Source organism: Carya illinoinensis, chromosome 12 (assembly GCF_018687715.1).
Source record: "Carya illinoinensis cultivar Pawnee chromosome 12, C.illinoinensisPawnee_v1, whole genome shotgun sequence".
NCBI classification, from domain to species: domain Eukaryota; kingdom Viridiplantae; phylum Streptophyta; class Magnoliopsida; order Fagales; family Juglandaceae; genus Carya; species Carya illinoinensis.
Window position 1 is genome coordinate 10870420 of NC_056763.1, and position 72089 is coordinate 10942508.

Sequence of the window (72089 nt, forward strand, 5' to 3'; positions counted from 1 at the left end):
TTTTAGTGAAATTATGTAATACAAATCCATGTCTTATAAATAAATTTATATGATTTAATGTGATATATTATATTATAAAATTATTTATTTTATATATTAATTTATAAATTTATGTTTATAAAAAAAATTAACTGTACGAGTCTACGACTTGTCTTTCTACACATACACGAGGGAATGGTTAGAATTTGGGACCCATGTGTCAACGACACGTGGCGACAAGAAGACGGCCAGAAAATCCTAATTAAAAAATAAATAAAAAAATCATGAGGCTTGAGAAAGCCGAATCCCGACGGTGGACCCCATCTGCTTACGTGTGAACCGTTAGAAAGGGCCTAACCCCACACTCCTCCAGGTCCTACCTCTTACCTTATCGATCTGGGACCTACCACGCGAGACAATCTTGTTCAACGGTCAGGTAAGGGTGGGCCCTCCGTCATCTGAATGACATAAATACCGTTCACAAAACAACGAACCTTAGCTGAGAGACCGGGTTCACAACCGGTCCTGCACCTAAGGGCTAAGCTGGCAACCCCTCTGGGTCCGGGGCCCTCTCGGTCTCCCCCTTCCCCGTAAAGCCCTCGAAGCCCCCATGCTAATAGGTCCATTCTTCGTTCATATACAAATAAATTTGTACTAGATTTAAAATTTAAAATTTTACCTCAAATTATTGAAAGTAGATCTCTTATCAAAAAAGAAATTATTAAAAAGTAGATCTCAAAATCTAGAATTTGTAATCGATATTTCATTTGTAATTTTTTTCCAAATCACTGAAAATGGATCTTAGAATCTAAGTTTTGTAGTCAATCTATAACTTGTAATTTTGCCCCAAATTACAATAGTTTCATATATAGAAATCTATAGTCAATCTCAAAAATTAAGAATTTGTACCACCATTTCTATCCTATGGAGTATTCTTTGCAGTGAGGAAATCGTGGAAATCGTGGTTATTGATGTATGTTAACTAGTTTATCCATTGGGGTGATATCGTGAAGCCGGGTTTTCCTCTTCGTAGAGGTTTTCGTATTGCCCTGGTGCAGTTTGTCTTGTTCTGAGTCTAAAAGTATGATTACGGAAGATGATCTTCCAGTTCTTTATACAAAGCTTTCTTTAATTGAGAAGGAAAGTGAAGATGTGGTTATAGAACCAGAAAAATTAGAGGATGTGTTGTCTCGGGGGGGAAAATGTTTGTTTATGAAGCTTTTTATAGAAAAATGCTTTAATCGGGAAGCTTTTAAGGGTACGATGCGGAAAATATGGTAGACAGTCATGGGTGTTCGTTTTCAGGATCTTTCGACAACGTTGTTTCTTGCTGGGTTTGAGGATATTAGCGACAAAGAGAAGGTTCTGCAGGAGGGGCCATGGACGTTTGACAAACATCTGGTATTGGTTGCAGAGGCGGATGGACGACTTCAAGTATAGCAATCAATCTGGAGACTGCTTCATTCTGGGTTAGACTTCACGACCTTCCTATTATGGCACGAAATGTGCATGTTGGTCAGAAACTCGGGGAGAAGATTGGGTTTGTTGAAGAAGTGGATTTAGAGAATGGTGAAGTGGAATGGGGAGAGTATTTGAGAGTGAGGGTAAAGCTTAATGTTCATGAACCCCTTTTACTAGGATCTAAGTTGTCTGTTGGAGGAGGTAATTCAGTTTGGATTCACTTCTCCTATGAGTGATTGCCAAACTTTTGCTACTGGTATGGGAGAATGGGCCATATTGACAAAGATTACAAGAATAGGGAGGACATCTCTGGAATGGAAAATAAGGAGGATATTCAACCTTATGAGGTGTGGTTACGGGCAAGAAGTTTTAGTGAAAAGAAGACTTCAGTGAAGAGCCGATTTTCAAGGGAGCCGAAGATGGATTCTACAATAAGGATCTTAGCCCCATCCAGCTCGTTGAAAGATTCTGGTCCAGTGACGGAGAAAGAATTAGCTATGGCAATCGATCATTGTTCAGGCGGTGGTCCTGGCGACAGGGATAACGAAACGGTTACAGTTTCCTTGGAAGGGAGTGATGTGGAGAAGAGGGCTGAATTTCAGGAAAGTACGTTACCCATTAACGTCCTTCATGAGAGTATAACCGTTACGTTATCCCCGGCAAGAGTGGATGGTGTTAATGGGGTTAGAGAGGATGGTGTTAATGGGGTAATGAAGGATGCAAATGGGCTTTCTAGTGAGGCTTTCGAGGATGGAATTTTTGAGGTCCCGATTGAATCAGGGCCTAAGCTTATGAAGACCCATGAATTGATGAGGAAACCTAACCCATTGAGTGCACGCAGATGGCATCATAAGACATCGTTTAACATTGAAACGACAAGACAATATTCAGAGTAAAGTTGTGAATCTAGAAGGCAGTAAAAGCGAAAATAGAGGAATGCTAAAGCAAAAGTTATTCGGCAGGTACGAACGAAACATGAACCAGAGAGAAGTGAAGATGCGTTCGGTTCCAATAATGCCAAGCTGGCAGAAAATATTGAGCTATCGGCGATGGTTGTTGAACAACACCATTGGCAGCCATGAAAATCTTAGCATGGAATGCCCGTGGGCTTGGGAACCCACAAGGCATTCACCACCTCTGCGATTTGATGAAGAGGGAAGCGCCTGATGTATTGTTTCTTCAAGAAACTAGACTCAGTGTACGAGATGCTAAAAATTGTAAGTATAAACTCAGTTTTTCGAATTGTTTAGCAGTATGTGCAAATGGTAGAAAAGGGGGTATTGCTTTATATTGGGGAAGGGATGTAGTTCTTTCAATTGTTAACTACTCTTCATTTTATATTGATGTTGTGGTTAGTGATGATAAGGTAGTTGGGGAACACTGGTTTTTAACGGCTATTTATGGGGTTTCTGAAACTCATTTGCGATATAGGATTTGGTCCCTTCTTAGGAGCCTAAGATGTTTAAATGGGGAGGCTTGGTTAGTTATGGGAGATTTGAATGAAACGATGTTCCAACATGAAAAACAGGGGGGGAATCCCAAACCGGAAAATCAACTTGCTACATTTCGAGATGTTGTTGAGGAGTGTGAGTTACGTGATTTGGGGTTTACTGGATATAAATATACGTGATCAAACAGAAGAGAAGGTCATTTCTGTGTTAATGAACGACTAGATAGGTTCCTTACCAACTCAACTTGGTGGAACTTTTATCCGAATGCAAAGGTTGTTCATGGCCTTGTGGCTTATTCAGATCATTTAACAATTTGGATAGAACTGGAGGGTGAAGCTAAAATTCCTAATAAAAAGAAAAAACTCTTTCAGTTTGAGAAAATGTGGGTTGGAAATATAGAATGTGAAGCCATCATAAAAGACCAATGGAGGATGGGTAATTGTAATGCCCTAATCTTACTATGTGAGTTTTTACGTCATTTTATTTTATTCCTTAAGTTAAATATGTTCATGTAAAGATTTTTATTATTTTATTTAGATGGGTGTGTTTTTACTTTTATGTGGGTTGTTAAAATAAATTAAGTACATGATTTTAAGGCCTTATAGTATTTTTTCCTTAAATCCTAAAATTTTATGATTTATGAAAGAGCACAAATGATTCCCACTATTGGATTGGTAATTGGAATAGTTATCTTCCTAAATCTAATCCTAACCCTCCATTTTCTTAAGCTTTTAATGACCAAAATTTAACTAAGCCTTCTTCTCTTATGAACCATTGGTCTACACATAATAGATGAAGGATTTTCTCTTCAAACCCATCGGTCTACACCTAATAGATGAAGGATTTTCTCTTCAAACCCATCGGTCTACACCTAATAGATGAAGGATTTTCCTCTTTGAACCCATCGGTCTACACCTAACAAATGAAGAACAAGTCTTCTTCATCTCTCTTTCTATGCTAGGCAACGCCACTTCCCTCTTTTCTTCTCCTCTTCAAGAAATCAAACTCCTCTCATTTTCTTCAAGCTTTGGACCTTCACTTCACCTCTTGAAAGAATCTAGGAGCTTAAGGTAAATTGTTTAATGTGATTTTGGAAGCTAACTAAATTGTTTAGTTTATGTTTTGATGTTATGTTTTATATATATACATATATGCTCTGTTTTAAGGGATTAAGTATTTATATGAGGATGTTTTGATGTTATGTTTTGTATATCTACATATATGCTCTGTTTTAAAGGATTAATTATATATATAAGGTTGTTTTAATGTTCTGTTTTGTGTATATATATAATTATGTTCTGTTTTAAGTGATTAAATGCATATATGGAGTTGTTTTGATGTTATGTTAACTAAATTAACTATTTTCTTATGTTACTCTTGTAAGGATTTGTCGAGAGGGTAGTTAATTGAGGTAACATTAAGGGTAGAAAACGATGTTAGATTTTTAATATTTTAGCCATCGTTAAAAGGGGATATAAAGGATGTTGGATGAGTTTTAACACACTTGTTATTTATTGGATAGGATTTTCTGAAGTTAAAGGGATTGCAGCGGATCGAGGTAAGTAGCTATGACCATGCGCCCACGTCAAGTTCTCTTGTGGAAGAATATATCTCTATCTCTTTCCAAACGTTCCTCTAATTAAAGAATAAATGAGTTTATATTATGTACAAGCCTTTTTTGGTAGCCCCTGTTAAGTATCCTATTGATTATAATTGATTGTATGTATATATGGTAATGCATGCATATAGTCTCTAAGTCATGAAATTTTTATACATGCTTCTTGAAATAAATAAGGTTTTATTTATATGTAAGCATGACATAAAATGCTATTTTCCAAAATAAAAGAATATTCATCAGACTAAGGAAGATATTGAAAATGTTGATTTCAAAGAAAGAAAAGGAATGAATTAATGTATGAAAATATGTAATGGCCATATGAAAGGAAATGATATCAAAGAAATTGGTAGATTGCAATACCGGGTAAGTAGTATTGGTAGTGCACCCAGTGCTGCTCCCTAATAGAAAGGGGTTCCTAACCTGTGGCCACGGGTGGATTCCAGGTCTAATAGGACCGCTAACCCCAACACACGGGGCGTAATAGTGTGTTGGCCACAAGAAAATGAAAGATTAAATGAAGCGTATGCATGAAGATATGATATATAAGTATGTATGAAAATAAGAAATAAAGATTTTGCATGAAAGTATGAAGTGAGTATATGCATGATAGTAAGAAGTAAGTGTATGCATGATGTTATAAAGAAAGTATATGTATGGAAGTATTGTCAGAATTAGTATTGGTTTTATGAATGCATGTTTTCAAAAGAAAGTACTATATGCTTATTAAATTAACAGCATGGTGTACTGCTTACTGAGTATTAGACTCACTTTGTGTTTATTTTTTAAACGTCCAGGTACAGATGAATCTACTGAGGAGCCGAGTATTTCTGAGGAGGGAAGGGCCGATGTTTAGTAGTCCCTTGGTAGTTTGGTTTTTTTTTTTTTTAATGAAAATATATGTTTCTTATGTTTCAATACTGAACCCCACACGGGGATGTTTTATTGAGTTAACTTCTAAACAAAATACCTTCGGGTATAAAGTATATAGTGGGGTAATGGAAACCCCTCCTGCTTTAAGTTAGTTTCCTTTTGTAAAGACTGAAGGGACTGAGTCCCTTTTTGTTTAAAGTAGTTATGTTAAATAAATGGATGACGGACTCTGAGAGTCCTTTGTAAAGGAATGTAAAGGTATGTCTATTAGATGTTTCTTTTAGTTAGAAATTAGAATTTATGCGTGATGCGTTCGAATCGTCTCGCATTATCTTTTTAAAAAAATTAATAAAATAATAATAATAATACTAATAACAATATGGGAATTCATATATAAATAAATTTACTGCTATAATAGGAAAAAGAATAGGTACGGGATCACGGTCTCCCTCTTGATAAGGTGGGGTTGTGACAGTAATGCTCAATCAAGAATGGAGGATGTAGAGGGGATGATTAGGGAGAGTGAAGTAAAGTTACAACTATGGAACAGAAATAGCTTTGGGAATGTTCAGAAGAAGTTTCAACAAGCTAACTTGCAATTGAAACATGTGTATGAGGATGTTCGTGGGTTTGATATTTCAGCTTTAAATGTTGCTAGAAAGGAGGTACAAATCTGGTTGGAGAAAGATGAAGTGATGTGGAAACAACATTCAAAGGTTTTATGGTTAAAAGAAGGAGATCAAAATTCACGATATTTCCATATGAAAGCATCTCAAATGAGGAAAAAAAATCGATTGAAAAGAATTCAGGATGAGCGGGGGCAATGGCATGAGAGGACTAATATGGATAATGTAATTCTTGATTACTTTAGCAATTTGTTCACTTCTTCAATTCCAAATGATTCTCTAGAGTTTCTAAATGGTTTAAGGGGAAGAGTCACTCCGAATATGCATGAAGATCTAAGTAGAGTATATATTGAAGATGAGGTTAAGGAAGCACTAGAGCAGATGAATCCTTCCAAGGCTCTGGGGATGGATGGCATGTCGCCAATCCTTTTCCAAAAATATTGGCATGTGGTAGGCAGCTTAGTGACTGCGGCAGTCTTGAATGCTCTCAATACAGGTTCTTTTCCTTCTTCACTTAATCATACCTTTATTTCTTTGATTCTAAAGAAAAAGTCTCCAACTAGAGTTATGGATTATAGGCCGATCAGTTTATGCAATGTGGCTAATAAATTGATTGCTAAAGTCATTGCAAATAGGTTGAAATTGGTATTAACAAGTATTATTGGGGAATGTCAAAGTGCATTTGTGCCTGGACGCTTAATAATTGATAATGTTCTCATAGCTTATGAATTAATTCATTATTTGAGGCTTAAGAGGATAGGGAATAAGGGCTTTATGTTTTTGAAATTGGATATGAGTAAAGCGTATGATTGGGTGGAGTGCGGTTTTTTGAAATCTATTATGGAGGTGTTGGGCTTTAATGAGGAGTTTGTCAAGCTGATTATGTTGTGTGTTAGCTCGGTTTCCTTCTCTATGCTTATTAATGGAGAACCTAAGGGACCTATTATCCCTTCTAGAGGACTTAGACAGGGGGACCCATTGTCTCCCTATCTTTTTCTCGTGTGCTCTGAGGGGTTAACCATTTTATTAAAGGAAGTTGGACTGAGGAAGCAACTTTTAGATGTCAAAATTTGTAGAGGGGCTTTGAATATCACTCACTTATTGTTTGTAGATGATAGTTTGATTTTTTGTAAGGTTGATTTAGAAGAAAATAGAAAGGTTCAAGCAATTCTAGAAAAGTATGAGGTAATTTCTGGTTAGCAGATAAATCAAGAGAAAACAACAATAGTTTTTAGTGGAAATGTGCCTAGTAGAACCCAAGAAAATATTAAAAACTTATGGGGTAATTCTGAAATTCAGCAGTATAAGAAGTAGCTTGGGTTACCACCATTAGTGGGAAGATCTAGAAACGAAGTTGGACTGAGGAAGCAACTTTTAGATGTCAAAATTTGTAGAGGGGCTTTGAATATCACTCACTTATTGTTTGTAGATGATAGTTTGATTTTTTGTAAGGTTGATTTAGAAGAAAATAGAAAGGTTCAAGCAATTCTAGAAAAGTATGAGGTAATTTCTGGTTAGCAGATAAATCGAGAGAAAACAACAATAGTTTTTAGTGGAAATGTGCCTAGTAGAACCCGAGAAGATATTAAAAACTTATGGGGTAATTCTGAAATTCAGCAGTATAAGAAGTATCTTGGGTTACCACCATTAGTGGGAAGATCTAGAAACTGTGTGATGACTCGCTTTTACGTGTATTTTCACTGAAGAGTTGTTTTTAATTTAATTAATATATTGGTTTATTTATTTTAAATTATTTTATTTTAAATTGATTTTAATTTATTTGATGTTGTGTTCAATTTATTTTAGTCGTTTTACGGTTTTCAATATTGTTTTAGGCGGATCGGTTTTTGGTTTCCGGAGTGAGGATTGGACCTCATTTCTTCTCTTTTCTCTTTTTCTTTTTCCCTTTTCCTTTTTCTTTTCCTTATTTTCTTTCCTTTCTTTCTTTTTCTCCTTCTCTTCCCTGGTTCCTCTCTCCCCGCGAGCTGATCTCTTCTCCCTTTCCTTTCCGTCGCCGCCCCTTTGACCGCCCGGTTCTCCGTCATTCGGCCGCCGTGTAGTGCACCACCCCCACCATTCTCTTCCCCTCCCACCAGAGATCATCCCCACTAATTTTCAGAGCCATCGGACCAGCCGTTAGCCACCACGCACGGTTGGAAGTCGCGGCACCTGCTCTGTTTTTCTCCCTTGTCGCCGGTTGCTTTCGCAGCCCAGAACCGCCGCTCGCCGGCAGCGTGGCCTACACCACCCACCCAGTTTTCTTCCTCTCTCACCGGTGAACATCCCCACCAAGTTTCACCTCCATTCGAGCCACTGTTAGCCACCACGAGCTCCTCCAAACCACATGATTTTTCACCGATTCCAGTACCGTCGCACCATCTCCAGCCACCATCTCTTCACAGCTTCTTCCCCTACCTCTTGCCGACCTAAACCACCCATTTCTGGAGTAGCTCCCACAAGCTCAACTCCGATTTGAGCTTTTTCCGCTTCCTCCGCCATTTCCACCGCTACCCACAGCCAAAACTCATTTTCCTTAACTTCATAAATATCTCAAGACCTTTCCCTATCAATTTCGTGCCTTGGTTTGTTCCCATTCGAAAGTGGGTAATTTATTACCCACAACAACAGTGTAAATTACCCTCTTACGTTGCTTTTCTTCCACCGTTTGCAACGCCGCGAGCTTTTGAAAAATACCATATAGCGCTGTAAGTATTTTCCAAACTCTACTTTTAGATTTAAATATATTTTGCTCTTACAATAATTATTTGACTGCTGGTTGGTTGATTCCAGACTGAGTCCGAAGAGTTCGGGGGTCAGATGGATTGAGGACGGAGTTGTTTGGTTGATGTTGTTATTTGTTTGAGATATTTGTGCCTTGATGTTTGCTTTGTATAGTGCACACATGTTCATGTTTAAAAAGGAAAAACCGGGATTTTCGTGTAGTAGCATGCATGTACATGTGTTTGAAAAATGAAAGCTATGCTGGTAAGCGTGAAATATGTGAATGGTTGGACTAACTGGTTTGAGTCAGAGGCATGCGTAGGGATGGTGGTAAGCAGGGACGGTGGTAGAATCCCGCCTGTGATTCCCACCTACAGTGCTCGCGTAGGGATGATGGTGATCAGGGATGGTGGTAGAGTCCCGCCTGTGATTCCCGCCTACGGTGCTCGCATAGGGACAGTGGTGAGCAGGGATGGTGGTAGAGTCCTGCCTGTGATTCCCGCCTACGTTGCTCGCGTAGGGATGGTGGTAGAGTCCTGCCTGTGATTCCCGCCTACAGTGCTCTAACGGTCTAGTTTTTGGGTCATTATCGGGGATAATGGCGAGGTTATGTTTAAAGGATATGTTTTTTGGGCCAAATGAGACTTTTGGCGTGAGTTGGTGAGGAATACGTTTTTGGGGCCAAATGGGATTTTGGCGTGCGTGGAAAAAATGTGATTTTATGGGATGTGAGCATTTGCATTCTTTCATGCATATTGTGGAGTTTACTATGTTTTTATCTAGTGGTGTTTGGATTTTACTTACCTGCGGCACCATTTTTGGTACCGTATATTTTAGTGCAGGGATCGAAGAGGAGGAGGAGGCTGAGCCCGAGGATGCGGCTCCGCTGGAGTTCTGAGTTAAAGTTAATATCTTGTTGTTGCTTTGAATAATATTTGTATCTTGTAATATTTTAATATATAAGTTTTGAACAGCTTTGTATTAAACAAGAAAAATTCTGGTACTTAGTTAGGACTTTCATTATCTGCTACGTGTTTCTTTGTGCACATTTGTTACTTATACACACACTTGGCACTCGTCGATAGGGTGGTGACCCGTGATGTCATCATCCAGACGTCTCGATTTTTCCATGTCCATGCGTGGGGATTTGGGGGTGTCACAAACTTAGCTTTTCAATCTATTAAACAAAGAGTTTGGTAGAAGTTGCTAACTTGGAAAGAAAAGTTTCTTTCTCAAGGGGGTAAGGAAATTTTGCTAAAGGCAGTGGCGCTCTCTATTCCATCTTACTCTATGAATTGTTTTCTTCTTTCATCTAGCTTATGCGATGATTTGGAGGCCATGATGGCTCCTTTTTGGTGGGGTCAAAAAGATAATGAGAGGAAAATACATTGGTTGAGTTGGAATAAAATGTGTGCAACTAAATCTTGGGGAGGCTTGGGTTTTAAGAAGCTGAGAATTCACAATTTGGCTATGTTAGCTAAACAAGGGTGGAGGTTGATCCAAGATGAGAATTCTTTACTTCATAGGCTACTAAAGGCCAAGTATTTTCCATCTTCAAATTTTTTGACAGCTGGTATGGGTAGGTCTCCTTTTTATTCTTGGAGAGGAATTTGGGAGGCTAGAAAGTGGGTAGTGGATGGATGTAGATGGAGGATTTGAGACGGAAATTCTGTTAATATCTAGGTTGATAAATGGATTCCAGGTCATAACTCATTGGTGAAGGAAGGGATTGAGATAAGAGAGGGAACCGAATGGGATTGTGTCAATACTTTGTTTTCTAAAAACTCTAGATCATGGGACATGGAAAAACTTAGAGCTTTCTTTAATCCAAGAATAGTAATGGATATTTTGAAAATGACTTGTGGTGCTGTGAATAGTGGAGATAAAAGGGTCTGTGAATTTGAAAGAAGTGGTTTATTTAGTGTTAGAAGCTGCTACCGTTTCATCATGAATAAACAAGGCCCTCATGAAGCTGAATCCTCAAATGCTAGCAACAACAGAATGATTTGGAAACATATATGGAAAATGTCGGTTCCTAATAAGATTAAAATTTTTGCAGGGCATGCTTGCAAAGATGGACTGCCTACAAAAACAAATTTATTATTAAAACATGTTCCTATTAATGGGACTTGTAGTTTTTGCAACGAAAAAGGAGTTTTTCATGCTTTGGTGGGCAGCAAGTTATTGGAAGGAACTTGGCTGAAAGTTCTACCTACAATGGATACAGGATCTTCTTCAAATGTTCTAGACATGGCTCTTAAGTTTTGCACGGCTAAACTTTGGGATAGTCTATCTATTTCTTCATTGTGGCTTGGGGTTTTTGGTACAGGTGTGATAAATTTTTTCATGATCAAATTGTTATATCTCCTCACAATGCAGCTGAACATGCATTATCTTTGTTGAAGAATTATAAAGCTGTGTACAAGAAGAATAGAAGGAAAGTGAAAGATTTTTATGCATGGAAGGTGCCTCAAGAAGACTTTCTAAAGTTAAATGTGGATGGATCTTTATGCGTAGAAGCTGGAAAAGCAGGAGTTGGAGCCATATTGCGAGATAGCACCGAAAGAATATTGCTGGCAGCATCTATACCAGAAGCGGCTGTTGATGAAGTTGAGCACATTGAATTACTAGCTATTCTCTGTGGATTGCAACTCTATGCAGGTATGGGTATTCATCAGATTCAAGTGGAAAGTGATTGTCTTATGGTGATTGAAGCTTTAAATCAAGATAGTATGTCCAATTCCCTGTATGGTGGGATTTATCATGAGATTAAACAATTGTCTTTTTTATTTGGGGAATGCTATTTTACACATATTTATAGGGAAGCTAATATGGCTGCACATTCTCTAGCTCAATATGGTAGACATGTTGAAAGTATCACCACTTGGTGGGATTGTATTTTGGACTTTTTATCTCAAACCTTATGATTTGATTTATGTTTGTAATCTTCTCTTTGATTAATGAAGTTTGAAGTTTGAATATCAAAAAAAAAAAAACTAGTTTATCCATTTAGATTGTCAAGACAAATTATGAATTCAGAATTTAAAGATCAAGAAGTTGCTACATAACAGTACAACAACCTAAGATATTAAGTCTTTAAATCTTGCATGCTTATTTATATGTTCTACTTAATATTGCTTGGGTTTTTTTGAAGCAACTAATCTTCCAAAATATTAAAGTTGCCATAAATCTATAATTGAGCATTTCTGTTCTAGATCATTGCTTTGCAGATGACCCATGCTATATCGTGCTTGGAAATTTAGTGCTACTACCATATAATGTTATTGATTTGTTATTGATGAAGGTTTGTCAAGAGAGAATGTGGTAGCACTATATTTCTAGGCATAATAGAGCATGGGTTATCTGCAGAGCAATGATCTGGAACAAAAATGCTCAACCATAAATTTATGGCGTCTTTAATATCTTGGAAGATTAGTTGCTTAAAAAAAACCCAAGCAATATTAAGTAAAACATATAAATAAGCATACAAGATTTAAAGAATTAATATTTTGGGCTGTTGTACTGTTATGCAGCAACTTCTTGATCTGTAAATTCTAAATTCATAATTTTTCTTGACAATCTAATTGGCTCAACTAGTTAACATCCCTCAATGACCACGATTTCCCCAGTGCAAAGAATAGGATAGAAATGGTGGTACAAACTCTTAATTTTTGAGATCGACTACAGATTTCTATATATGAAACTACTGTAATTTGGGACAAAATTACAAATCAACACAATTACCATGTGATCTCCTAATACTATTTATAAATTCAGAATTTTGTAAGCTAGCTAGAATTCATAATAAGAAGGTGACAACTATTATGCAACTTTGACTAAAGACAATATAGGTAAGAAGATTTGTTTAATATGATGCGATCATACCAACACTGTGACGCCCCCAGATTCCGCCTGAGATTGAACGGACATTTGAAGCGTCGAGACATGCAACACAAGGTTACCTACCCCCGTTCATGACATATAATATGCAATATTAAAGTTCGTTGGGTAACTCATGTAACTCAACTAACGATGCTAGGATACTGTCCAAAAGCTACCTATGGAAGTTGAAAGTTCCGCGTCGTGTCTGCGGCGTCTAGTCAACCTCATTCAGTCTACCAGTGTCTACTATCTATTATGATTGTGACACCTCACCTACCATTCGGGGGGATGGTTGTTGGGACTACCATGGTAAAATTTGATTATAAATCTTAGTAAGTTAACAAGAAACTCCCACACAGGTTAATAATGCATGCATGGTAGTAAAAGCAAGAACGCATAATTAAAGTCATAAGTAAGCATAACATAACTTGATATATAACATGGTATAACTGACATAACCTGAACTAAAACATGAACCGAACTTAACTTGACATAACATGAACTTGTACTTAAAACATAATATGGACTAGCAACATAACAAGAACGTAAACTTGAAATATAACATGGACTTGAAACATAGCATGAACATGAACATACATAACACAAACATGAACTTGAATTTAACATAAACCTGAGCATAACATGACATAAATGTAAACTTGAGACATAATGTAAACATGAACATAACATAACATGAGCGCGAATTTGAACATAACATGTACGTGAACATAACATGACATGAACGTGAACTTGAACATAACATAAACGTGAACATAGCATGATATAAACATGAAGTTGAAACTTAACGTGAACGTGAACATAACATAACATATCATGAACTTGATTTGAAACTTATTCTTATCTCATGAGGTTACCATGATTGCTTATTCTTAACTTCTTGACGTAAACTTAGAATCTTGTTCAATATACTTAATTAATAACGTGACTATATGGGTGCTACATGGGTCCCCTTGAACTGTGTGTCTTTGCCGATTACCAAATCACAACACACGTTGTGGCCCCACGTATTTCATGTGTCACAATTGCTGTGTCTCACGTAGTGTATGCCCCACAGTTGTTGTGGCCCCATACTTCATACTTCACAGTTGTTGTCACCCCATGGATTGTTTGTACCACACTTGCTGTGAACACACGTAAAATAAAATATAGCTCCATCGATGTTAATGCCTGGCATGCTCCAGTGACCAGCTAGTTAGGCCCCATTCGCAACTTGTTGAATGTACTTCATCAACCCAGGGAATTTCACACCTATTTATACACTCCAGCATGAACAAAGAAGTTCCATTAGGATATTACCACACCCTAGGACTTAGGGTCATGATTGACATGAATAACTTAACATGAACATGATCTGAAACTTGATTTAACATAAACTTGATCTGACTTCTTTACTTAACATGACATACTTGCAATGGTGAATATTACATGATATGACATACATGTAACATATGAAATACTTAACATGGCATACTTATAACATATAGCAATATGTGACATATAACATATAGCAATATGTGACATATAACATATAGCAATATGTGACATAATAGATTGTGTAACAGAAAAATATTCATGACAGAATAAATCATACATAACAGATAAACATGTAATGACGTGACATGACATGACATATATGATAACATACATATATAAATTGTAGTTCACTTACCCATCATACATACACAGTAAACTGATAGTAAGTTAGAAGCTAACTTACCTAGATTGTCGCGTTCTACGAGAATAATGTGCGAAACACGAGGAACTGTAAGAGGGTATTCTAAAAGTTAGAAATTTAATTACCAACAATTAGAAATGTGTAAAAGAGACAAATTAGAGTAAAATGATCATTTTACCCTCTACATGTGGGAAAATGACCATTTTACCCCTAACATAAGGATTTCACATCTTAACTCTAAAAATTTCTAAAATTTACATTCCTCATGTAAATTTGTCCTAAACTCAAATATCAATTCAGAAAAATTTAAAACAAATCACAACTATGTAAAACACACTATGGCCGAAATATCCATAGGTCATTTCTCTTGATTTTGTTGCAATTCCTTCAAACTTCAAAACTCATGCTTAAACCAAAACTTTGCAACAGAATCTTCCTATCCTAAGTTTAAAACCATAATTAAAACATCCATTTATAAAAAGCTAATAATCAACACCAAACTTTTTGTAAAAAGATCCAAACACTAGAATCACAAGTTTTGAGCCTAAATCAAAACATCTCTAAGAATTTCAAAAAAATCAAATCTTACTTCTAACATATTCATAATATCATCCTAAGATCAACCATATTTTAAATCATCAAACTAAAGTCACCAAAATCACAAAATAACACTTGGAGTTTTTGGTTTTACACTTAGTCCAAAACCAAAAACTTTTTCCTCAACTAGCTTTGATAAATCTCTTGATCAATGGCTTAAGAATGTGAGACCTTCAAAATAAAGCATCACATGGTTTCAATATGTGTCCTAAATAATATCCAACCATCAAACTTAAAATCACATGGCTAAAAATCAATAAAACATAGATCTAATCTAAACACATCAAATCTTGGGCCTAAACTGAATCCTCTTGCATAGAAAAATCATATCTTTGAAACTAATACTAAATATCTTCAAAATAACATTCTGACATGAAAATAAAAGACTTGGTATCATCATATAAAAATATCAAAATCTGAAGAGTAAGATTAAACCATGAAATATTCAAAACTTTATTCATGCAACAAAACCTCAATATAAACTCATAAACATATGCTAAAAACACTCCATAAAATTTTCGAACCAAGATATGTCCATTAGCTTGGTCAAAAACTCTAAAATATAGCATACTCTCCAGTTTCACGCCCAGAATGACCTTTCCATGATTCAAAATACTTTTTACCAACCAAATGACCATGGAATGATACGAATAATATATATAAGAAACTAGACTCAAAGATGAAAAAATTTTATGAAGGGATAATCGTGTGAAAATACTTACAAGAGGTTGAGAATCTCCATGCAAAAAGACCCAGAAATCTACCTGAAAGAGCTCTTTTTGGTTTCTCTCTAAGAACGGGGTGAAGAAGTGATTAAAGAGAAACAATCGTGTCTTGCACGACTCTATACTTCTGGAGGGATAAGATATGGACTTGAATGACCATTGATTGGAAGTAGCTATGTGACATAAACTGGAGAATAGAAAGGGAAAAGGACTACCTGTAGAAGCTATGAGGTATGGAGGTTGATGGGGTAGGTTTCTCCATCTCATCAAGGCACTATTGGGTGCAGCCAAGGGCAGTGAATGGTCTACCATGTGGGGGAGGAAACTTCTTCAAGAAACTTTGCCAATGTGGCCAAATTCATGGGCCTTGGTGGGTCTCAACCAAGTGGGTTTCAATTTGGGGTTTAAAGGGGGTTTGGTTAGGGTTTGAGATACTATAAAGCCCAAATTCGATTTTTATTGGCCCAATCAAATTCCAAAATTTAAAAGGTTGGATAATGATGTCATAACAAGGATTTGAGAAGTTAATAGCATGTGGAAGTGACTTAATCAAGTGATTAAACACAATGCTAGAAATTGGATCAACAAGGGTTTGAAGGCCAATTTAGGGTTTGGGGAAACCGTTTAGGGTTTCAGTTTCAACCAAGATTTTGGGGTTTCAATTGGATTCCAACCATCTAGAGTTTCACTAGGGTTGAAACTCTCTTTGATCTGGCTCAATTTGGTTGATCAGATGAAAAAGGTTTTGCTTAGGTGACATGATCTTACATCTTGATTTCCTTTACAAATCCATCTAATGGTTCCTCTTTATGCCAAGTGTCAAATTCTATTTACTATATATGGCTAAGATCTTGCCAAATGTCCAAATAAAACTTCTCTAACATAATTTGGACACTCCATACTGTGATTTTGAAAACACTGTACTTAATACGCTTATCGAGGTTACTATTCACTCCAAAAAAATACGTAAAAAACTTAGTACTGAAAATTCCTAAATATTCATATTAACCTACCATAAAAATCTTTTACCAAAGCTCAACCCCGAAGTGCCCCTAAAAAAAGATTTCATAGTTTCGAACAGGTATTTCGTTCGAAATTATGAAAATGAGTTATTGCACCATAAAATTCTTAATAATCAACTGAGTCTAGTGGTTCAAACCATAATATATTCTGAAACTTCTAACTACTTCAAACAAATAAAATCGCATTTCTGGCACCATAGTAAATGATAACAATGACTATATTGACAAACTAAAATTTTTGCGATTAGCCGATTTGTGAAAACTTACAGAGTTTTCACGAGATTCTTAAAGTCTATAGAAATTCCACCATTGAATTTCTAGCGGGCTGTTACAAGCACTAATAGATATGATTTTATCATAATTTCGTAATTAAACGTATTTAGATGAGAATAATATTAAAATATTTAAATAGGTGACCTCACGAGAAATTCTCGTGTAGCAGCTCTCTTTTTTAAAAAGGAAACTTTGCTTCATTGAGAGGAACTTGATGTTGGTAATTTGGTTGGTGGAATTCTTGAAGGAAGAAGATAATTGGGAGTTTTCTTCTATAATATAAATTCGCCGTCAAAAAGGATAAAGCAATCAAAGTTTGTTGTCGACAAATATTCTCCATTTCCATGTATTTGAGGAGTGTTTCGTGCAGGACTTAAATTGTTCAAGGACGACAAATTGGATCATGTACAAGGAAAAAAAGCACCACATGGTTTTCATGAAAATAAAAAGTAAATATCGGGTTATATTATATATAATTCTCAGATCATGCTATACAGATCATAGCCTACAATTCGAATTGAATGGAGTGAACAAGGAAAATAATAAAGACTTAATCTTTGTCACAAGAGAACTGCTATAAGCATAAAGAGATTATATAAAAGAAAAAATCTAGTCATCTTTCTCTCGTTTTCCTCTAAGGCGATAGAGGTGAAGGGGTAGTCATTGTCTACAACTAAGGAGCAGAGTGGTTCTGTTTCCACCTATGGGTGGTATTTGTAGTGCGCTATGATGGAAGATTTGGGAACATTGAGTGATCAGTTTAGACTAAATGATGAAGAGCAATCAGAAATAGAAGTTAGTATTGATGGTTTGGTTGTTGGTGATCAAGATAGGGGATAGTGAAGCGTGATTGGTAAAATTTGCATGGAGTGACGTATAGGTAAAGAGGTGATTCAGTCAATGATGTTAAAGGTATGCAAAGTGGACAAGAACATTTTCTTTAAGGAAATTTGACCAAATACTTTTGTTCTCAGTTTTGCAAACTCTAATGACAGAAATTGGGTAATGGAAGGGCGTCCATGGTTGTTCAATAATCATGTATTTTGTCTTGAAGCATTTTGAAGGTACTAGACAACCACACCTATCGAATTTTAATCACGAACAATTCTGGGTCGAGTTCCATGATCTTCTAATGGTGTGCACAAATCGACATATTGGAGAATAGATTGGGAGTTCATTGGGAAGGGTCCTGAAGGTAGATTATATATAATTCTCATATCATGCGATACAGATCATAGCCTACAATTTGAATTGAATGAAATGGACAAGGAAAATAATAAAGAATTAATCTTTGTTATAAGATAACTACTATAGCCACAAAGGGATTATATAAAAATAATATTACAAACTGACATAGCTTTACATGGTCTGTTAGATTTATAAAAGTAATTTTACAATATGATGAACCACATAAATCTACATCAGTTTGTGAGATTACTTTTTTGTAATTTTTTTATGGCTAAAATATTTCTCTTCAAATAATAGCAATGTATAATTACATATTTTCTTAGAATCATTATGCATTGTCAAAACTTCTCCATCCCAAACGGTACCAATCTCAATTAAGACCCCATCTATACTCTACTTTTTTTTATAAAAAAAAATAAAATAAAAAACATACTGCATTCATTAATAATTAACATTACAACTTTGACCTGAAACATATATTACAAGCCAACTATAACATTAATAGCTCTCTAATACACAATTGTGACTGACATGGTCTAGTTCCTGCTGCAAACCTCTACAAACCACCATATGAGAGACAGCACAACTTTGTCCAAAACGGAGTTAACAAACCCTATACTTTGGAGTATAGGGTGGCTCACACTTTGGAGTATTTGGTAAAATTCTTCACCTGTCTGAAGAATCATGTAACACCCAAGTCTAGTGCCAAGTTTTTTTTTTTTTTTTCTTTTTTTTTTTCTTTTTTTTTTTTTTTAAGTTTTAGATTTATAATTTATGAAAAACCCATTTTAGTTTTCAAATTTTATTTTTTTTAGTAGACTATGAGCCTAAAATCTCTATTTGGTGGATTATATTTTTCTTTGGGTTTGATATTTAGTTTAAAAATCTTTTTAGGGGATAAGATAATTTTTTTGAACAAGTTTAGGTTATTTCTTTTAAAGATTTAAATCGAGGTCTAATTCATTTATGGATCCAACACATGATTTGTTTTTGAAAGATGTTTTTTATCATTTTCAAATAGATTAGGGTTACAACTCTAGAGTCCCATTTCTCTTTAAAAGCTCTTAAACCCACCCTTATGTGTCTCCATGAGTCAGTTTCCACTCTGTGCACATTGGTTTACTACTAGGGTTTCGGTAAAGGATAAGTTTACATTTCAGATCACGTCTTTCATGTCTTGTATTTCCTAGTGTTTTTTGAACTATGCAAAAAGAAAGATTATAAGAATTTGTGCATGATTATGTGAATATGTTTTGGAACAGTTTTGATTCAGAAGATGATATGATTATGTTTAGTACTTTGTTTTGATAAGATGTGACTTATAAAAAACCTTTGGCATGACTTTCTAATTCTGAATTTGATTATGTTTTTACTTTTTTCAATTACAACCTAACCACGGGTAATAATATTGGATATAGCCCAATCATGGGTTATAATAGTGGATACGACCCTACCACGGGTTATACTAGTAGTCTCTGTTTGAGTGCACATATTGGTGACTCAGTGATTTATGCTCTGCTTGGTTATCTACAAATGCACAACCCCACTATGGGGGTTTTACATGGCCTCTGTTCTGATATGATGATGATGATCATGTATACTATGCCAAAGGATATTTTTGAATAAAATCATTTTTGAATCTTCGCTATGATGTTTTGATAACATGTTCTACTTCCGCACTCTGAAAATAGAAATGTTTTGTTCTGCATTCTATTTTTTGTAAATGCTCATGTTTACTCACTAGTATAGTTTATTTACTTACTGAATTATTGATAACTCGCCCCCTTATCTCAATAACATTTTTTAGATAATTTTGAAATAGTTCAGTTAAGGATCATGATTATGAAACATGGGTGAGATGATTATTTAAGTATAATGGATTACTCATAGAAGATTTATGAGGATTGGTGGATTTTTATTAAAAGATTTTGTTGTATTCTGATGACTTTAAATTTTGGAGTCTGTAAATATCTTGATGAAATGTGAGTTTTAAGTTATAAGAAGTAACTCTCCGACTCCTGCGGGACTGGGGAGTTACAGATCGGTGACTTGGGAAACCTGCAGTAAGGCGCATGGTGGTCGCCGAACGTCAGAGTGCAGCAGATCGGCCTTCTGCCATACTTAGCCCTAGAAAAACAACCAAAAAACGTATAGGAAAGAAGAAAACTAGAGAAAATAAAGAGTCTCTCTTTAAACTAGGGCCGGCTCATCTATACTCAACTTGAATACTACAAATTCCCAACTTAAATCTCAGACATTCTTGTCAAGTTCTTAAGGATGATTCACGTCCTACATTTTTTATTTTATTTTATTAAGAATGACTCTAATACCATTTTTTGTAATAAACATTATTTAGAGTATAAGTTCAGATGTGACTAAGTTTTAAATCAATCGTTAAATGTACTCATTTATTCTTATAAACCCACAGTGACCGCTTAAACTCTGCTGAGCTAGCACGGAACCATATTAGCAAATGAGCCTCTGATCTCTTATCCATCTTCGTACAAATTTATATATCATATCTGCAAGGCAAGAAGCAGATATGAAGATGGAACTCAAACATGGATAAACAGAGCCGCATTTTATCAATTAATGAATCTCTGACACTATCCATCATGGATAAACAATATTTGAGTGTCTATCGCAGTGTGCGCGTGCTGCCTGCAAGAGGATGAGCGAGAGAGAGAGAGAGAGAGAGAGAGAGAGAGAGAGAGAGAGAGAGAGATCAGCTGCGTCACCACAACAGAGAATTTTTCAAAAAAAAAAAATCTCTGAATGGAAGTCGTGACCTCGGTGATGTAAGCATAATATGTCCACTTGACTGAATGCAAATGCAATATAATTTATTTTATTTTCTTGTATATTTTTTCAGTAGATTATACAAAAATGAGATTACATGGCCACCTGCTGAATCTCATTGTCTTGTGTCACTCATTTTGTATACAAGAAAATTGACTATAATGACGCCAATCAAAACAAAAATTAAACAAACTCTAACAAATCCACAAAGAAAGTACTTGAAAGATCATATAATTTCTTACATTGCATTATATTTGCTTCGCAGTTTCACTATTTTTTTGTTCCTTTTGGATTTAAAATATATGTACATAGATTAACCGGCTGATCTTCCACTTCTTCTATTACCTTAACATCAAGTTCTTCCAATTTTGGCGTCTTAGTTTTCAATAATTCCACAAATTGTCAAGGTCTAGTGGCCCAGCTGAGGTAGATGGGACCTCCTGAAATGGCCTCCCATCCATTTCAAGATTTGATACGAGGGAAGAAATTTCGGCAATCAAATCGGTATTCACAGCTGTTTCCTGTGAGACACCGACAATCTCTCTCTCTGTTTTGAAACTCTGCCTCAAGTTTGATCCCTGATATTCATGCAAGGCCCTGAGAATTGACGGGTCTTGCATTCCAACGCATCCTGGGAATTGCAGATTTCCTTGAATTGTAGCAATTTGAGTTGAATGTAAGGAACTTGAAGCTGGGATTCTTGGAAGAATATCAGTGGGATTTGAAGGAACTCCATAGAGAGAGTGGTTCAATGAATCAACCATCCCTTCTTGGTTTCTTTGAGCACTAATGGGGTTGGAGAAGCAGGGCACGTAAGCCGATTCAATAAAAGGTTTTGTCTTGCCAATATTTGCAGAAGAATCTGTCAATGGTGGAAGATCAGAAGGACCCAATTCACTACCAAAAGAGCCCAATCCAACTATCCCTGATATATGGATTTTCTTCCCCCCAGAACATTTATGAAATACCCTACAAATCACCCATTCATTCTGCAATTCAAGAACAAAAATCCATCAAATCGAACTGCATCCAGAGAAAAAAAGACTAAAAAACCAGAGCGGTCCATAAGGAGTTATATATTACCTTTGCAGTTTTGGGGAGGTTGTGAGCTGAGAATTTGCCCTCTAATCTGTATTCATGCATGACCCAGTTGGTTTTCTCTCCTTTAGGGGCTCTACCCCTATAGAAAACAAGGGTTTTCTTCATCCCAACCAGGGATTTCCCTCTGTATATCTCCTTGTCCTTCCCTGTGGCTTTCCAATAACCAGCTTCTGTAGCCCTGTTAGTCCTCAAACCAGTTGGGTACTTTCTGTCCCTCACACCGAAAAAATACCACTCTTTCTCACCCATTTTCGCTTTCCCTTCATCCAAACAAAACAATATAAATATGGAAAATCAGAGAAATATAAAATGATGGAAACTTGTGTAAGCAAACTTACGTGGCAATTCCCAAGGCTCAGACTTGTTCAAATCCACCTCTCCAATAGCTCTAGCAGAGAAGCTGGTATCAGTAACTCTCTTGAACAAGTAGTGGGTAATAAGCTCTTCATCAGTTGGATGGAATCGGAATCCTGGTGGCAAATCCATCTGTTCTTCTTCCTTGTAAACCCAAGAAAAGTTTTCCATTTCCTGGTAATCTAAAAACCTACTGCTTTCCTTTTCTCAAACCCCGTTTTTCAAAACCAGGGATTTGACAAACCAGCAATGATGTACAGAATTCAGCCTCGGTTTCTTAAACCAGACCCCTAACGGCCTCAACTCCTTGGGTTCATGAGGACAGGTTAACAGAGAGAAGCAAAACTCGGCCAACCCCAATAAATTCAATACAATGAATACGGTTAAGAGGAAAAAAGCTTATGGAAAAGGTTATGGGAGCTGGAAAGAAAAAGTGGGGATTGAGAGGAAAAGAAGGAAGCCATGAAGCTAAAAAGTTGTAAACGGAAGTGTGCAGATATTAATGAAAAAGGCACGCTGAGGAACGCAGAGGCCCTAAATACTGGTGTTGGAGAGGAAGAAACGTGGTATGTAACGCAACTGTGTTTAAAAAAAATCTGTAATAATTCCATTCTTCCCTATGTTGACTAAACAGTACAGACAATTCAGCTGAATACCATGCATGTAAAACTTTATAATAACCCCATCTGATATTTTTGACGTGGATAATACAAGGAGAAAATATCTTTTAGACTTTAATTTGTCAGTAGGTTTATTAGAGGAAAATGATAAACTTATCACTATTTAATAACTGTTTTACAAACTCTATTTTAAATAGAGGTTATAAGCTTTATAATAATAAAATTATTTTTAATGAAGTTCATGTATTAATTGTTGCATTGATTATTTGTAAAATGCATTGTAATTAGTTATAAAAGAATTAGTTATATCTCACCTATTAATTGCTAGATTAAATAAAAAAGTAATGTTACATATAGTAGTGCAGCAGTGTTTAAGCGCCACCCAATCGTTTTGAAAGAGAATGGAGTCCACTATTAAAAAAATTAATTTTTTTTTTCATGTGAATCTCGTATTTATTCAATTTTTTCAAAAAGATTATGCAGTATTTGAACACTCTACTATTGTAAATATAATTTCTTATAAAAAAATAAGACAAGTGATATAATTTTGTTTTATAATGTTTTGCATTAGCTGTGAATGGGTCATGGTTAATGAATCAGTTGATCTTCAAGGTGCACCATCAATATTATCATCATAAAAGAGTGAGCATTAGAGACTTTCTTTTTTGCTGTGAAAAGAGGTTTTTCCCTTTTATTTTTTATTTTTTAAATGAATTACAGCTGTAGGAATGAATGGAAAAATAAATGTTATCAGAGCACTCTCTCTGATCCATCCTTCCAAAAATTAGTTAGAAGTTCACTTTACTCAACACAAAATTGTATCATATGGCCTCCACAATTTTCCTTCTAGCGAATTGAAAATTGACACAGAGATATATAGACATCTTTGAAAATGAGTTTGCAAAGATTTTTCATGCAATTGGTATGAAAAGTGACACTTTCGAAAAGGAATTCCATTTTTCTTAGCTAAAACAGTAGACGATAGAAAAGAAAGAAATTATAAACAAGGAAAAAAACTTCTCATTTCCTCTCTTCCCTCTCTTATATTTTCCTTCTCCCTTTATTATTATCCCTTTTTTTTTCATTTATTCTTTTCTCCATTTTCTTGCATTTTTTTTCGAGATTTTCATTCTTGCATTGTCATACATTGGAAGTTGGATATGTGGTTAGTCTCCCTTCCTTCCCACTTCATCTTTGATGAGTTTGATCTTCTCCCCCACGGCCTCTCTCTTCTTCTGATCTATCCGTGCTTTTTTTTTTTTGAGAGTTTTCATCTTACTTTGTTAGATACCATAAATGAGATATGACCATCCATTTATAACAACTTTGTTAGTTTCCTTTTGAAATTCAAAATTTGAATATTTCAAATTTTATAATTTTCAACATATCAATAATTGATACGTATAAAAAAAAAAATTATAAGTTTTTCTTAAGTATAATTAATATTTTTCCTTTTCAAATAACATTATAATCAACATTGACTTGAGAAAATTGTTGAAAATTATAACCCCTCTATATGTATTTTTTTTTAATTAACATTGAATAAACAGTACTTGATAAATATTGACTACGGTTTCAGAACTTTGACGTTCTATTTAATTTAATTGGATTTGAATTTTTTTTGGTCATGTTTGGGCCATAAATCTATCTTTGGGGGATTCTCTAGCTAATTAATCAAAAAAGTACAAGGAAATAAATAAAGCGTGTTGTGACTAAGTGCATCATGTTTAGGATTGTGATGATCAAGAAATATAACTTATAACTTAAGGGTTTATGGCTTATAACTTAAGTAATAAGTTCTACTATTAAAAAGTTATTTTCTATTTAGTAAACAAATGTTTAAAACATTTTCAAATACGTGATGTTTGTTTATAAATGATGATTATTTGAATTGTTAAAAATTATAACCATATCCCTAACAGTTTGAAAGTTAAAATTATTTAGAAATTGTATATGTATTTTTATTCATTGACAATCTTTTTAATATTCGAATTACGTTATATTGTATTTGGAAATGGTTTATTTGAGATTAAAAGTGATTTATTACGTATCACCCAAATAACTTAATTTTCTTATTAAAGAGTTTTTAAAACTATTTAAATACTTTTTATTACTTCTATCGCAATCCCAAATAGTCTTAAGAGACATGCATTCATGTGGTAATTAGGTAGGAGAAAGAAGAAGATATTAGACAAACCCGTTACTGCTTGATAAGCAAGTTTGTCCATTCTATACCGGAGGATTAATCAATAATTAGATGTCACCTAATAATTCCATGCAACTCAGTGACCTAAATGCATCCAAAAATCATGTGGGGGTGCCCCTTCGCAATGATGTGCAATTTTTTATTCTAAAAATAGCATTTTCCGTTAAGTTGGCCATAGACGTGTCACCAAATATTTCGTGCATACTATATATGTGTGTATATATAATATTTCCCCTTTTCCCAAATCATTGCTTATCTTTACCTTAAAAATCTTAAACAATTTTAATTCATTGTGGTCAAGTTTTCCTTCAATTTTTCCATTCTCATCCCACCTAAAAAAGAGACATTGGGTTTTATCATCGAGATTAGTGCATGTTTCAGAATGCAGTGGAAAATTCAAAATGTAGTTTATAGTTTTAGGACTTATAGCTTATAAAGTAAGTAATAAATTCTACTATTAAAAATTTATTTATTGTTTGATAATCATATGTTTAAAACACTTTCAAACATATTACATTTGTTTAAAAACAAATTTAAAAGTATTTTTTGAGTTAGAAATGATGATTATTTAAATTTTTAAAAATTACGACTAGAGCCTTAAAAGTTTGAAAGTTGTAAGGGTATTTTCATCTATTAACAGTATTTTTAAAATTTAAATTATGTTTTACATTATTCGAAAAAACACGTTTGAGGAAAATAATGTTTTTCTTCAAACGTACTTTTTAGCTTATTTGAGATTAAAAATATTTTAATACTTTATACCCAAATAACTTAATTTTTCTATTAAAGAGTTTTTTATAGCTATTTAAATACTTTTTAAAATTTCTACTGCAACCCCAAACAGATTCTTTTAGACTACGTTTGAATGTTGAACTGAGTTCTTTATGAATATAGTAGTGAATTGATATAATTGAGTTGGTTTCGTGGGGCTCACCTATGATGAATTTAAATGTGTTTGAATATTAAGATGAGTTTAGATATATTGATGAGAAATTAAAAAAAATATGGGTCCCACCAATAAAGTACTGTTCACTTAAAACTAATGGGATAAGTTTGTTGACAAGGAAGCATCTTTCTTTAAATAAATAAATATTTTATGATCAAGGATCAAAAGTCAATGCATGCATGGAGCTGAAGGGATCAGTTTTGATTGTGCAAGACGTCCCTAAAGCAAATTCATCAAGGTGCTAAACGTCCCTGTCCGGGAAGTGTAGTTGATGGTGTTATACGCGTATGATGGGGATCAGTTCTATTCATATCAGGGACGTGCTACTATTTAGCTACAATGTTAAAATCATGTAAGTTAAAACCGGTTGCAAACTCACACAGTGTTTGGATGCTGGATCGGAAGAGGTTTAAATCTGAGCCGAGATCAGCTAAACTGAGAGTATAGTCAAGGAACCAAACGAGCCCTTAAAGGTGGGTGAACATAAGATTATATTGTATTGAATTTAAATGTATTGTTTGTGAACATAAAATTCAACTCTATGAGAAGTTCGAGCTCCCCTCGTGCTCAAATAAAAATTGAAAAATAAGACTTAACCATGATCAAGTACTACTTACTCAAACTCATTTACAACCCTAATTGCAAGTATAGTGGCAAAAAGATTAGATGGCAGATGAACAAAAAATAGCCGAAAACTGGCAAAAGAATTGATAAAGACACCATTTTTTATGACTGACTCAGTTTTAAATGGAAGACATTTTTATAAAAGGAAATGGTACTAAGCGTACGTCATTATCTTATTAAAATGTGCTTTATTTAAAATAGGTTTATGAAATTACAAAAGCAAACAAAAGAGTTGAAGTCATAACAAAAAAATATGCAAACAGAAAAGTACTAGATCTACAATATTAATGCTCACCCATTCTCTCACTTATTTTAGTTCTACCACCTCTTTTTTGTTTCTTATTTTTTCATCTTTCAATTCCATTCTCTAACATAACGTCATTTTTCTCTCATTTTATTTTGTTTTACTAAATATTACCTCTATTTTATTTTATATATATATATATTGTATTTTATACCCTCTTAAAAAAAAATACATTATCCTCATGATAAATGCATCCAAGCAATAACATGATTAGATATCATGGATTTTGTTTTTCGAATATCATTGATTTTGCATCTTGAAAGGCTCGAAGAATAGTACGTACTGGTTAAATGTAGTTGAAAAAGATCAAGAAGAGAAAAGCCTTTTATTTTTACATTTTCCGCCTTAAACCACAACTTATATTAACTATATATCGTGTCGCTCCTGACCTAAACTAGCTATGTTTCTAAAGAGTACGCATATATATAACCAGTACTGGTCTCTCGCTTGGCATCTATATGGATCATGATCTCCTTAATTCCCACATATATCTCACCAAATATTTTGCTGCATTTGATCTATTGTTGAACATGATGCATGGCGCCTTGGCATGAGTCTCCAATTTTCTTGAAACCTATCGATGCCGCCCACACACTTTGCCTCAGGTGACATTCTCATCATTTATATATGTTCCGTTATCAAAATATTATAAGTTTTGCATTAGAATGAAACTAGGACCAAAACTTAAGTTTTCTTATCAAATTTAGATAAATATAGAAACAATATGAAACTTTGTACACACGTAGCCTCGTTTGATTACGCAATTCAAATGAGATGATATGAGCACGAGTGAAATTGTGTAGAAAGTAGGGGCAAATTTTTTAAAAATTGAATTTGCTATATAAATAAATATAAATTTTTTCAATATAATTGAAATAGTACCTCGAAATTACTTAGTAGCCTCCACATCCAAAACTTTTGCCCCCCCCCCTCGACTCACGTACGTAGTTGTCCACAAAACGTTTCTTTAAAAATTAATATAATATAATTACTATATGATCACACTTTACACTTTTAACACCTAATACCCTATTTGACTTTATATTATAAAACATATATTACTATAATATTATCACATTTCATTGTCAGCTTTCTCTACCACACAACACGTGTAGTGTCTAGCTTTCTTTTCATTCCTTGCAAACCTGCAGTTTGCAACACTCACGCCAACGGCCAGAGCCAAATCATATATATAAGCTGCACAAACCATATTTTCAGGTTGATTTTCTCTTGAAGCAGTCACCATTAGTAACATTAGATTTATTTATAAAGATTAGATTACGTGTTCGAATGGAAGAACACTAACACCAGAGGCCAGAGCCAAAGCATAACTGCATAGACCATATTTTCAGGTTGATTTTCTCTTGAAGCAGTCGCCATCAGTAACATTAGATTTATTTATAAAAACTAGATTACATATTTGAATGGAAGATAAGATTTTTGTATATCATTTCTAGTTTATATTGAGTAAAAAAATATTCTCAAGAATTTTGAAAAAAATATTATCAAGAATTTTACTTTAAAAATCATAGCAGATAAATTTTATTCCATGAAAAATCATCGTCCAACTTAATTTGAAGGAAAAATTTTATGTTGATATTTTAGTTTATTTTCTTTTTGTAATGGTTTCTAACAAACTATAAAAATTCTAAGAAAAATTATCTCATAAGATGATTTATAAACATATATTTTTTATATACAATTTTATAATGTATGATTATTATTTTTTATATAACATCATGCATAAAACACATATTACTTATACTCACACATACCACACTTTGTCAATCGCTCCCTCAAACACGAAATCCTAGTTCCGACCCTGGATATGAGATATTTTGAATAGTAGTGAAATTTTTGAGTTAAGATGAGATGAGATGATTTGTAAAAAAGTGTGTATTTAGATAATAAAATGAGATAAGATGGTTTTTACTCTTTAAAATTTGATAAAGGGGTGGGTTCCACTGTTTAGATAGCAACCGTACATTTACTGTTTTCAATGTTTATTTACTATTTTATAGTGTTCACTTACTATTTTAAACTGTTCATTTACTGTTTCTATTAGTTTCATACTGTTCATTTAAGATTTTTTGTCATTTTTATACTATTTATTTTACTTTTTACTGTTTATATAAGTTATTAATTTCAAAACTGGGCCTTGAAATTGTGTAGGAGATTCGTCATGTTCATGTAAACATAAATAAATATTATAGGATTGATCACATGCTGACATTTTTGTCTATATATATGAATTTCAATTCATTCGAGAATTTAAGCAGAGATTGTAGATTCATTTCAATTAGTAGACTAATATTTGCATGCGCGCCTATTGATCATAAACTTCTTGTTTGGTAATAGTTTTGAACGACTGTTTCCTATTCTTGGAAACATGACTTCAATGACAAAAGTTGCACAACACCTCAAAATCCCAAAAGGATCAAACATTCAAATTAAACCATTTCCCAAATAATGTTTTTTTTATTATATATTAAAACTCATTAAATTGTCCTGAAAGATCATGACAGTGGGAGGAGATCATCATCTTCCTTGTCATTGTGTGCACTAGAAAAGAATCTCTTAACCCTGGCGTGAGCTCGATGACATGGAGGATCTCATCATCGGAGTCGTCGCAAAGAATGGGGATGAGAGTCCCCACTCCGGATATCTCCTCATATATGAGGCGATGTAACACATAGTCTTATATATAATAAGAGCCACGTGCAATATCATGGCCAAATTACATTTTTTTTGTCGTTTCCTCATTCTATTGGCTTTCTTTCTTCACTTCTCCCTGTTTTCGCAAAAATTTCTTCAGCAGATAACAATTTTTCAACCAAATCAAAGGAAGTGGTTAGAGATACATATGATAATTATTAGTTGGGTCGATGTCAAGATCTTTGAATTTGACAAAAAACACACAAACAAATCACTAGCTAGCATGCATGCTACAGTAATTAAAGTTCATCATGGACTCTATAAGCAATATTATTCCATTAAACCAACCAATCAAGGATAAGCAATTTGAATTCTTCAATTATTTTAGCTACCATACATCTGTATATAACTAACTAACTATAGCTAGTTTAATTATGTCACACGTACGTAAGTACTGCATGCATGCATCCTTGTTTGAAACTAATTTTGGCTATATATATACATATTTAACTAACTTTCACTCAAATTTGCACAGCGGCCGCTTGATGATCAAGGGATTACATTCCATATTTCAAGCGATTAATTAATTATTATTAATCCCAAGTGGGCAATTAATTAGAAATTAAAGCTGAGAGAGGTTGAAGAGTTCTATACGTACAAGTACTAAATCTTTCAAGTTTCAAAAGCTAGCTGCACGTAATTAATTAATAATAATATTCTAAAATATGTGTTAGACCAATTAAGTACTTGTACTAATCCAATACTAGCGTGCTAGTTACATATATATATATATATATAAATTTTGCTACATATGATATTTTTGTGTGCTTTGTATGTATTTTATTGATGTGTAGCTCTGTGATCAGGAGGACGTGTTTCTTGAACATGCAGTCAAGATTCTGAATTCGTAAAACCCATGCAAATTACCCTCATTTTGCAGATATAATATATATAATAATTAAAGTTGCACAAAATTATATTTTATTATCTTTTCAGCAGTACTTATCCTTCTTTGATTTTACAGTAGTATAGTACTTCTATCTTTCTCTTGCTTTCTTGCCCCACAAGTTTGAAAAAGCTATTGAAATACAATCTACATTGAATTTAAATATTCTTTCCTTCTTTTATTTTTAATCTTGTTTACTTGTAATTAATTTTAACATAAAAATTAAACGTCTTTATAAAATGAAACAGCAAATAGTTTAACTATATATATATGACTATTGAGCCAAAAAATGTCTTCATATAGTATAACACTTTAAGTGATGTTTGAGATTTCAGTGAAAAATATAGTTTATAACTTAAGAGCTTATAGCTTATAATTTAATTAATAAGTTTTACTATTAAAAAGTTATTTACTATTTGGTAACTATATGTTTAAAATACTTTCAAACATGTTACATATATATATATTTGTTTGGAAAAAAAATTTAAAAAATTGATTTATGAGGTTGAAATGAAGATTATTTGATCTTTTAAAGATTATGACTATATTATTAAAGAAAAATTCTATGTGCAGTCATTTTTGCGGACTCCTTTGTGCACTCCAGTGATATGATTGGTTGTGTATTAAAAAAAAATTAATCCAACCAATTATATCAGTGGAGTGCGCAGGGAGTGTGCAAAAATGACTGTATGTAGCATTACTCATTATTAAAAGTTTGAATGTTGTAATTATTTGAAAGTTGTACAGGTATGTTTGGTTATTGATATTTAAAAACAAAAAAATTGAATTACTTTTCCTATTATACAGAAACGGATGTTTGAGGAAAAAATCAAAATTTCCAAACGTACTTTTTAGTTTAATTGAGATTCAAAAGTGCATGTTTTAATATGTAATATTCAAACAATTTGATTCTTTTCAATAAAGAGTTTTGAAGGCTATTTAAATACTTTTTAAGACTCATAACTCAAATCCAAAGAGGCTCTAAGTCAACCTCTACATCTATAGATGTAATATTTGCATAAAAATGCTCCTTTGTTATAGCCAAAAGAATGCAAAAAATAAAATTTCAGCTAATCCAATGGTAACGCAATAAAAATATGCCTTCTTCATCCAATCATCATGTACGTGCAACATAAGGATCATGAGATTTCCCTTAATTTTAACTATGAACGCATTTGAACCTAATGTGCATTTTCTTAATATCTGATAAGACAAGAAAACTTGGGATATAACTATTAATTCGGCTTTACTTTCGTTATATTTCTTTTTTACCGTTTTATTTGATTTTGTTTCCCTATTATGCATGCAATTTGTGCAATAATTAAACTCCGCACTCACCCTTTTATTTTTTTATTTTTAATTTAATGCAAATCTTCTTATATAAGGAAAAAAAAAATCAATGATATCCCATTATTTTTATGATTTAAGAAGTAATTTTATTAAAAATAATATTAATTTAAATAAAAAATAAAATAATATTAATATTAACACATAGATTAATATTAGACACGTAATAAAAACCTTTCATATATATCCATTTGATGAATTTGAGTCGTCCGAGTAACCTAGTTATGGACAGTTCAGAAATTCAGATTCATTTAAGATGTCCACGTCCCATCCACACCTATTCCCGGGAAATTTTGGATTTAGGACAGTGCTGTTTCTCTGCTTATCAGCGAATATCACAGTGCCACTTGGCAGCTTTTGGCCTTTTTAAAATTTAGACCAACGCCTTACAGGATAACAATCTAGCTACAATTAATTTTTGTAGAAATGTTTTGGGATTTAAATTTGTGTTCAATTTTTTTTATTTAATAATTAAAAAAATATTGTTTTTAGTAATATTGTAAGTTTCTTATTTTTTAAAAAATATTTAAAAATATAAAACAAATAATAAAAAAATTATAAAAAAAAACTTATTTTACGTTTTTCAATGAATTCTCGACCTATATTCCTTGAGAAATGTAGCATTATTTTTTTTCTTACTATTTTACTATTTAGTTTATTTGATTTGATTTTGCTCTTTAAATTTAGATAAAAAATTTGAAGAAATAATATTTTGTATAATCTAAAAATAAATAAATTTAATTAACCAACGTAACCATGTAATTTAATTAAAAATAAATTCAATTTTATAAAAATTGACATTCTTGTAGTTCATGTTTTAGTAATTTTTAATCTAGATTCTAATAGCAAAAATAGGAAAAAATAATGACTAAGTAGTAAAATAATATAAAGGAGACGTAAGGATATCATTACTCAACTTTTTAATGAGATAATTTATTTATAATTAATGATTCTCATAATTCTAATTATCCTCATCTTTTTATTATTTTAATGTGATATTAGATGATTAAAAATTATATTATAAGATAATGAAAAAATTATGATGAATAAATTTTTTCTTTAATTAAGCCCAAAAGTTTGAGTATTTACCCTCCACTGTGTGTGGGCCTATTTCATTTGTTTAGACATGCAGGCATTCATATGTGATTGGCTCTACAGCAACATATGGAATCCCGCCAGGTAAAATAAATTTAAACATCATTAAAGAAATATTTTCTTATTAAATTAAAAAATAAAATAAAATTCAATCGAGAAAAATATAAAATAAGATGAGATTTTCAGTCGAGAAAAGCCATGCGCAACTTTAGCATATTTCTATACGTGGCAAATGGCTTTTTGAACTTGGAAAATGTTCACTTTTTTAAATAAATAAATAAAATTTGGTGCCTAACTATCAGCTGTCATTAGGGTGAGACCGAGGACCAAAATCAGCACCTTTTTAAATTTGGGAAGATTTTATTGTACGTGGCACTTTTGCAATCGCATTGCTATATATTTTTCTTTTGATCGGTACGTGCAGTAGATAATTTGTCCCCATGCATTAGATATTTTAGTGGTTGACTTCGATGTAATCATGTTTGAGAACTTTTTTTATTATTAAAAAAACAGTCTTTTTGTTATCTCTCTTTTTATTTATTTATTATTAAAACTTTTTGTTATCTTTAAATATAATTGTATGGTTCGGATGAAAAATTCTTATATTTTTTTAAACTTTTTTATTTATCATAAAATGCTCTTTAAATCTTTGAAAAATAATGAAATGTAAGTTAATAAATATTCAATTTGTTATGAATAGCTAAAGCTTATTTGAACTTTTTTTTTTTTTGAAAAAAAGACATATTATTCATTTATCAAAGCAAAAGATTGAATACACCGAGGAATATCCTCAAGCGGTATTCTTGTGATGACCCGCCTTTAAGTGTATTTTCGCTGAAGTAATTGTTTTTATTTTAAGTAATATACCAGTTATTTTATTTTAATGTAATTGCGTTTTTAAAATTGGGTTTTAATTTAATTTAATTTATTTGAGGTTGTGTTTTATTTCTTTAAGTTGTTTTGTGGTTTTAATCTTTTTGGCGGTTTGTTTCGTTTTCCCGGAGTGAGGATTGGACCTCATCTCTTTTCACATCTTTTTCTTTTTTTCTCTTTTTCCTTTTTTCTTTTTCCCTTCTTTTCCTTTTTCCTTCTTTTTTTTCTTTTTTTCTTTTCTTTTTCTCTCTTCTCTCTCCCCGATTCGGACCCCCCCGTGCTCTCTCTCTCTCCTCCCTCTCCCTCACGCCGGCGCCACCTTCTCTCTACCCTACCGCCGCCGTCCGGCCACCAACCGGACTCCCACCGGTCCCATTCTCTTCCTCTCCCTCCGGTGCACCACCCCTCCAAAACCCACCCCCAACCGGCCGGCCATTTGGCCGGAAAAAGCTTCCAAAGGGCGCACGGATTTCACTCCGATCCGCCGCCGTCGCTCCACCTCCGGCCACCATTTCTTCACCACTTCATCACCGGTCCCTTGCCGTCCTAACCCACCCATTTCCGGCCTCCAACGACCACCGGAGCAGCTCCCACGAGCTTGTTTTCCGATTTGCCATTTTCGGCCATTTTCGGCCATTCCGCCGCCACCCACGGCCGTCCGTCACTTCCAATAGCTTCACAACCACCTCTAGACCATTCCCTATCAATCTCGTGTCCTAGTTTGTCCCCGTTCAAAAGTGGGTTTTTCAGACCCACGGCCACAGTGAATTTTCACTGTGACGTTGCTGTTTTTCCGCCGTTTGCAACGCCGCTTGTTTTCTAAAATTGCCATATAGCGCTGTAAGTATTTTCCAAACCCTATTTTCAGATTTTAATATATATTGCTCATTCAATTTATTTACTGTTGTTGGTTGTTGATTCCGGACTGAGTCCGAGGAGTTTCGGGGGTCGGATGGATGGAGGACGGAGTTGCCTGTTTATTTGTTTTATGTTATTGGATTATTTTATTATGCATTGTTATGGCATTACATGGTGCATGCACGTGTGTTTGTGGGATTTGTGTGAAAAGCCTGTGTATTGGCGTGAGTGGTTTTACGGGTGCGTGTGTATCACGAGCCCAAGCCGGGATGGGTTATTATCTCGGTGGAGCTCCTCTGGTCACTCGGGAGCGGAATAAACTGAGTGATGTCCCCTGAGTTGTCGAGAGAGATGACGGGAGCGGGGCTAGGGGATGCTTGGCTACGAACGCGCCGGGCGCGGAACCGGGCATCGCCCTACTCACCGACTCCGTGGCCCTTCGCTGGCGAGGGCTAGAGGATGCTTGGCTACGCACGCGCGGGGCGCGGAACTGGGCATCGCTTGTTAGGTGTCACATGCGTGGTGGTACTCTACGGTGTGACACTGGAGCCAGGGTGTGCGGATGACCCCTAGGGGAGGTCATGGTGCATACGGTTAAAATTGGATAATGGTTTGTGAGGCCAAATGGGACTTTTGGCGCGGGCCAGATGGACTTCTGGCGAGATATTGGGCCGGATGGACTTCCGGCGAGATATTGGGCCAAATGGACCTTTGGCGGCCAAATGTGGCTTTTGGCGTGTTTTTCGGAAAGGATATGTTTTTGGGCCAAATGGGTTTTTGGCGTGTGTGGAAAACTGGTGTTTTTGGGCTTTGTGCATTGGGCATGTTTCATGCATCTTGTTTGAGTTATATGTGTTTTTATCTGGTAGTGTTTGGGGTTTTACTTACCTGCGGTACCATTCGTGGTTCCGTAGCTTTTGGTGCAGAGTTGGAGGACGAAGAGGAGGAGGCTGAGCCCGAGGATGCGGCTCCGCCGGGTTGCTGATGCTATCTTTATATTTGTTTAAAACTGTATTCGTGTTTTGTAATATTTATCTATGTATGTTTTAAACAGCTTGTATTAAGTTAAGAAAAGAAATTCTGGTACTTAGTTATGACCTTCTTTATCCGCTGCGTGTTTATCTGTACACATCTGTTGCCTTGCACACACTCGGCACCCGTCGATGGGATGGTGACCCGGGTTGTCACCATCCGGACGTCTCAATTTCCCCGTGTTTGGGCGTGGGGATTTGGGGGCGTCACAATTCTCTCCTCAACAATCTCAAGAACATTCTTTGCTAACGTATGGGCCAGTACATTCAAATGCCTAGGAAGATGTCTAGCAGACCAGTGATTCACTTTTCCCATCAAATGTCTTACATCTTTGATAATCAAGCCGACCGTGCTCAACTTCTCTTTAGTGCTAGTAATCTCATTAACCCCAGATAAAGCACGGCACCAACCTCAAGAATCACTTGTTGTAGATCTAGTTCTCGATACAAAATAGATGCTTTAAGAGCAACAAAGGCATCACCCAACTTGGCATCAGGAAATAGACTTCTGGAGGATCTTAGAGTAGCTGTCACCTTATCTTCCTAGTCTCGGACAATGACCCCAATTCCCACCCTGCTGTGAGTTTTATCAATAGCAACATCCCAGTTGATCTTATAAGTGTTATGAGGAGGTGGAGTCCACTTAAGCTCTGTAACTGCACTCTCAAAAACTCTCATAGAAGAATTGCTCACCACCTTTCTAGATTCCTCACTGGCTTGGTAAGATTTTTGCACCGGCTTGCTAAGAGATAAGAACTCACCTTCAAATACATAGAAATTCCTTCTTTTCCAAATCTGATGAGTAGTTACCAACAATACCTCAAATTCCTCTTTGTTCAAGTGATGCGAGCTCTGAGATAGCATATCTTTAAAAGATGTATCCTCCACCAAACCTTTTTGCAATTTCCTTAAACTTGAGAACGCAATGTTTTGTGTTCACAACATTACGAGACCAGGTCTTATGTCATCTGGTCTAACCGACTATGGCTAAATGATTAGTTACCTGATCTTTAAGTGATTGTCATAAATATAATCCATAGATGATTGGATTAATGGTTATTTCCTTAACAGTGGGGTTGAGTGGTTATTCTCCATGCAGTGGGTTTTATAAATGATTAAATTGGTATAAATATATATGGTAAATATTTCCACGAAAGCTCAACTCACACTATATAAATATTATTTTCAATTGATTTTTTCAGTTTTATTTGGCTCATACTTTTCTTGATATATATAAACATTTTCTTATCGTTTCTCATTTGAAGATTTTTATAATGATGTGTATGTGTAAGTATGAGGACCCGGACTTTGCTAAGTCCCCGTTTATTCTTGTCATGGTTATTTTATTTTATTTTTTTATTTTAGAAAAGGTTCCCTAGCATTTTGAATAAGAGGTGGATGGATTATAATTGGACAAAGACCCTTAGTGAGTTTTTACTTTTGGACCTTAAAGATTCTTAGATTAAAAGGCTTTAAAGAGATGAGATGAGAAGAAGTCCAATGTGACTTATATGGGTTTCAACCATGCTAGGAAGGGAAGGCCCAAAATATCTTTCAAGCATGTGGTAGGCGCCACATGGCTATTGATGGACGATTTGGTTATTTGGGTGAGAAACCTAGGGAAAAGGCAAGGTCAGACATTTGTCCTACATGCATAAGGTTCTAGAAGGTTGAGTGGAAGATGATGTCACCTAAAACTAGGACTTACACACCACTTTGGATAGGAAAGGCCAAGATTTACACTTGTCAAGCACGTGGAGAATATGAGATGGACTTTTGGAGTTCCAAGGAGATCATACTTGGGAAGAGGAAGAGGCATGTTCTAGAATAATGTTGGGAAAGCAAAGGGAGAGAGAGAGAGAGAGAGGCCGGCAACATGCATGAGTCCCTTGGCTTGGGAAGGCAATAGATCACTTAGAGAAGATATAGGAATTTTTGTGACGCCCCCAAATCCCCACGTACGGACACGGAGAAATTGAGACGTCCAGAAGGTGACAACACGGGTCACCACCCTATCGACGAGTGCCAAGTGTGTGTATAAACAACAAATGTGCACGAAGAAATACGCAGCGGATAGCAAAGTCATAACTAAGTACCAGAATTTTTCTTAGTTTAATACAAGCGGTTCAAAACATACATAATAAAATATTACAAATTACAAATATTATTTTAAAACCAATTACAAAGCATAACTCCAACTCAGAACTCCAGCGGAGCCACATCCTTGGCTCAGCCTCCTCCTCCTCCTCGAACTCTGCACCAAAATCTACGGTACAAAAATGGTGCCGCAAGTAAGTAAGATCAAAACACCACTAGATAAAAGCATATTAAAACTCAAACAATATGCATGAAAAAAAAGCCGATGCACATAACCCGTAAAACCATATTTTTCCACGCACGCCAAAAACCCATTTGGCCCAAAAACATAACTTTTAAAACCAGTCCTCGCCATTATCCCAGATAATGGCCCAAATCAAAACTACCATTTTTCTAGAAAATGGATCACATAGCCTCAAACCAAACCTCATCTTTTTCCCAGAAAATAGCCCGTAATCAAAACCATAAAAACCGATCCAATTATACATGCACCATGATCTCCCCTAGGGATCATCCGCACACTCTGGCTTTGTGCCACACTGCAGGTAACGTCTACGCGTGTGACACCTAAACGAGTGATGCCCAGTACTCGCACCCAGTGCGTCCCTGGCCAGGCCATCCCTTAGTCTCCGCCACTCTAGGGACCACGGAGTCGACACGACAGCATTACCGTATCATCCGATCTGGTCGTCACCTTGCGATAACCCAGGGGATGTCACTTAGTATTATCCACTCTTGAGTGACTAAAGGAGCTCTACCGAGATAATAACCCATCCCGGCTTGGGCTCGTGAGACACATGCACCCAAAAATCCATTTACGCCTATAAAATATGATTTTTCTCAATTAAATAAAATGTACATGTATGCTTCATGTAATGCACGCCTCAAGGCACAAACCAACCATCCAAGCACAAAACAACAAACCAAGCAACTCCGTCCTCAATCCATCCGACCCTCGAACTCCTCGGACTCAGTTCGGAATCAACTAACCAACAGATAAATATTTATTGTAAGAGCAAAATACATTTAAATCTAAAAGTAGAGTTTAGAAAATACTTACAGCGCTATACGGTATTTTTTGAAAGTTCGCGGCGTTGCCAACGGCGAAGGAAAAGCAACGTAACAGTGTAATTTACACTATGGCTGTGGGTAATAAATTACCCACTTTCGAACGGGGACAAACCAAGACACAAAATTGATAGGAAATGACCTTGAGATGTTTATGAAGATAAATGAAGTGAGCTTTGGCCATGGGTGGCGGTGGAAAAGGTGGTGGAAGGCCAAAAAGGGGTTGAACGGAGATGAGCTTATGGGAGCTGCTCCGGCAACGGATCGGGGCTGAAATTAGGTGGGTTAGGTTGGTAAGAGGTAGAGGAAGAAGTTGTGAAGATATGGCGGCCGGAGGTGTAGCGACGACGCCGGAAACGGCAAAAAGTCGTGCAGCTTGTAGGTGCTCTAGGTGGTGATCGGCCGGCTGGATGGAGCTAGAAATTGGTGGGGGTGATCACCGGCCAAAGGGGAAGATTTTGGTGGGGGTGGTGTTGGCCACGCCTGTCGGACGGCGGCGGTCTAGTCGGCTGGGCTGAACGGCGAAGGGGAGAGGAGAGAGAGAGAGAATCGGCGTACGCGGGAAGAAGAAAGGAAAAGAAGAAGAAGAAAAAAAAAGAAAAAGAAAGAAAAGGAAAGAAAAAAGAAAAAGAAGAAAGGAAAAAGAGAAAATAAAAAGAAAAGATGAGGGAAAAGAAATGAGGTCCAGTCCTCACTCCGAAAACCAAAAACTGATCCGCCGAAAACAATTTTAAAAACATAAACAACTAAAATAAATTAAACACCACATCAAATAAAATAAAACCAATTAAAATACAATAATTTAAAATAAAATAACTAATATATAATTAAATTAAAAACAACTCCTTCAGCGAAAATACACGTAAAAACGGGTCATCACAATTTTGGCCAAAGCAAGACACACACACTTTGCCAAGTTGCACTCATGCACACGGTGAAGGGTTTTCAAGGGAGATTTGATTTTGTGATTTTACCCTTGAGCCACCAAATCCATTGAACCTAGACATGAAAGGAAGGGCAAATAGGGAAAGTGAGAAAGAGAGAGGGATAGATTGGAGAGGCTTTTGGTTTTCTAAGGTTGATCTAGGAAAGAGGTAAGGACCTTTGGTCTAAGATGCCAAGTGACATGCATGCAAGGACCTTGTCATTTCAAGAAGGGAATTGAGGCAGTATATAAGGGCATGACCAAAAATTTGAGAAGGTCTTTTGCTCAAAGTTTCACTTGTTGCTCATAAGGATGTCAGCACACACTAGTCCTCTCTAGACACAACATTTTCTCTTCACTTTCTTGCCACCCAAAAATTTCACATCTTGGAGAACTTTAGCCCAGGAGGATGTAGCCATCGGTGCATACGTGTGAGTAAGTGTACCAACATAAGAAGCAAGCCAAGCTGCTGAATCCCCAGAGCCACCGGTGGGATCATCAGGTATATCAACTTTAATTTTACCAATTTTCCTTACTTTCTCTATGCCGACACCCCTCGTAATGCCTCTAACTCGACGCTGATTTACAATAGCTATATATACAAAAATTAAATCATATATTTTAATTAAATTATTTTATTTAAAAGATATACAATGATAAAATACATTGTTCTGGTTCTGGTGATGTTGGTCCACCATTATTGACAGGTGAATCACACGGGGAGTTAGTAGGTGGTGGGGATGACTCACGTGTTCTTTTACGTTTAGGAGGCATATCTGTTTGAAATTATAATAAATTATTATTCAAACAAATGGGAGAATCTTTTTATAAGAATTATACCTACACAAATATCTGTTTGAAAATCATTCGGTATCAGTTTTGTTGGACCAGTCGCTCTCATCATCAGTTAACACTTCAATTGATTCATGTTCTTCTGACATATCACCTTCAATTACTTCGGGTTGAACATCTTCTCTGCGCAATGGGACCATGTCATATTGGCTTAGATCAACAAGTAGATTGATGCCTAATTCATTTTCTTGATATGCTTCTTCATGGTCTGGACTATCAACTTCTTCATGTGGTTTGTCTGCCTCTGGAATATAATCATATACATTTCTTGGTGCAAACTTCTCGACTACCCGCCATGGATTTCCGAACTCTGGATCATCTAAATAAAAAAACTTAATTTGCTTGGTTTGCGAGAATGAAAGGATTGTCCTCATACCATTTGCGAGAGGTATTGACACTTACAAAATATTCATCCTTATGCACTCCCAACCTAGGATTTGAGACATCCCACCAATTACATTTAAATAACCAGACCATATATCCCCCCACATACTTTAACGCTATGATATCTTCCACAATTCCGTAAAAATCGATATTATCATCCCTATGGCTTCCTTTGACTACGACCCTAATATTTTGAGTTTTCCTATATCATTCTCTGTCTGCTGTGTGAAATCTATATCCACGCACCAAACATCCTGGATATTGGATAGCCCGCTTAGATAGACCACATGCCAAAGCATATACTTCTGGTGAGATTTTACCTGAATGTTCACTATATTTCGATGCAACCTACATAAATAAATGTTATTCTACTTATATCAATATCATATATAAATATCGTGACACATACAAAATGTATAAAATTTAAAATAATTGTGCATATTTATTTTTAGTAACACCGTATGTTCAAACTACGAGGCAAATTTTTCTTCGTGCGTCTTTTCTACGTCAGTCACACTATTCGTGCGAAGTAGTTGTATATGTTCGATGCGTATGTTAATGTGAGCTATTAATTGGTATCAATATATACTATATTATTATAAATACACTTAAAAATACTATTAAATTAGATGATCATCACTAACCTCAAACCTCAAATAATATTCAATCTCTTCACAGTTATTCAAGACATACCAACGAGCTCTTTCAAACTCTCGCCCAAATAGGTCATAGCCCCCTTGTGCACCTATGGGACGTACTTTATGGGAAAACACAGTAAATGCTGACGAAACTCCCATTTGTCCATCTTCATAATTTCGATCTGGTCTTGTAAATCTAGTATCAACCCCACAAAAATACATTGAACAAAATGTATGCCACTCATTATGAATGTATAACTCTGTGATTGATCCTTCTGGACGAGCCTTATTCCCTACAAATCGCTTAAGTTTTTCAAAAAATCGTTCAATAGGATACATCCATCTATACTGAACGGGGCCAGCAACTAAAGCCTCACGAGGTAGATGCACAGCCAAATAAACCATTACATCAAAGAATGAAGGTGGGTACAAACTCTCCAACTTGCACAATATCAATGCAATGTCAGCTTCCATTTTTAATAAGACATCAACCTTCAACGTTCTACTGCAAATACTCTTGAAAAATCATCCTAATTCTGTCAGAGTTGCACGAACATCTCGAGTAAGCTTTCCGCGCACAACAACTGGAAACAATCGCTGCAGAAATATATGGTAGTCGTGACTTTTGAGACCAGTTATCTTCCAATCATGAGCTCGGACACATCTTGACATGTTTGAAGCATAACCATCGGGTAATTTGATTGTCATGAACCAGTCACAGAATTTCTTTCTCTCATCACTCGAAAGTGTATACCATCCAAGAGGCATATAAGCTGAATACCCAGTATCTTGCAAATGCAACTCCGATCTTATTCCCAACTCTTTCAAATCTTTACGAGAGTTGACTGTATCTTTTGTCTTCCCTTGTATTGACATCAGAGTACCCAAAATATTCTCACATATATTTTTTTCAATGTGCATAACGTCTAGATTGTGACGCAGTGTCAAGGTAGACCAATATGGAAACTCAAAAAAAATACTTTTTTTTTGTCCAATTCAATTCCACTGCTCGTCTTTTCCTCTTTTGACATCTTGCATTTTTTCCAAATCTATTATCTGGAACATCTTCCAATTAAGTGAGAATATCAATACCAGAATACTCTAGTGGTGATGACCTACACTCAACCTTTCCATCAAACAATGCTCTATTTGAATGCCATCTATGATCATGAGGTAGATATCGACGGTGTCCCATGAAACATAATTTTCGACCATTCGTTAACCACTGAGACTGTGTATCTTTGTTACAAACAGGACGAGCCATCTTTCTTTTCGTGCTCCACCCAAACAAATTACCATATGCCGGGAAATCATTTATTGTCCAAAGTACTGCAGCATGCATCTTGAATTCTCCCAACATGGCTGTATCATATGTATTGACACCTTGCTCCTACAACTTTTTCAACTTTGCTATCATTGGCTGCAAATATATGTCTATTTCATTTCCTGGTGACCTTGGCCCTGGGATTAATAGAGTCATCATAAAATAGGGATTTTTCATACACTTCCATGGTGGCAAATTATAAGGCATTACTATGACAGGCCAGATGCTATGAGAAGTGCTCATGTTGCCAAATGGATTAAAGCCATCAGTTGCTAACCCAAGGCGTACATTGCGAGGTTCTCTAGCAAACCATGGATACTCATCATCAAATTTCTTCCATTGTAAGGAATCTGCAGGATGCGTGAGGAATTGATCATTTGGAACTCTCCCTGTGTGATGCCAAGTCATATCTGTCACAGTCATCCGGGAAGTAAACAATCTCTGAAGTCGAGGAATAAGCGAAAAATGTCTTAGCACTTTATGGGGTCCATTACACTTATCTGATGTCCATCTTGAGTCATGACACACCGGACATGAATCAAATTCTGCATATTGCTTACAGAAGAGAAGACAATCATTTTTACATGCGTGGATGATATTATAATCAAATCCTAAAACTTGCTTCAATTTCTTTGCTTCATAAAAATTTCGAGGTACTACGTTATCCTGTGGGAGAGTCTCTTTAAATAATTCAAGCAACATATTGATGGCCTTTGTAGAAATACAACAAATAGACTTAATATGCAGCCTGACAGTGAATGACAACTTGCTATGACGGGTGCACCCTGGGTACAATTCTCATTGTGCATCCTCCCACAGTAATCCAAATTCTTCATTTCACTCAAATGATTGTGCAGATGTTCCTTCTCCATCCCTGGCACCAAATATGCCTGCGCTAAGATCCCCTAACATTTCAGTCATATCTTCTCCATTATCATAACTATCATCAGAAACATCATCATTTATGTCGTCCGTGCCGATCTCATTACATTCATCCATCTGATTGAGATTACTGCCAAATCGAACTCCCATAGGAAATGGTTTGCCATGTAAAACCCAATGTGAATATTTTGGATCAAACCCATTTACGAATAAATGATCCTCCACAACCATCATATTATATGAACTAAGGTTTTTGCACTTCTTGCATGGGCATCTTATAAATCCTCGACTATCAACACTCCCACAAGAAAATTCTAAGAAAGACTTCACCCCTTGTGCATATTGCTTATAGTCTCGACCAAGTCTATCTCCCAACAACATCCAACTCTTATCCATCTATAAAAAACCCAATTCATGGGATAAGCACTATCAATAAACTATTACAATAAATGTGTCTGGGTACCATCTGTTTTTAAGGTAGTTGGTCCTATCCCGTTCGAGAGACTATCATCTATGTCGCATATATACTCAGTCCAAAACTCATATGTTAGTAAAAATTTTGGCAGCATTTCCCTACAATTCTTCAAGTATGCTAGTTATGGTAAGTCATCGGCTCTATTCACGGGCCGAGAAACTTACGAACTACATACTCGAAGAATGTAAGAAAATGCTAAACCAAAATTTTAATTGACTAACACATGAGTTTTAACTGAATATATATGCCATATAGATGATAGAATCCCAAACTATCCACTTTGGACAATTCAAGAGTTGTATCCAAACATTCTTTACAAGAATATTTGGCCACAACTCTCGAACGGGTCTAAGGTTTAACTGCATGTAAAATAATTAGAAAATCCAACTGCTCAGTAATAAACATAACAAGTATACATCACAAATACATTACAAGATCGCATTACAAGTATACATGATGGGCCCTTAAATATATTTAAGTACTTATAATTCTTTACTTAAAGATTCCATCATGTTAATCATCTTAATTACAGTACTTAAATATTTTCAAATATTTAATTATAATTTTTTATAACTTATATTTTATAATTATAATTTAAGTATTAATCTATTTAATTAGAATACTTAAATAGAATTAATTATGCATTATAATTCTTTAATTAAGTACAATAAGAATACTTAGAGTATTAATCATCTTAATTAGAGTACTTAAATATTTTCAAATATTTAATTATAATTTTTTATAACTTATATTTTATAATTATAATTTAAGTATTAATCTATTTAATTAGAATACTTAAATATAATTAATTATACATTATAATTCTTTAATTAAGTACAATAAGAATATTTAGAGTATTAATTATCTTAATTAGAGTACTTAAATATTTTCAAATATTTAATTATAATTTTTTATAACTTATATTTTATAATTATAATTTAAGTATTAATCTATTAATTAGAGTATTTAAATAGAATTAATATACATTATAATTCTTTAATTAAGTACAATAAGAATATTTAGAGTCTTAATCATCTTAATTAGAGTACTTAAATATTTTCAAATATTTAATTATAATTTTTTATAACTAATATTTTATGGTTTTTTTTAGTATTAATCTATTAATCTATTAAATATTTTCACTAATACATTAAACTTATTTTATTGAATATTTTATAATTATATTTTAAGTTTTCGAATATTACAATACAGTACTTAAATATTTACAATTATACATTATAATTACATTTTATAATTACATGATAACTATCATCTAATTGATACCGTTTGAACAAACACTCAATATGTTTGAATAGAATAAAATCATCATTTGATTCCGTTCGAACTGAGTACATTAATTTCGAACGGTATTCAGAGTGTTTGAATGGGACAAAGCCAGAAACCAATCACAAAAAAGAGCAAAAAACTGAACTGCAAAATACATTTTTCACATATATGATGGCATATTTCAATACAATACATTGGAAACTATATGATTATCCCTAAATATGATTATTTCCCTAAATATGATTATTAAATAACTTAGAAAACTATAAAAACTTACCTCTAATTTTTGCAATCCAATAAAAATATCAATCCACAATACCTATATATGCATAAAACACATTAAATAGTTGTTCTATCCCAATAAATAAATGCAACAAATGAAATTGTACTTGTAAACGAAAATTGGAATGAAAAATAACAAAAAAACCATTTACCTCATGTCCTTCTTTCTTCTCTCTTAAGAATGTCTTCTCTCTCACTTCTTTGAAGCTCTCTCTCTCCACAACACTCTCTAACAGCCTCTGCCACGCTCTCTCTCCCTTTCTCAAACTTCAATCCAAGTGAAAATGAAGTAAAATGATCGTGTTAATAATATGTGAATTTACATTCGAACAGATTTTTTATAAGTTTGAATGTGAAAATAAAAAAACCGCAAATTTTTCCCACAGTATTTTCCCGTTCGAATTAATAATATTACAGTTCGAATGAAAAAAAAGAATATTCTCTAGCATATACCAATAATTTGGCGCGAATTTTCCCTTCAAACAAAAAAACTTCATTCGAACAAACTTTATATCTATTCGAATAGTTTTATAGGCATTCGAACAGATAATAATAGAAATATATAAATATACACCAAATATTATTATTTTTATATAATAAAATACAATACACTATATAATACTACGTGTCACTAATAGCATAATACGAAGTTTCTTATCAATCTATAATATTATGTATTACTAATAGTATAATATTTTGTTTAGTATCACTAATAGTGTTATACTTATAATTAGTATCACTATAAGTATAATACTAAGTATCACTAATAGTATAATACTATCTATTATAGTATAGATAGCATAAATATTTGAAAACTAATAGTACTATAATACTTTCTAATATATTCTAAGTACTTGGTTTATTAATTACTAATACACAAACTAAATATATTAGATATATGTATTTTACACATATATTTAATGCAATGTTTTACTATAGACTTAGTATATTACTATAAAATGCAATGCTTTACCTGAGACTATTTTATACTCATCTAATGCATAATTTAAGTATTAGTACTAATACTAGTATATATTGTTTTACCTCTTGTACTTATATATATCAAATTATTTATGAATTATTACATAATTCATTTGAACATATACCCTTTCAGTTCGAACTGATACCCTTTCCGTTCGAACGAATTCACGTTATATAAGCTGTGATACAGTTTCTTCTCTGGTCATTTGTGCATCTCTCATTCGAACCGTTCGATCGAATCCTTCGCTGTTCGCAGCCCCAACGCCACTGCAAACTCCGACCAAGTCCTCAAATCCCCTACAACAAGAGGTATGGGTTAAATTCCTTAAATATTTTACCGATTAAATCATTGGTTTTGGGGGGTTCGGATTTTGAATCAATCCGATCCCATTTTGTTGTTTTGGGGTTAAATGACACAAAAGTAATTGGTAGAAATGATGGGGCTTTACTCCTCAATCATTTCTACCGATTAAAATCTTGGTACATTGAATATTTTAGATTTGTAGATTTGGGACTGAGTCGACTTAGCCGTGTCTATTTGGCTCAGTCCCGTTCGAATGAGCGTAAATTCTATTCGAATGAAATTTATTTCCATTCGAATGGAATTTATGCTCATTCGAATGGAAAAGAAGTTCATTTGAACGGGCTTCTTGCTCATTCGAATAGATGTTTTATGAAATCATTCGAATTACTTTTATGGTCATTTGAATGACGTTAAATTCCATTCGAATGGACTTTTATTTCATTCGAATGAAAATTTAGGCCATTCGAATTGCATTTTAATCATTCGAACTAAACATGATATTTGGCAGCCCTTATTCGAACAGATTTGAATCCATTCGAATAAAGGCTTGCCAAATACTGCAGCACAACATTTATGTCCTCTAATTCACTTTAATTAAATTACATAATTATTTTATAGATCAATAGTATACTAATGGCAAGCAGCAGCGGAAGAAAATGTTCTCGACCCCAGACAGACCAAAGTAGTGAAGCAGCTCCTTCTCAGCTTGCCGTGCGGCCTATACTAGTTGAGTGGGAGATCATTTTGGATGACTTCTGTGATCTCACTTGGGAGGTACGGAGCATACATGACATCATCACCGATCGTGGATGGACCCCGATCTGTCGGCAGAGGGGCGCAGCATATCCTGAGATGGTCGGTGAGTTTTACCATGCCATGGGAGAGCAGTCTGGTGATGCTCTGTGCTACAACTTAGTAGTCCGGGGAGTGAGTATTATCTTCTCTCCCAGCGTTATTGCTGAGTTTCTTGATCTGTGGCGGGAGCCCGGTGCATATCCTGCAGCACCAGCATCAGAGAGAGCAGTGACTGCACCATCTGGAGATGACACACCATTCGCATCCTCATCACCAGCATCGGATGTATAGACCGTAGAGCTAGATGCTGGCTTGGATAATAGTGAGAGCTGCGTTGAGGTACCTAATGATGGTCTCACAGACGATCAGGTTCGTGACATTGTGCGAAAGCCTTCGACTCCTCCATATGATGGCAGTAAAGTGATCCGACAGGCCAACTGTATAGCATTTTTAGAATGCTTAATCTGATTGTCAGATATAATATTGATCCGAAAAAACATAAGACTGATTTCAGGATCTAGTGAGCCAGATTTTTGTTACGGTTAGCACAGGGGGAGTCGATTGATCTGGCATTCGATCAAAGTCACGCTATTCGGGTGGAGGTAGTCTACTATTTGCACTGCTGATATCTAACCTCCTACTCCAATTGGGGGTTCAAGTGATTTCGACTGAGTGGAGGACACCACAGATGGGGCCTGTTAACATGATCACATTCAGCAAGAGCAGGGCTCACTTGCCGAAGACTCATGCAGTACAGGATCAGCCTCTGCCTACTGATCCAGCTTCTACTGCTGCTGCCCCTATTGAGAGACAGCCTGCTAGGGCCACTCCGGATGAGGTACGAGCTATATTGGCGGAGCACCACCAAATTATATTTAGGGACTTCATTCAGCCCATCATGGATAAGTTTAAGGACGTGGAAGGACGCTTACATACCTTACAGGAGGATTTTGATTTACTTAATAAATAGATATTGTTAGTTATTATTTTACTTTTTTTATGTTGTATAGAACGTCTAACTCTTTTTGGGATGTAATTAATGTATGATTTTTATTTTTAGTATTTGCTAGCCTCTTTATTGTTAATTATATTTTCTTCTCATTATACTTAATGTTCACGATAATTGAAAAAAGACACTATCTTTAAAGTAATATTTATTTAACTAAAATATTTTTAAAATAATAACATAAAATTAATTTATGAATTCGTAAATATTTTAATTCATTATAAATCATAATATATAATATATAGAAATTTTTATTTACTTTGAAAATGATAAAAAATTAATAGAATAAATATGTATTATTACAATTTTAACAATATATCTTTTCAATTAAATAATACTGTTTGAACGAGTTAATACTAATTCGAACAGATTATATTGCATTCGAATAGATTAATTATCTGTTCAAATTAAATTTTATTAGTTTGAACGGTTTCAATTTTTTGAGACGATCTAATTCGTCCCACAATCTCCAGTTCGAACTAATATTTATTAGTTCGAACCAATTTATAAGGTTCTCCCTATTTTGAGATGAAATTTAAATTTCGTATTTGAAAAGTATCTTTAGGGAGGAAATAAATTTTGTCCCTAAAAAGAAAATTTCATGTAGTGTATTATGGTTATAGATAGTTTGGACTTACGTTGTAACTTGAACGTCTATTATCTAGTTTATGAAATATGTTTCATGTTTGAAGATATAACACGTCTTATGCATATTATTGCTTATAGAAAAATAAATTATTAGTTGCAAATACTACATATTATTAGATGCATACTAAGTGCATTGCATCCTTAATTGTCATGAACGAGAGAGCAGATAACTTTGTGTTGCATATCCTGATGGTTTAGAGTCCATCCAATCCCAAGTGAGATTTTGTGGCGTCATAGATGCTCTCATTCTCTCATCTTTGTTTCATGTGTTTAGTTTCATTTTTCTCTATTTTGTGTGTTTCATTCATTTCTTGGGCTACAGCAAAGGAGATTTCCATCATTTCCAAGTGCATTCTTTCTCCCTTGAAAGAAAAAAGAAAATGTAGCATTTTTGTAAAGTTCGATTTCGAAAAACTTTCTTGCTGCTATTAGTGCGTTATACATCTTTTTTCTTTGATTTTGTATTTATGTGTGAGACCCTATATAATTGATTAAAACACCCCACTTGTAGGATTTGAACCATAAGCTAGGATTGTAGGAGTAGGAAAACTCCTTCTTGATGCTAAAGGGTTCGAAATTCCTTCTTTCTTGATTTTTTCAATTTTTTTTCTTTTGATCATATAGATTGAAGGTATAAGTTTTGTGTTTCGCAAACTAAAGCCTTCTTGTTTGTGTTGGATGGATAGTTTGATTTAGATATTAGATATCAAGCCCTCTTCGATTTATTCTTTAATGCTTAGTTTTGTATAGTAGGAAATGTAATATTTTAGCTTTTTGTTTTGTGGAGTCTCAAACCCCCTTAACCAACTCTAAAGAATCTTAATTGTTTGAAAAATTTTGTTTTATGAAGAAATAAAGAAGCCATTACAATTGCTTCTCAGATTTAATGCAACCCTCATGTTTTTTTTTTTTTTTACTGTATGAGTTCTCCATATTGGCGTAATGCAGATCATTTCACTCGTTCATGTTAAGGAAGCTTGGGTATGGCTGCTCACAATGATTTTGTTTTAAGTAACTACTAACACACATATAAAGTTAATGTTTTTTCATTAATGTGAGAAGTCCAAGTCATGTCAGTACATGTTATGATATTTGCAAAGTCATGTCACACTTATTCATGTTCACATTAGCATTCCTATCTTTTACTGTCATGAATGCATCTTTATATTATTAGTTTAAGTTGATTGTTAACTTGTTGAAATTTGCAATCAAATCTTACTTGATAGTCCCAACTTCCATTCCCCCTGAAATGGTAGATCAAGTGCCAAGACCAGGAGTATCGGTAGAGGCTCACTTGAAGGAGATCGATTAGGTTACAACGCAATGACGAGGAGCTCATCGCTTTGATTGCTCCAGTTTATAGATAGGATTATAGTTATCTTGACCAAGTTGACTAGTAGTTATATTGGTTTGTTATGTACTTAAGGTGTGATGTCTCTAGTACTCATGATATCACAGGCTTTTTGGACTAATACTGCACCTGATATCTTAAGTTTATGAAGTATGTTTTTAATGTTTTGGGACATGTCTTATCTAGTACATAGTAGTGCTCAAAGAAAATACTTATTTGCTGCGAATATTGCATGCTGTCTAGATGCATGTTAGGTACATTGCATCTTTATTTGTTATGAACGGAGATGATAATAACTTTAGACCGGTGCCTCCTTTAAGCTCTCTTTATCGGAGTCCAATAGCATAGTGCCACGTAAGGGCTACAATTTCGATTTTGTGAGCCATGCTACAAGGGATTCATGAGGAATGGTGCCCCTCTCTCTCCAGAAGCTCCTTTCGTCTCTGCTTCCTTTCATCTCCAAAAGCTCTCTTTATCCCTAACCCTCTCTCTCTCTATCCTTCCGTCTCTCTGCTTCCCTCTCTTTCATGACAACCATCCCTAACCTCTCTCTCTACCCCTTCCGTCTCTTTCCTTCCCTCTCCTCCAAGTATCGCAAAAAATAGAAAGAGTGCTCCCACAAGGTGTGCAAAGTTCCTAAATGGATATTCTAGAATTGGAATGATCTTTTTCCAGCTATAAAACCCTAGTAAGGGGAAAACGAAACAGAAGCATTGAGATAGAGAAATAGAGATTCTATAGAACTTCAGTATAAAATGGCACACAATGGTCCCACTGCAGTTACTATTTACTAAGCCTCAATTTTAATCAAACTAGATCTGCATTATCTCCTCCAAAATCCATAAGGTAAGTTCCGAGACCTCCCAATCAATATGGCATGTCAATAATTTTTACTCTTAAACAGAGTCTTTCTAGATACCACCTCGATTGAAACTCCTATTTGAAAAATGTTTCTATCACTCCTTTAGCTAGTATTTCTAGAAAGCCAAATTCTAGGATCTAATTTTTTATTTATGTTCTCTCTCTCTCTCTCTCTCTCTCTCTCTCTCTCTCTCTCTCTCTCTCTCCACTATAACAATGAAAAGTGCAACCTTCCCTGTAAACAACAAACAAAGAGAATGGCGCCGTCACCAAATGATGAAAACCTCACTTGCATAAAATGCCCAAGAATTTTACCAAACAAAGACTACATGACCACCTGCTTTCTTTCTACCATCATGACCATAGAGAGGGACTTACATTTGTTAGAACATCTAAAAAATGTATATTTGAATTCAACCAATAAAGACCCTGACTTTTAATTGCAAGCATATTTTTGCCTAATGGGGAAAATAAGAAGTAACCTGTTTCATTACAAGGAAAATATGAGTGGATGATTTCTGGGGTTTGGGAATGTTTGGGTCTGCAAATGGAGGGGAAGGCTCGATGCTTTAGTGAAGGAGAGGGAAGGAGAGAGAGGTAGGGATTTCTGCAGACGAAAGGATCGAGAGAGAGAGAGAGAGGGGTGGGTCAGGAGGGGGTCGATAATCACCTGCAACACAGAGAGTTTGAATTCTTTATCAACCTCTTACGTGGCACATCCTTATTGGTCTCTGATAAAAAGTGCTTGTAGAAGACACTGGCCCATAGTGTTTCTCAACGGAGATAAGAAACCATGTGTTGTAGGTCCCAACACTTCAAGTTCTGCCAAATTGCAAGCAAAATTTGGGGGTATCCCAGTAGGAATGTATTCAACCCCTATATTGGATGATGTAGTAGAATTAATGTTAAAACATTATATATATGTATATGTATATATATCATATGTGAAGGAGATTGCATCATTGAAAATCTTTATCATCATTAGAAATAAATTTTTCTATGATTTTTTGTTTTTTGGGTGGCTCCCATATTTATTTTGGTGCAACTTTCCCCAACTCTTATCCTTAAAGTTTCTATTGTGTTAGATAATAACACATTCAAATCCTTGGAAAGGAATATACTCTCTTCTTTTGTTGGAACTTGTGCAAATATGCACTATATATTTTTATCAATTTCTTTGTACTATCGTTTTCAATGCTAAATAAATTTCTAATTATGTTTGCAATTTTGAATTTTTTAGATTGGCAAGGCGAAGGGCATGTACCTACAATTAGAAAAGAAAACTTTCCAATTCGATCATTGTTAGCATGTGTAACAGCCCGCTAGAAATTCACTGTAGGAATTTCTATTGACTTTATGAATTTCGTGAAAACCCCATAAGTTTTCACAAATTGACCAATCGCATAGATTTTAGTTTGTCAACATAATCAATGTTATCACTCACTATGGTGTCAGAAAATGCGATTTTTATTATTTGAGATAGTTAAAAGTGTTAGAATGCATTATGGTTTGTACTACTAGAATCGGTTGATTATTTAGGATTTATGGCACAATAACTCATTTTCATAATTTTGGACGAAACTCCAGTTCGAAACTGTGAAATTATTTTTAGGGGCACTCTGGGGGTTGAGTTTTGGTAAAATATTTTCACTGTACGTTAATGTGAATATTTAAAATTTTTCAATACTAAGTTTATTATGCATTTTCGGAGTGGATAGTAACCTCAATAAGCGTACTAAGTGCAGTGTTTTCAAAATCACAGTGTGGAATGTCCAAATTGGGTTAGAGAAGTTTTATTAGAACATTTGGCAACATCTTAGCCACATATAGTGAATAGTATTAGACACTTGGCACAAAGATGAACCATTGGATGGATTTGTGAAGGAAATCAAGGTGTAAGATCATACCACCTAAGCAAAAAGTTTTTATCTGATCAACCATATTGTCCCAGACCAAAGAGGGTTTCAACCCTAGCGAGATCCTAAATGGTTAGAATCCAATTAAAACCCCAAAAGTTTGGTTGAAAACTGAAACCCTAAACAGTTTTCCTAAACCCTAAAGTTGGCCTCCACACCCTTTTTTATCCGATTTTTAGCATTGTGCTTAATCACTTAATTAAATCACTCCCATATGCTATTAATTCATCAAATCCTTGTTATGATATCATTATCCAACCTTTTAAACCTTGAAAATTTGATTGGGTCAAGAAAAATTAGATTTAGACTTGATAGCATCCCAAACCCTAACAAAATCCCATTTAAACCCCAAATTGAAGCCCACTTGGTTAAGGCCCACCAAGGCCCATGAATTTGGCCACATTGGACATTCAAGCCCATATCTTCCCCCTCCAGACTTCTAGAGTCATGCAAGACACACTTCTTTCTCTTTAATCACTTCTTTATATGGTTCTTAGAGAGAAACCCAAAGTAAAGGAACTACATTGTATGTATGTGTGTTATCATACATTTCATGCCATGCCAAGTTATCACATATTTTTCTATTATACATAATTTACTCTATCATAAATTATTCATCTGTTACACAAGATATTCTGTCACGTATTGCTATACAATACATGAATATCATGTTAAGTATGCCATTTGTTAGATGTAAGTCATGTCACATAAAGTTCACTATTGCAAGTATGTTATGTTACGAAATGTTGTTTATTGCATGCCATGTCAAGTTGTGACTATACCATCATGGTAACCCCATGAGAGAATAAGCAATCATGGTAACCCCATGAGATAAGAATAAGTAATCATGGTAAACGCATGAGATAAGAACAAGCAATCATAGTAATCCTATGAGATAAGAATACACCATCATGGTACCCATAAGATAAGAATAAGCAATCATGGTGAACCTATGAGATACGAATAAGCAATCATGGTAATCCCATGAGATAAAAATACACCATCACCGTAACCCCATGAGATAAGAATAAGCAATCATGGTGAACCCATGAGATAAGAATAAGCATTCATGGTAACTCCATGAGATAAGAATACACCATCATGGTAACCCCATGAGATAAGAATAAGCAATCATAGTAACCTCATGAGATAAGAATATACCATCATGGTAACCCCATGAGATAAGAATAAACAATCATGGTAAACCCATGATCAGATAAGAATAAGCAATCATGGTAACCCTATGAAGATAAGAATACACCATCATAGTAACCCCATGAGATAAGAGTATGCAATCATGGTGAATCTATGAGATAAGAATAAGCAATCATGGTAACCCCATGAGATAAGAATACACCATCATGGTAACTCCATGAGATAAGAATAAGCAATCATGGTGAACCCTTGAGATAAGAATAAGCAATCATGGTAACCCCATGAGATAAGAATACACCATCATGGTAACCCCATGAGATAAGAATAAGTAATCATAGTGAACCCATGAGATAAGAATAAGCAATCATGGTAACCCCATGAGATAAGAATACACTATCATGGTAATACCATGAGATAAAAATAAGTAACCATGGTGAACCCATGAGATAAGAATACACCATCATGGTAACCCCATGATATAAGAATAAGCAATCATGGTGACCCCATGAGATAAGAATAAGTTTTAGATCAAGTTCATGTTATATTATGTTATGTTCATGTACATGTTATGTTCATGTTCACATTAAGTTTCAAGTTCATGTTCATATCATGTTATGTTCACGTTTATGTTATGTTCAGGCTCACGTTCATGTTATGTTATGGTCATGTTCATGTTATGTTTTAAGTTCACGTTCATGTCATGTTATGTTCAAGGTCACGTTCATGTTATGTTATGTTCATGTTTACATTATGTCTCAAGTTCACGTTTATGTCATGTTATGCTCAGGTTTATGTTCAGTTCAAGTTCATGTTTATGTTATGTATGTTCATATTCATGCTATGATTCAAGTCCACGTTATGTTTCAAGTTCACGTTCATATTATGTTGCTAGTCCATGCTATATTTTAAGTTCAAGTTCATGTCATGTTAAGTCAATTTCAGTTCATGTTTCAGTTCTGGTTATGTTAGTTATGCTATGCTTTCTTACGACTTTAATTATGCATTTATGCTTTTACTGCTATGCATGCATCATTAACTTTTGTGAGAGTTTCCTATTAACTTACTAAGATTTGTAATCAAATCTCACAGTGGTAGTCCCAACTACCATTCTCCCAAATAGTAGGTGATGCGTCAGGATTAGAGCAGGGAGGGGACATTGGTAGACTGGAGGAGGTTAACTAGACGCCATAGACACGACGTAGCACTTATAGCTTCCATAGTTAGTTTTTGGACAGTATTCTAGCCTCGTTAGTTGAATTACACGAGTTATACGATGAACTTCCTCAATAGTATATTTTGGTAATGTAAATATGGCGTCTGGTCTCCCATGTTTTTGAGATTACAGTCTTCTGAGACTCGTACTAAAATCATGGATGTTTATTTTGTTTAGTATGATTGGATTACGATTTAACTATTTGAGATGTTATAAGTTTGGTGCATAGTATTGCTAAAAAAAAAATGATCCGTTGCGAATATTGCATAATGTTAGATGCATGTTATGAATATTGCATCTTATATGTCATGAACGGGGGCAGGTAACCTTGTGTTGCATATTCCGATGCTTCGGATGTCTGTCCGATCCCAAATGGAAATATGGGGGTGTCACAAGTGTGTTGTGATTCCATCCAAAGTGGGTAGAACATATGGAAATAGTAACTAAAGAAAAAGTCTCTGCCAAGTTCAAATACTTCAACTATGAATTCATCAAATTTAGGCGAAGATGAGAATTTGCATGCAACATCTACAAATTTGGATTGACCAATAGGCCGTAAAGTTGAGATAGAGAAATGAAATAGAAAAGAAAGAACGAAGTTAGATTCTTTAATGATACTAAATGTGATGAAGGAAGATAGAAAGAGTAAAATCATGCTTATGCAAGAAGCACATGATCATGACAAACCTATGCTTTGTCTTAGGCAAGAGGAAGTGCGTATTCAAAAGAATAGGTGCTAGTTTATCAATAGAAATTACGGAATAAAGAAAAGAAAGAAGAAGAAAGAATTATGAAGATTAATACAAGTGCCATGTCTCTAATGATGCAAGAATACTAATTTTAACGACAAATGGAAATCCTTGCAAGTCATGCCAGGAAAAACTAGTTGTCATGTATTTTGGGTTAATTGTCATGTGTTTTGGGTGCTAGTTGTTTGTTGGCTTACTTTTCTTGTGGAATAACTTTTCTTTTATGTCATAGGAGTCATTTATGTTGGACATGTGAGGTTCTTAATGATAAAACAAAAGAAAATTGATAATTAAAAATACTCCAAGGAAATGAGGGAAATGGTTACACATTGTTATAAAAATACTCCAAGAAAATGATAGTGCAAAGAAAAAATAAAACATTAATACAATTATACATGATAAAATATTATGTTTGGCTATATTGTTGCCATAAGTGCTCGACAAGGTTTTCTTGGAGATGACAATAGATTTTCCTATCTCTAACAGTATGATGGTGTTGAATGAACTTACTAAATTCAGTTGTAGGGTAGGGTAACACTTGCTTATGTGTGCTTTCTGCCAACTATTCATATTTGAAATTTTCAAATCTATTGTCAGCCAAAACATCTTCAATGAGCATAATATGTAAAATTATACATATCATTATAATATCGTTGAGCATTTTAATGTGAAAAATCGCACTGGTCCACGAACTATAGCAAACCGTGCTTGAATCACACCAATAGCATGCTCCACATCCTTCCTTGCTGACTCTTAGGCTACAACATAGTATTGTTTCTTGTTTTCTTGGGGAGCTAGATTGTTCTAACAAATGTCGTTCGTTGCGGATGTATGCCATCAGTAAGATAGTACTTCATTGCATAGTTATGACCATTAATTATATAATTGACAACCAGAGTATGTCCTTGAGTAAGATTAGAAAATATAAATGATTTATCAAGCACATTTGTATCATTATGAGATCCAAGTAATCTAAAAAAAGCATGCCATATCTATAGATCTTAAGAAGACATTGCTTCTATAACAATTGTTGGTTGGTGGATATGGATAGAGTACATACCATGCCAAGAAGTTTTTCCACTCCCAGTGCATACAATTGATGCTCCCTAACATACATGGAAATCTGCTTTTCTTACTGTTGAACCCAAGGTTTCAAGTTTTGTGTAATTATATATCTACACATGAATTTTGATGATAATAAATGAATTCAAAGAATAAAGGAGTCTCAAGCTCAAGTTGTTTACACAATAGAGTCAAGCACATCAAGAAGACAAGCATAAGCAAGAAGGGAACAAGTTCACATTAAAGTCATAGAGTAATATTGTAAATCTCTTAAAAATTCAAAATTAGGATTAAGACTCAAAATTAATATTTTATCATAAAACATTAAAATACATTTTCCACATGTGCATGAATATTTTGAAAATTAAATTTGAAAATTTTAAACGATGATTGATTGTCATCTTTCACATGTGCATGCCTTGATTAAAAGTTTGAACTTTAAAAATATTAAAGATGATTGATTGTCATCTTTCACATGTGCATGTTTTATTTGAATATTTTCAAACGTGATTGATACTTTTTTGGACTTATGCAAAAGGTAGATGTTTTTATTTGAAAAGTAAAGTGTGCTTCTTTTGTCATGTGATACCCCGTTTTTATGTGTATTTTCGCTGAAGGAGTTGTTTTTAATTTAATTAATATATTAGTTCTTTTATTTTAAATTATTGTATTTTAATTGGTTTTATTTTAATTTGATGTGGTGTTTAATTTATTTTAGGCGTTTTATGGTTTTTAAAATCGTTTTCGTTGGGTTAGTTTTTGGACTCCGGAGGTGAGGACTGGACCTCATTTCTTTTCCCTCATCTTTTCTTTTTCTTTTCTCTTTTTTTTTTTCCTTTTTCCCTTTCTCCTTTTTCTTTCTTTCTTCTTCTTTTTCCTTCTCCTCTCCCGCGCGAACTTCTTCTCGCCCTCTCTTCCCGTCGCCGTCCAACCTTCAGCCCCGACCGATCGATGTGGCTGACACAGCCACCACCGTTCAACTCCCCTTCGGCCGGTGAACACCCCCACCAAAAACCAGCCCCATCCAAGCCGCCGTTAACCCCCTAGAGCCCCACCTTTCCACACGGCTTTGAGCCATTTCCGGCGCCGTCGCTCCACCTCCAGCCACCACCTCTTCACCACTTCTTCTCCTACCTCTTGCCGTCCTAACCCACCCAATTTCAGTCCCGATCCGTTGCCGGAGCAGCTCCTAGGAGCTCAACTCCGATCTGCCCCTTTTTGCACTTCCACTGCCACCCACAGCCAAAACTCACTTCCATTAGCTTCATAAACATCTTTAGGCCATTTCTTATCAATTTTGTGTCTTGGTTTGTCCCCATTCAAAAGTGGGTAATTTATTACCCACGGCCATAGTGTAAAATACACTGTTAGTTGCGTTTCCTCCGCCCTTTGCAACGTCGTGAGCTTTCAAAAAATACCTTATAGCACTGTAAGTATTTTCCAAACTCTATTTTAGATTTAAATATATTTTACTCTTACAATAAATTATTTGACTGGTTGGTTGATTCTGGACTAAGTCAGAGGAGTTCGGGGGTCGGATGGATTGAGGACGGAGTTGCTTGGTTTGGTTGTTTTTGTGATTGGTTGGTTAATTGTGCCTTGAGGTTGCATTTACATGGTGCATTCACGTGCATTTTATTTAAATTGAGAAAAATCCGGTTTTATTCGTGTAAATGGATTTTCGGGTGCGTGTGTATCACGACCTTAAGTCGAGAAGGGGTATTATCTCGATGGAGCGCCTCTGGTCACTTGGGAGTGGATAATACTGAGTGACATCCCCTGGGTTGTCGCTGGGCGATGACCGGATCGCACGATACGGTAACGCTGTCGTGTCGACTCCGTGGTCCCTAGAGTGGCGGGGACCAGAGGATGGCCTGGTCCAGGGACTCGCTGGGCACGAGTACAGGGCACAGGAGCCAGTAGTCGTGTCGACTCGCTCGTTTAGGTGTCACATGCGTAGTCGTTACCTGTGGTGTGGCACAGGAGCCAGAGTGTGCGGATGATCCCTAGGGGAGATCATGGTGCATGCAATAATTGGATCGGTTTTATGGATTTCAGATACGGGCCATTTTCTGGAAAAATGGTAAGGTTACGTTGAGGCTTTGTGATCCATTTTCTGGAAAAATTGTGGTTTCTTGTTTTGGGCCATTATCCGGGATAATGGCAAGGACTGATTTAAAGGTTATTTTTTGGGCCAAAAATGGGATTTTGACATGCGTGGAAAAATGTACTTTACGGGTCATGTGCATTTGCATTCTTTCATGCATATTGTTTGAGTTTAATATGTTTTCATCTAGTGGCATTTGGATTTTTACTTACCTGCTGTACTATTTTGGTACCGTAGATTTTGATGCAGAGATCATGGAGGAGGAGGCTGAGCCCGAGGAGGCGGCTCCGCCGAAGTATTGAGTTGGAGTTTTTGCTTTGTAGTTTGGTTTGAAATAATATTTGCAACTTGTAATATTTTATTATATATGTTTTGAACGGGTTTGTATTAAACAAAGAAAAATTCTGGTACTTAGTTATATGACTTTGTTTATCCGCTGCGTGTTTTCTTTTGTACACTTGTTGCATATACACACAGTTGGCACTTGACGATAGGGTGGTGACCCGTGTTGTCATCATCCGGACGTCTCGATTTCCACGTGTCCATATGGTCACAGGTGGTATCAGAGCGGTTTGGCTCTGGGTAAAACCACATGTCCCGTAGGTAGTACCAGAATGTTTTTTTAAGTTGTGTTTTAAAATTTATTTTAAGTAAAGTTGCTATTTATTTTAAGTAAAGTTGCTTGTATTTATTTATTTAGTTATGTTATTGCATGCTAGTATATTGTATTTTCTTGTTACGTGGTTTGGTTTGGGTTTTTGGTCTTATGTTGTTGGTTTTATTTGTTTTTCTTAAAGGGGGTCAAAGGTTGTGTTGTGGCAGGAAAATGGTGAGGCCAAAAAAGTCTACTCAAGAGCCTCGGGACGATACGCCGAGGGATGATGCTATAGCCCAAGCGATAAGGCAAATGATCGAGTTCATGCAGCAAAATTTTAGGCCACAACAAGGAGGGCCTTGGCCACAACAAGGAGGTCCTTGGCCACAACAAGGAGGGCCTTGGCTACTACAAGGAGGGCCTAGTGGAGTGGTGCAAGCTGGATGCACCTATGAGCACTTTCTAGCGCATAGAACTCCACCCTTCATGGGAGAAGAGGATCCACTACGGGCTGGAAAGTGGGTCAGAGATTTAGAAAGAACTTTTGAAGTATGTGGTTGAATTGAGGCGCAACAAGTACTTTATGCCAGCTATTTGTTGCAAAGCACTGCTTTTGAGTGGTGGGATACAAAAAGGGTGATGCTGGAGTCAGAATTGGGGGTTTTTCGCCGCTGTGACCTGGCAGCGCTTTAAGAAAGAATTTAATGATCAATTCTTTCCTGCTTCTGTGAGGTGGCAAAAAGCAAGAGAATTCACAAGCTTGGTCCAAGGGAGTATGACTGTGGAACAGTACGCCCGAAGATTTATAGAGCTTGGGCGATTTGCTCCCCACCTCATCGCCACGGAGGAGATGCAGGCTGAGTATTTCTAGGAGGGTCTGCGTCCTGATATACGCAGAATGGTGGTCTGCCACCGGATTTCCACTTTTCAGGATTTAGTGGACTTTGCCACTCTTGCAGAGTGAGAGAATAATATGAGTATGGGCTCCCCTCCAGGACAAAAGAGGCGGAGTTTTTCTGGTGAAAGAAGTAGTTCGGGTTCGCTTCAGAAATTTGTTCAGCGGACTGGGACTCGACCACAAGCGGCCTCAGGTGTACGTATGGGAGAACGGGTGCCAGTTTGCGGAAGTTGTAATAGAGTCCATGTGGGTGAGTGCCCTTCGGGTGGGGCTCGATGCTATAATTCTGGCCAGCAGGGGCACTTTGCTCGTGAGTGTCCTAGGCCAGTTCAAGGAAGTCGTGGAGGTAGACGTGGTGGAAGAACAAATCAGAGGCAAGCAATGCAAGTTCGGGTTTATGCTGTTACACCCAGAGATGTTGATGATGAGGCACCAACGACCCATGATGCTGGAGTAATTACAGGTATGAATTTAATTTAATTTTGGATTTGATTTTTTGGTGTGATTTGGTTTCTCCTTTGTATTTGGATTTCATTGGTTGATGTGATTGGTTCAAGGAGAGTCCGTTTATATGAATTTTATGCTTGCACTTAGTTTGATTCGGGTGCATCACAGTCGTTTGTATCTTCCACTTTCGCTCAGATATGTAATCTGGTTACGGAACCTTTGCCGAAGTCATTGGTAGTGGCTCTACCAAATGGTGAAGTGGTGTGGTGTTCCAAAGTTACTTTGGGTTGCCCTTTGAATTTTGGTGGAAGGTTTTTGGATGCAGATTTGGTTGTGTTTAAACTGTTGGGATTTGATATCATCCTTGGGATGGATTGGCTATATCGATATTCTGCGAGTATTAATTGCAGAAGTCAGGTAATTAGCTTTCAGCTACCAGATGGTGATTATTTGAAATTTGCGGGGAGTAAGTTAAAAAAAAAGCCAGTAATTATATCGGCAATTCAAGCGAGAAGAGAGATTGCTTGTGGAGCGGAAGCCTTCTTAGTCCAAATGGTGTCTACGCCGTTTGAGAAGAAGTCATTGGTAGATATCCCCGTTGTGGAAGAATTTCCTGACGTGTTTGTGGATGACTTGCCTGGGCTACCCCCTGTTCGTGAAATGGAGTTTGTTATTGACTTGGAACCTAGAGCGGCCCCTGTACATAAAGCTCCTTATCGTATGGCACCAGCTGAATTAAAAGAGTTGAAGGTTCAGTTGCAAGAGCTGGTAGATAAGGGGTTTATTCAACCAAGTACTTTGCCGTGTGGTGCGCCAGTGCTGTTTGTTAAAAAGAAAGATGGTACCCTCAAAATGTGTATTGATTATCGGGAATTAAAAAAGGTGACCATCAAAAATAAATATCCCCTCCCACGGATCGATGATTTGTTTGATCAGCTTCAAGGAGCAGCTGTGTTCTCGAAGATTGATTTGAGGTCAGGATACTACCAGTTGAGGATAAGAGATAAGGATGTACCTAAAACTGCTTTCAGATCGAGATATGGGTATTATGAATTTAAGGTGATATCTTTTGGGTTAGTCAGTTCCCCCTGCCGCTTGTATGGATTTAATGAATCGAGTATTTAGACCTTATTTGGATTCCTTTGTGGTAGTGTTCATTGATGATATTTTAATTTATTCCCGAGATTTTGAAGAGCATGTTTATCATCTTTGTCTAGTTCTTGGGAAATTGAGAGAACACCAGTTGTATGCCAAGCTCAGCAAATGTGAATTCTGGTTGGAGGAAGTCAAGTTTCTTGGGCATGTGATTTCCCGAGATGGGGTGGCTGTTGATCCTAGTAAGGTGGAAGCCATTTTGTCATGGTAGCGTCCGATGACCGTGCGTGAGATCTAGAGTTTCTTGGGACTTGCCGGATATTACCGAAGATTTGTGGAGGGATTTTCTTGCTTATCCGGACCTCTCACAACTTTGACTAGAAAGAATGCAGAATTTATTTGGTCAGACAAGTGTGAGAGAAGCTTCCAAGAATTGAAAAACAGGTTGACAACTGCACTAGTGTTGGCACTTCTAGAATTGCACAAGCCATTTGTAGTCTTTAGCGATGCGTCTAAATTTAGATTGGGTTGTGTCCTTATTCGATTGGGTTGTGTCCTTATGCACAAGCAAGAGGAGATATTATCTTCAATTCTTGATATTCGAGTAGTTGATTTTGAGGAATTGAAGACTCTTCAAAGGCAGGATCCGAAGCTGTTGGATTCAGAAAAAGAGTCAGAAAATCTCGAGGGCTGTTGCATTATAGTATGGATAAAGATGGAATTCTTTGGTTTCGAGATTGTAGAGTGGTCCCCAAAGATTCAGAATTCAAGGAGCGGATCATGGCAGAAGCTCATGCGGCCCTTTATTCAGTTCATCCTGGTAGTACGAAGATGTACCGGGACTTCAAGAAAAATTATTGGTGGGATGGAATGAAGAAGGATATTGCCTTGTATATTGAGAGATGCCACACATGCCGTCAAGTCAAGGCCGAGCATCAAAGACCCGCTGGTATGCTCCAACCCCTCCCTATTCCAGAGTGGAAGTGGGATGACATCACGATAGATTTTGTAGTGGGCTTACCGAGAACTCCTAGTGGAAAGAACTCAGTTTGGGTGATTGTTGACTGGTTAACTAAGAGTGCTCATTTCTTGCCTGTTAATAACACTGATTCCTTGGGTAAGTTGACTCGCTTGTACGTGAAGGAGATAGTGCGGTTGCATGGTATACCGAAGAGTATTGTATCGGATCGGGACCCAAGGTTCACATCTCAGTTTTGGAAAAGTTTGCAGGCAGCATTGGGTACTAAGTTGAAGTTCAGTACTGCATATCACCCACAGACGGACGACCAATCAGAGCGCACTATTTAGACCCTTGAAGATATGTTGCAAGCATGTGTTATGGAATTTCAAGGGAGTTGGGAGAATCACTTGCCGCTCATAGAATTTGCGTCCATCCAGATGGCTCCTTATGAAGCTCTTTATGGGAGGAAGTGCAGATCGCCTTTGTGTTGGGATGAAGTCAGGGAGAATAAAATAGTTGGGCCCGAAATGATTCAAGAGATGCAAGTCAAGTTCGGATTATCAGGGATAAAATGGCGGCAACTCAGAGTCGTCAGAAAAGCTACGCAGATACAAGGAGGAGAGAATTATCTTTTGAAGAAGGTGATTGGGTTTATCTCAAAGTCTCTCCCATGAAAGGAGTTAAGCGTTTTGATAAAAGGAGGAAACTGGATCCGAGATATGTTGGCCATTTTCAGATTTTGGAGAAGGTAGGGTCCGTCGCTTATAGAATTGCTTTGCCAGAATATTTTGGGGATATTCATGATGTCTTCCATGTATCATCCTTGAAGAAGAGTTTTGGACAACAAGAGCCGCGCTTTGTCGACCCAGAGAGTATTCAGTTGCAACTGGACCTTACTTATGAGGTTGTTCCTTCACAGATTATGGATTGGAAAGAGCAACAGTTGAGATCCAAGGCGATACCTCTGATAAAGGTGGCATGGGGAGATCCGTTAGCTCAAGATTTCTCTTGGGAGAGAGTAGCTGACATGAAGGAGTAGTACCCCTACTTGTTTGAGTAAATGACGGTACATTTCTTAATCTTGGTCTCAGTGGAATCATGTGGCTTGTTTCAAGTTAGTATTGGATCTTGCAAATTTCAAGGATAAAATTTGTTTTTAAGGGGGGGAGGATGTGATACCTCGTTTTTACGTGTATAAGGAGTTGTTTTTAATTTAATTAATATATTATTTCTTTTATTTTAAATTATTGTATTTTAATTGGTTTTATTTTAGTTTGATGTGGTGTTTAATTTATTTTAGTCGTTTTATGGTTTTTAAAATTGTTTTCGTCGGGTTAGTTTTTGGACTTCGGAGGTGAGGACTGGACCTCATTTCTTTTCCCTCATCTTTTCTTTTTCTTTTCTCTTTTTTTTTTCTTTTTCCCTTTTTCCTTTTTCTTTCTTTCTTCTTCTTTTTCCTTCTCCTCTCCCGCGCAAACTGCTTCTCTCCCTCTCCTCCGGTCGCCGTCCAACCTTCAGCCCCAACCCACCGCCGTCTGACCGATGTGGCCAAAACAGCCACCACTGTTCAACTCCCCTCCGGCCGGTGAACACCCCCACCAAAAACCAGCCCCATCCGAGTCGTCGTTAACCCCCTAGAGCCCCACCTTTCCACACGGCTTTGAGCCATTTTCAACGCCGTCGCTCCACCTCCGGCCACCACCTCTTCACCACTTCTTCTCCTACCTCTTGCCATCCTAACCCACCCAATTCCGGCCCCGATCCGTTGCCGGAGCAACTCCCACGAGCTCAACTCCGATCTGCCCCTTTTTACACTTCCACCGCCTTTTCCACCGCTACCCATGGCCAAAACTCACATCCATTAGCTTCATAAACATCTCTAGTCCATTCCCTATCAATTTCGTGTCTTAGTTTGTCCCCGTTCAAAAGTGGGTAATTTACTACCCAGGGCCACAGTGTAAAATACACTGTTACGTTGCTTTTCCTCTGTCGTTTGCAACGTCATGAGCTTTCAAAAAATACCTTATAGCGCTGTAAGTATTTTCCAAACTTATTTTAGATTTAAATATATTTTTCTCTTATAATAAATTATTTGACTAGTTGGTTGATTCCAGACTGAGTCCGAGGAGTTCGGGGGTCGGATGGATTGAGGACGGAGTTGCTTGGTTTGGTTGTTTTTGTGATTGGTTGGTTAATTGTGCCTTGAGGTTGCATTTACATGGTGCATTCACGTGCATTTTATTTAAATTGAGAAAAATCTGGTTTTATTCGTGTAAATGGATTTTCGGGTGCGTCTGTATCACGACCCCAGGCCGGGATGGGGTATTATCTCAGTGGAGCTCCTCTAGTCACTCGGGAGTGGATAATACTGAGTGACATCCCCTGGGTTGTCGCTGGGCGACGATCAGATCGCATGATACGGTAATGCTGTCGTGTCGACTTCGTGGTCCCTAGAGTGGCGGGGACTAGAGGATGGTCTGGTCCAGGAACTCGCTGGGCGCGAGTACTGGGCATCACTCGTTTAGGTGTCACATGCGTAGTCGTTACCTGCGGTGTGGCACAGGAGCCAGAGTGTGCGGATGATCCCTAGGGGAGATCATGGTGCATGCAATAATTGGATCAGTTTTATGGATTTCGAATACGGGCCATTTTCTGGAAAAATGGTGGTTTCTTGTTTTGGGCCATTATCTGGGATAATGGCAAGGACTGGTTTAAAGGTTATGTTTTTGGGCCAAAAATGGGATTTTGGCGTGCATCGAAAAATGTGGTTTACGGGTCATGTGCATTTGCATTCTTTCATGCATATTGTTTGAGTTTAATATATTTTTATCTAGTGGCGTTTGGATCTTTACTACCTGTGGCACCATTTTGGTACTGTAGATTTTGATGCAGAGATTGAGGAGGAGGAGGAGGCTGAGCCCGAGGAGGCGGCTCCACCGGAGTATTAAGTTGGAGTTTTTGCTCTGTAGTTTGGTTTGAAACAATATTTGTAGCTTGTAATATTTTATTATGTATGTTTTGAACGGGTTTGTATTAAACAAAGAAAAATTCTGGTACTTAGTTATATGACTTTGTTTATCTGCTGCGTGTTTTTTTTTGTACACTTGTTGCATATACACACAGTTGGCACTTGGCGATAGGGTGGTGAACCGTGTTGTCATCATCCGGACGTCTCGATTTCCACGTGTCCGTATGGTCACAGGTGGTATCAGAGCGGTTTGGCTCTGGGTAAAATCACATGTCCCGTAGGTAATACCAGAATGTTTTTTTAAGTTGTGTTTTAAAATTTATTTTAAGTAAAGTTGCTATTTGACATGTTTTATTTGTTTTGAATTTATTTGAGCTAGTTTGCTTGTATTTATTTATTTAGTTATGTTATTGCATGCTAGTATATTGTATTTTCTTGTTACGTGGTTTGGTTTTGGTTTTTGATTTTATGTTGTTGGTTTTATTTGTTTTTCTTAAAGGGGGTCAAAGGTTTTGTTTTGGCAGGAAAATGGTGAGGCGGCAAAAAGCAAGAGAATTCACAAGCTTGGTTCAATTGAGTATGACCATGGAACAGTACGCCCGAAGATTTATAGAGCTTGGGCGATTTGCTCCCCACCTCATCGCCACATAGGAGATGTAGGCCGAGTGTTTCCAGGAGGGTCTGCGTCTTGATATACGCAGACTGGTGGTTTGCCACCGGATTTCCTCTTGTGTTAGTTATCTAGGCAACAATTGGTATCAGAGCTAAGAGCTCTGTTATAAGATTAACTATCTTTTGAGTTAAGATCTTATGGCTAACATTGCAGCTTCATTTGGTGAAGGTCAATCTAGCAGTCGGCCTCTAATCTTTTGTGGAGACAATTACTCATTCTGGAAAGTTAGAAGGAGAATATTACTTTAGGCTCAAGGTCGAAAAATTGGAAATGCATTGTAAATGGACCTTATATTCCAACAAAAGTGGTTGATGGAGTAAAGGTCGAAAAAGAAGAAGAAGAGTTTAATCGTGAAGATGATAGACTTTATACTTTGAATTTAACTGCTATGAATTTATTATTTAATGCTCTCAATGGAAATGAGTTTAATAGAGTAATGACTTGCGCTACGGCAAAAGAAATTTGGGATAACTTGGAAGTTACTTATGAAGGAACTTCGCAAGTCAAGGAATCAAAAATTTATATTCTTACTCATGAATATGAAATGTTTAAGATGAATGATGATGAATCTATTTCTAGTATGCACACTCGTTTTACTAACATCATAAACAGCTTGACAGCTCTTGGCAAAGTTTATTCCAAGGTGGAAATAGTAAGAAAAATTCTCAACTCTCTACCAAAACGCTGGGAATCAAAAGTGATAGCGATTCTTGAAGCTAGAAACCTCAAGAAGCTCGAAGTAAATGCACTCATCGGGTCACTTATCACCCATGAGTACACATTGAAAAGAGGAGAAGAAGAAGGAAAACAAAAGAAGAGCTTGACACTTAAAGCTATTCCTCATGAAAGTAAAAGTGATGAAGATGAGGAAAATAAAGACAAAGATGAAGAAGTTGCAAGGATAACAAGAAGAATTCAGAGGTTTTTAAAGAAAAATAAGACTCCTCTAAGGAAATCCTTCAAAAAGTTTTCCAAGAAAGATTCAGGTAAAAATGACACTTTAATTTGTTATAAATGTAATAAGCCTGGTCATATCAAGCCAGATTGTCCATTGCTAAAGAAAGATCAAAACAAGGGCAAGAAAGCAATGAAAGTTACATGGGATGATGATTCAAGTAGCTCAGATAGTGAAGCAAGCAATGAAGAATCAGCAAATCTTTGTTTTATGGCTAAAAATGACGTTGAGGTAACAAATCTTGATAATATTGAAGATCCTTCATATGAAGAATTGTAAAATGTTTTAAAAGAGGTCTATGAGGAACTTGAAAAATTGGGTATTAAATATACTGCTTTGAAAAAGAAAAATTCTTCTTTAACAAATGAAATTGATATTTTAAGAAAAGAAAGTATCGTTTTGAAAGATGAAAATCTTGAGTTGAATAAGAAGAAAACTGATTTAGAAAATATTGTTGAAAACTTTACGAATGAAAAAAGAAATTTTGAAAATCTTCTTGGTAGTCAAAGATGTGTTTTTGACAAGACAGGCTTGGGATATATACCAAAACAAAAATACAAACCTTATAAAAATTTCTTTGATAATCCTTCTACATCAAAGACCAATATTCAAAATTCTTTTCATAAAAATAATTTTGTCAAAAAAAGATACTATTATAATCATTCAAGTTCTTCATATATGTCACATGCTATTTGCAATTTATGTAATAGAAATGGTCATAATTATCATGTTTGTCATATTAGAAGAAATCATACAATGACTATTAGGGCCATATGGGTACCTAAAAATCTTGTTTCTTCTAATACTAATAAATAAAGGACCCAAAGAACTTGGTTACCAAGAAAAATTATTTTAATTATTTTTATAGGTATGCATGAAGTCATCCACAAGCAAAAACAAATGGTTTTTATATAGTGGATGTTCAAGACACATGACGGGAGACAAGACTAAGTTCTTTGATCTTAAATCTAAAGAAGAAGGACACGTGACATTTGGAGATAACTCGAAAGGGAAAATCGTGGGAATAGATAAATTGGTAATGAATTTTCTCTCATAATTGAAGATGTTCTACTTGTTGAAGGTCTAAAACATAATCTTTTGAGCATAAGTCAATTATGTGATAAAGGATTTACAGTTACTTTCAAAATGGATAAGTGCATTATTTTGAATGATCATGGTTGTAATATTTGTTTTATTGCTTTTAGAAGCAATAATGTTTATATAATCGATTTTGAAGAAATTACCTCACAAGATGTTATTTGTTTTTTAGCTCAAAATGAAATTAGTTGGCTATGACATAGAAGACTAGGTCATGCTAACATGGAACTTATTTCCAAACTATCAAAAAATGATTTTGTGAGAGGTTTACCAAAAATAAATTTTCTTAAAGGCAAAATTTGTGATGCATGCCAATTTGGTAAACAAACAAAAACTTCTTTTAAAACCAAGAAACATATTTCCACTATTAGGAGGAAAATATTATGCATTTGTTATTGTTGATTATTTCTCTAGATATACTTGGGTCATCTTTCTTGCTCATAAAGATGAGGCACATAATGTTTTTACCAAGTTATGCAAGAGAATTCAAAATGAAAAGGGCTATACTATTTCAAGTATCGGAAGTGATAGGGGAAAAGAGTTTGTTAATAAAAATATTAAAACATTTTGTGATGAAAATAGTTTTGTGCATAATTTTTCTGCTCCTCGAACTCCCTGACAAAATGGGGTAGTAGAGAGGAAAAATAGATCTCTTCAAGAGATGGCAAGAACAATGCTCAATGAGAACAACTTGCCTAGTTATTTTTGGGCCAAAGCGGTAAGTACTGCATGTTAGATAGAGTTATGCTAAGGTCTAAGTTAGATAAAACCCCCTATGAGCTTTGGAATGAGAAAAAGCCCAACATTGGTTACTTTCATGTATTTGGATGCAAATGTTTTATTTTGAATGACATGGATAATTTAGGCAAGTTTGATGCAAAATCTAATGAAGGTATCTTTTTCGGGTATTCTACTAATAGTAAAGCTTATAGAGTATTCAATAAAAAGACTTTGACTGTATAAGAATCTATGCATGTAGTATTTGATGAATCTAATTCTCTACTCTCCAAGAAATCTATTGATGAAGAAACATGAGGTATAAATAACACGGAAAGTCTCAATCTCAATAAAGAGAATATAATAGAGGAAGTTCAACATGGAAACATCAGGAAAGATCATCAAAATTTGTGATGAAACATCAGGAAAGATCATCAAAAGATCATCAAACAATGAAAATTTGTGAAAGATCATCCAGTGGAACAAATTTTGGGAGAACCTTCACGAGGTGTAAGTACTCGATCATCTTTTAGAAATATTTGCAATCATACTGATTTTCTATCTCATATTGAACCCAAAAATATTGATGAAGCACTTTTTGATGAATCTTGGATTTTAGCTATGCAAGAAGAGTTGAATCAATTTGAAAGAAATGATGTTTGGACACTTGTTCCTAGACCCAAAAATCATACTGTTATTGGAACAAAATGGATTTTTAGAAACAAGAAAGATGAGTCCGGAATCATTACTAGAAATAAGGCTCGACTTGTAGCTCAAGGTTTCAATCAAGAAGAAGGAATTGATTATGATGAGACATATGCACCAGTCGCAAGATTAGAAGTTATTCGAATGCTACTTGCATATACTTGTTATAAATATTTCAAATTTTTTCAAATGGATGTTAAAAGTACTTTCTTAAATGGTTTTATAAATGAAGAGGTATATGTTGAGCAACCTCCAGGTTTTGAAAATCATATTTCCCCAAATCATGTTTTCAAACTTACAAAAGTACTATATGGACTCAAACAAGCTCCTAGAGCTTGGTACGAGAGACTCAGTGGTTTCTTGATTGAAAAAGGTTTTTCAAGAGGAAAAATCGACACAACTCTTTTCATTAAATATGAAAATGATGATATTCTTTTGATTCAGATTTATGTTGATGATATAATATTTGGTGCTACTAATAAAAATATGTGTCAAATTTTTGCTAAGACTATACAGGAAGAATTTTAGATGAGCATGATGGGAGAACTTACATTCTTTCTCGGATTGCAAATTAAGCAAGCAAAAAGTGGGACATTCATCAATCAATCAAAATATATTAAGGAATTACTGAAGAAGTTTGGGATGGAAGGTGCTAAGGAAATTGGAACACCAATGAGCCCATCAACTAAACTTGATAAAGATGAATCCGGTAAGCCAGTTGACTCGAAGATATATCGAGATATGATT

The 72089-nt window shown here is 35.6% G+C and overlaps 1 protein-coding gene across 1 annotated transcript; it reads right to left on the bottom strand.

The window, feature by feature from the left end:
• Nucleotides 1-20931: 20931 nt before the first annotated feature.
• LOC122289081 (NAC domain-containing protein 100-like) lies at nt 20932-22902 on the bottom strand. Its single transcript, XM_043096003.1, has 3 exons — nt 22348-22902; nt 21992-22269; nt 20932-21897 (listed from the first exon to the last, which is right to left on the bottom strand). Exons 1-3 carry the CDS (start codon nt 22532-22534, stop codon nt 21292-21294), a joined length of 1071 nt encoding a protein of 356 aa, XP_042951937.1. The 5' UTR covers nt 22535-22902; the 3' UTR covers nt 20932-21291.
• Nucleotides 22903-72089: the final 49187 nt, after the last annotated feature.

Coding starts and splice junctions, on each gene's coding strand:
- LOC122289081 (XM_043096003.1), bottom strand. CDS start 22,534: ATGGAAAACTTTTCTTGGGTTTACAAGGAAGAAGAACAGATGGATTTG. Junction 22,270..22,347: donor TGAGCCTTGGGAATTGCCAC/GTAAGTTTGCTT, acceptor GTTTGGATGAAG/GGAAAGCGAAAATGGGTGAG. Junction 21,898..21,991: donor ACCTCCCCAAAACTGCAAAG/GTAATATATAAC, acceptor CTTGAATTGCAG/AATGAATGGGTGATTTGTAG.